Source organism: Lissotriton vulgaris, chromosome 6 (genome assembly GCF_964263255.1).
Source record: "Lissotriton vulgaris chromosome 6, aLisVul1.2, whole genome shotgun sequence".
Taxonomy (NCBI): Eukaryota; Metazoa; Chordata; class Amphibia; order Caudata; family Salamandridae; genus Lissotriton; species Lissotriton vulgaris.
Window position 1 is genome coordinate 253,086,510 of NC_141694.1, and position 72,089 is coordinate 253,158,598.

Below are 72,089 nucleotides of genomic sequence, written 5' to 3' on the forward strand. Positions count from 1 at the left end.
CCCGGGTGCATAGGTATTCCCCTTTTGGTAGCAATACCACTCTTTGCTCGGATATTTTTAATGATGGCTACTTTCGCAGGTGGAGGGAGAAAGGGATCTATTGTATTGGGGATCTTTTGTCCGGGGACTGTATACTTTCTTTCGATGTTTTCAAGGAACGGTTTGGGATTGGGAACATGGATTTCTTTACATTTCTACAAGTTAGGGACTTTTTAGATAAGAAATGTCACAACCGGGGACAAATTCCATTGTTAGAAATGTTAAGAAATACAATACCTCAAACAGCTGCTATTTATAAAGTCATTACGGAAAGAATTGGGGTTGACGTAGCTAAATATTTTGAACAATGGCAAGCACAGGTACAGGCTGGGCAGAGGGATTGTGAGGACTCTATGTACTATAGCCAAACCTCATTTATATCTGCCAATTTGCAAGTACAGTGCTTCAAAACTTGGTGTAATTTGGATGTTACCCCGGCCTGAATACATAGGTGGGGGGTACCACTGGTATTAGCAGTCCGCGTTGTTGAGAGGTGGCTGCGTATAGTACCCATATGTTCGCGACCTGCTCAAAACTCTCTCAATTACTATCTAAAATTGAACTTAGGCTGAGGGAAATTTTGGGTCTTTCTCTGATACTTACCCCGTTGACTGTCATGTTGGGTATTTCCGATCAAGCAATGGATGAAAACTATAAGAAACTTGTATTTGTTTCCATGGCTGTCTATCACCTATGCGTAGCCACAGAATAGCTAGATGTAACCCCTCCGACTGATTATGTTTGGCTTAATAAATTATTGCCTATATATAATTGGGAAATGGTGGTGGTGAAGAGGAGAGGAAGGCGGGCTAGCGAGAAAGGGGAGAAGCTCTGGTTGCCTATGTCTAATTGGCTCAATCGGTAGGCATATTTATATTTTCTTCTTTTCCATGTACCCATCTATTGCATTATGTTATTATCTTATTCTTATTCGGTTTTTCTTTGTTTTCGTTTTGTTTTTCCTGAATTGGTTTGTTGGGGGAAGGATGGATCTGCCAGGATGGTGGGGGAGAAAAATTATGAAAAATGTTTGGGGAATTACCAACAGTTCTTGATTTTTCTGTTGATTGTTATTGAATATGTTTGTTTTCTGTGCTTGGTATGTATCAGGTTATAAATTAAATAAGATGAAAACACAAATACTATGTACAAAAAATATGAAGTCCGAGGATCCAAGATCTGTTAAGGAGGTAACATACCTAGGGATAAAAATCAGGGGGCATATTATCAAGGGGGTTTATCTCCGCTTTTTTGGCTTTAAAAGCCAAGAAAGCGGAGATAAAATTATCTCCCTATTACCAAGCTGTCGCTAACACCAGTTAGTGACAGCTAATAGGAGATAGCGACCATCTTGGGCCCCGCTTTGCATGTCAGTGATATTTATCACTAATGACATGCAAAGTGGGCGTGCCAAGATGTTAGCGACTGGAAACAGTCCCTAACATCGCTATCTCCTATTACCAACTTTTGGAGATATTCGCGCTAAGCGCGAATATCTCCAAAAGCTAACACCTGCCCTGAGCAGTTCTTAGCCATGTTATCCAATGGGAGGTGGATAACATGGCTAAGAGCATTTGCTCGATAATGCATGAATATTGCGGACTTTTCAGCGATATTCATGCATTGCGGCCGTTTTTTATCGCATTTGCGATAAACCTTGCTAATAGCAAGGTTTATCTGCGATAAAAATCGCCGATGTGCGTCGATAATTTTTGTCTCTAAACAAGTTAGAGACAAAAATTATCGCTAGTTGTTGGTAATATGCCCCCAGGTTATCTATGAGAGAAATAGTGGCAGTAAATTGGATAGATATCATGTCCAAGATCAAAGAATCCTTAGCAGGATGGGGGCCGTCTTCAACTTACGCTGGTGGGTAGAGACAATATTTAAAAAATGAATATTCTACCTAGGGTGCTATACTTTTTTAGATCTGTCCCTTTAGAGACTAAAGAGCAACTTCAGCAATTGCAAACTGCAAGTGCTACATTTCTATGGGCCTCCTATGGTAGACCTAGAAGAGCAATGCGGTTTATGACACTGCTGAGAGAAAGGGGGGGTTGGTCAATATCAGATTTTACATTGTATTATTATGCCTGTCTTCTGCTTAAAATGCGGGCATTGCTGACCGGGAAAGAGGTCAGTAAAGCAGCAGAAGTTCCATCAATCTTTCATGTATTACTTGGGGCGGAAGTCAAAAATTGTTTGTTTTTTGGAAGTTGATGGTAGCTACTATAAACAGACTTGTTCCAAGATTATGGAGGCCACTTTCAATGTTTGGAAAGCTATTCGGACAAAATTTTCTTTAACTGGGATAATATATTACACTCCACTAATGCTGTACGTATTTTGCCTGCTATTTTTTGGTACTTGATGGTTAGAAATTGGAGACGCAAAGGTATTGTGCAAATAGGTGATTTGTTTGAAGGGGAGGGGCTTTATTCATCATTTTCAGATTTTTTGCTAGGCAATATGATGTACCTAGCCCACAGTTTTTTAAGTTTCTCCAAATCCGGGATTTTTTATCTAGGAAAAAGCTGGTAGCTGTACGTCATAGACTGGTCGAATCAATTAGGCGTCAGGAGATAATGGGGGCTGTATATAAAACATTGTTATCAGCTAAGGTAGATGATTTGGAGAAAAATAATTGAAAATGGGCTAATGTTCTGGGTGAACAAGTGATGTCTTTAGAGAAGGTCATTATTATGGCTCGAGAAACATTTCTATCTGCGAATCTGAAAGCTCAGTTTTTTAAAACTGCCTTCAATTTATATTAAACCTTTCAAAGATGCTTAAATGGGGAGGGAAGTATGATGGCAAGTGTTTTCGTTGTGGGAGTGACAATGCAGATTCTCTACATGTATTTTATGCTTGTAGTAAGCTTTCTGTATATATTAGCAATATTGAAACGTTTTTGTCTGTTATAACTTGGATGTCTATTAGTATTACTGCAGCCATGATGATGTTAGGCACTGGAGCTGACTTAGAACTTGGGAAACCAATGTATAAACATTGTTACTTATTGTTTTTGGCCATGACTGTCGAGTTGCTGCTTGGCTGCAACTTGAGGCTCCCATCTTTGAAGTGTAGTGAGCTAGAATGTATAACATATATAATTTAGAATATAGTTTGTTTGCTGCTAAAGGCTCAAGGAAACGCAAGACAGGTATTATATTTGGGGGGCTTTTCATGAGTATATGAATGCTTAAATTATGTTGATAAAATCTGATGCTGTGATACAATAAAATTGTAAAATAAAAAAAATGAAATGCCGAAACATATCTGAATTGTCGCCCTGCCTTGGTAACTGACGAGCAACTCTCTGGAGAGACCTACCTCAGTCACTATAGTTCCATCAAGCTGTGGTACCTGGAGATCCATCCCCTCTACTGACTATTTGTCCCTTCTAAACCTATAGTGCCTTACCCTAACCAACATGTCGGGTCCTGGCCCGTCCGTGACTGGGGAAAACTCTAACAGAGCAGACCCTAGACCTCTGACCTCCTCCCCGCCAGCCATCCACCAAAATCGTGAGCTCGGTACTTCTCCAAAGACCCTGGAGTCTGCTCAAACCAATCTATCTCTCCTTCCACAGTTACATGCCCCATGGACTGCTCCTAAACCTTTGAACCCCTGCCCTCCAGCACCCCCAGCTAATACTGATCTTAAAACTCTTCACACCAGAGCGGCTAAACTCACCCAGAGTATTCATAGCTCCATTCTGGACCTTATGAACCTCCTTCACCTTGCCGAGCTCTCCCTTGCTACCTTCAAGCCACCTCATACCTCCCCCCATGGAACACCGAGCCTCCCAAGCACCCACTCCCGCTACCTCTGAGACATCTTTGCCCGCGCAAACAACCTTGCCTCTTCTCAGAAGAGGAATCCCGAGCTCTCGCCATCCTCCACGACCACAACTCTGTCCAAGCCATCCCCCGTCCACTAGATACGAGTCCTGAACACCCCCATCAGCACGTTCACCGTCAACCCCAACAGGCCAGCTAGCCTACATAACAGAAGTGTGGTAAAAAGCAACCTTGCACCTGTATTCTTGTCCGTCCAGGCTCCTGACACTCCCCCAGACCCCCCTATCTGGTCTTTTCATCAAATACCGTTCAGCAGTCAAGCATGCCGCTGATATTGCCGATCTCATCCTGAACAAAAACCTAGACCTAGCTATACTAACTGAATCTTGGCTCAATGAATACTCTTCACCTTGCCTTGACTTATTCGTCCCTCCCAATTACAGCATCGCCAGGTTGGACAGACATTCCAACAAGAAAAGAGGAGGCATTGCCTGCATCTACTGATCCTCCCTGCTTGTCACAGAACTCTTGGCGGATTACACCGACTCCTGCGAATACCTCGCACTCTCCATCTGCAGCAACTCATTACACCTTTGTAACTTCCACATTTTTTACCACCCTCCAGGTTCTAACGACTCTTTCACTGATCACCTCTTGGAAATCATCACAACTAAGATTTCCTCCAATGCCACAGAGATTTTCCTGGGTTATTTCAACTTGCACTGGAATGGCACTAAAGATCCCTACGTCAACGTCATCAAAGACCTCCTAACCAACCAAGCCCTGACTCAAGCCTGCTCTCTGCCAACCCACTCAAAAGGGGCCATCCTTGACTGAATCATTTCTAAGGAATCCTCAGTCAAGCTTATCTCCATAGACCCATGTGGCTGGTCTGACCATCACTCCATCTCTTTCATTTTACCTGGGACCCGCAAGACAGAGACGCTGCAACCGGTGATTCCCAAACGCTGGACCAGAGACACTAAGAACCTCGACCTTATGAAACTAGAGGCTCGCTGCAAATCTGACCCCCCCCCGCACATAACCACGGTCAGCACCATCAATGAACATTACTCCTCGTCCATCTCAAACGTTCTGGACAACCTTGCCCCTTTGAAACTAAAAGGAACACAAATCAAAGACAGAAACCCCTGGTTCACTGGTTTCCTCAACATGGAGAGGAGATCCCTATGGCAATCAGAAAGAATCTGGAGACAACGCCCCTCTACAATGCATCTAAAACTCCTCCGCCAGGCGAAAAACGCCTACAACAAGCACATCCTCAATTCCGAAAAAGAATATTTCAGATCTGAATTGGGGAACGCCAAGAATAGACCCCGCAAGCTTTTTGAACTGATAAAACTCCAATCTAATAAACTGGCTAAAACACCTTAAGAATCCCCCAAATCTTTAATATCGTCAGAGGAATTCTCCTCTTTCTTCGGTGATAAAACCACAGCATTAGGAATTGAACGCAGTACCAGCACCTACTATCAACCCCTTCCTGACCTGCCCCCTTTTTCTGCACCAACCCTTCTGGCCTCACCTAAAAACCAAGCACGCTGGACTGACTTCGAATACTATAACGAACATTCCATCTCCAAAATCCTCTCTACCTTAAACCCAAATAACCACTTTAATGACCCGCTACCTTCCAACTGCCTCGCTGCCGCCTCCCAATCCATCGATCCTTGCTGGACTGCAATAATCAACGCCTCTCTCCAGCATGGTTCGATTCTGGACCATTTGAAAGCCGGCCAAGTCCTCCCTATTTTGAAAAAACCATCACTGGATCCAGCCTGCCCTGACAATTTCAGACCTATCTCCAATATGCCGCTATTAGCCAAAGTATTGGAGAAGTGTGTACAACAGCAACTAAGTCATCACATCAACAACTTCCACCTACTTGATGACTTCCAATGTGGATTCAGTCCAGATCACAGCACTAAAACTACTATGCTCCACATCGTGGACGATGCCCTCCAAGCCCTAGACCAAGGCAAAACCTGCCTTCTAATCCTCCTTGATCTATCCTCCTCCTTCGATACAGTCAACCATGAAAAACTACTTGACTGCTTCAAACTCAGGATGGGTCTGGATGGCGTGGTCCTAGAATGGTTCAGGTCCTTCCTCCACAACCGCTCTCAGAGATTCCTCATCAACGGCAACCTATCAGCACCCACCCCGGTCACGGTTGGAGTCCCCCAAGGTTCAACCCTGTCCCCCACCCTCTTTAATCTTTACTTAGAGCCACTCACCGAAGTTCTTCGTACCGCCAACATCTCCTACCATATGTTTGCGGACGATACCCGAACATATGTAAATGTGGGATACTTGTATAGCGCACAGTTACTCTACCCGAGTGTCCCGGCGCTGTAGACCGCTGGGGAACCCGTCCTGGTTTTCCCTGTGAGATGGTCCCTTTTGGGTATCTCCAGGGTGAAACCAGGCATCCCTGGCGTCTGTGGGGGCCGTTGTAGAGATGAGGCAAGCTAATGCCCAGAGTTGCCGAGTGTGCTCCCTGGTCGGAGTGGGCACCGATGCGAGAATTATCAGTCCGCTGATCCTGGTCCAAGACCCTGCCGCGTCGGGAATCGAACCCTGGTCCCGGGCCGTTCTCTGCACTCGGGTCTGCCGCCTCTAACCAGTGAGCCACACCTCTCCACAATACATCAATATCTTTTCGCACGAGGAGATCTTGTCCCTCAATGAGACCCTGAAACTGATTGTCCAATGGCTAGCCAATAACCAACTCAAACTTAACGCAAAGAAAACTGAATTCCTCCTAATTTCCCCTTCAAAAGCTAATCCGGAGATTCAGATGTGGATCAAGGCCATCACAGCCCTGAACTGCCCGCCGACCATTGTGGACTCTGCCAAATCCCTGGGCATAATCTTCGACTGTAACCTGAACATGCGAGACCACATTAACTCGATGGCTAAAGCAGCCAGATTCCACCTGAGCTACCTTTGGAAGCTGAAACCTTTCATTGATGCTCCTGACTTTAAAAAATGGCAGTTCAAGCACTAGTCATATCTAGACTGAAATATGGTTGTTCCACCCTTACAGGATTACTCAAGATCTCCTTAGCACCTCAAAAAGCCTGCCTCCACGCGGCCGCCAGACTACTCACAGGCACCAGGAAATTCGAACACATCTCCTCACACATGAAAGCGCTGAACTGGCTCCCTTTAGAGGCCAGAATTCAGTTGAAACTGGCATGCATTACACACAAGGCTCTATACACAAACTCCCCTGCTTATCTGGCACAGAAACGTGTGGTATCTGGAGGAAGCAGGAACTCCCGGTCTGCTAGTAACCTCTTACTCCAACCTGACTTCTTTCAGAAAAAAAGAACCTACAATAGGGCTTTCACCGGAGCAGCACCAAGAATTTGGAACTCTTTCCCACACGCCATCAGAAGAATCCCTTCTCTAGCACATTTCAAAAAGGAGGCCAAAACTTTCCTCATGGGTAAATTCCTCATCTAAGGCCTGCCCTCAACCACCACATTGTGCCAGATGAATCTAAGACTATCGCTTCTCTCCCAGATCACTAATTCTCCCCGCTGAGAATATGTGGGACCCTTGTTTTTACTGACTCTAACGATGATTATAACCATAGACCTTTATCCCCCTCTTTCCCTATGTTCTCAGCACCCCAGCCCCTTACCATCCTTTCTGTGGATTATGTTTATTTCTGCACTTGAAACTTTTGTTTATTTCACCACTGTATACCGTGTAAAGCGCACTGTGATTAATAACTGTTCATTTACATAATCTTAGAAGTAACTCTGCTTTATCTGGGTTTTGCAGCCCTGAAGAAGTCAAATATGTATTATGTTGCATGACGAAACACGTGTTGGCTGCTTTTCTTTTGCATAATCTGAAGAACTGTTCATTTGTAATTTTGGATGTAGACTACGCTCTGTGAAAAAAGAAGAATACTTGATTCAAAGGAAATTGAATACATTCATGGACATTGAAGCATGAAGTATTTGGACCTGCATACTACTTCATGAACTGACTTTATGATAATTGTTATAGGTTTTGAGTGCTCGGGGAGGAGTTTTCATTTGTTGTGTTACCCTGACATTAGAGGGTAATAGGTAAGATTTTAGAGGTAACCAATCTTTCTTCCCCTTTGAGCACCATTGAATACATGATTAACTTAGCTACCTTTACCCAAAATTAGTCTTGAGCGCCCGGCCAAATACCTGGTTACCTAGGGTTCTATTTTACATTAGAATAGTAATCACACAATATACACTGTGCCAACTTGCACTGGGCAATATTTACAGGGGATTATATATACCTGACAGGGCCACTTGGACCCCTGTCAGAACCATCACTTAGTAAAGATCACTTAGAGGATAACTCAAACATAAATACAGTATGCAAAACCTCATATTCATAAACCACATTTAGAGGCATAAAACAGGGTGCGTAAATCATACTACATAAATCACATTTCCTAGCACCACATCCATCACATTAGGGCCTGGCACCCTTCAAACCTAACAGTCCCCCTGGCCAACTGGCCTTCTCAAAGGGGCTCAAAATGCCCTATGTCCAAAGTGTCAGGGCGGCTACCAATGCAGCAGAATCCCTGTGCACAATCGCGCAGACCTAATCGTGGCAGCTGGCACTAAGTGCTGCCCAGCTGTGAAAGTACGGGGCTTAAAGGCGGGCACTCAGGGGCACAGCTCATTAGCTGCAGTGGCCCACAACAGCGATAGCGATGATTTTCATAGTACGGCAAATGCGGGCACTCAGCAGCACAGCTCCTCAGCTGCAGCAGCCCACAATAGCGGTAGCGATGATTCTCGTAGGACGGCAAATACGGGCACTCGGCGGCACAGGTCCTCATCTGCAGCAGCCCACAATAGCGATAGCGATGATTCTCGTAGGACGGCAAATGCGGGCACTCTACGGCCACAGCTCCTCAACTGCAGCGGCCCACAATAGCGATAGTGATGATTCTCGTAGGACGGCAAATGCTGGCATTTAGCGGCCCCAGCTCCCCAGCTGCAGCGGCCCACAAAAGTGATAGCTATGATTTTTGTAGGACGGCAAATGCGGGCACTCAGCGGCCACAGCTCCCTAGCTGCAGCGGCCCACAATAGCGATAACGATGACTTTTGTAACACAGGCAAATGCTGGATCTCAGCAGCAACCGCTCCTCAGCTGCTGCGGCCCACAATAGCGATAATGATGACTTTGGTAACACAGGCAAATGTGGGCTCTCAGCGGCAACAGCTCCTCAGCTGCAGTGACCCACAATAGCGATAGCGATGAATCTCGTATGACGGCAAATGCGGGCACTCTGCGGCCACAGCTCCTCAGCTGCAGCAGCCCACAATAGCGATAGCGAGTATTCTCGTAGGACGGCAAATGCTGGCACTTAGCGGCCACAGCTCCCCAGCTGCAGCGGCCCATAATAGCGATAGCTATGATTCTCTTAGGGCGGCAAATGCGGGCACTCAGCTGCCACAGCTACCCAGCTGCAGCGGCCCACAATAGCGATAACAATGACTTTGGTAATACAGGCAAATACGGGATCTCAGCGGCAACAGCTCCTCAGCTGCAGCGGCCCACAATAGCGATAACGATGACTTTGGTAACACAGGCAAATGCGTGCACTCAGTGGGAACAGCTCCTCAGCTGCTGCGGCCCACAATAGCGATAATGATGACTTTGGTAACACCGGCAAATGCGGGCTCTCAGCGGCAACAGCTCCTCAGCTGCGGTGGCCCACAATAGCGATAACGATGACTTTCCGCCCGCATTCCCAACCAGTAGAACCAGAGGCTCTAAAATTCTGAACAGAAGCCTCACCTGCGAGGAGAATTCCCCTCAAATAGGAATCCGAATGGCTGATGGGGTGAAGTCTAATGTCCCTGAGACTTCAGCAGGAGGCAAGCTCAAATCAGGCCCTTGGGTAGTTGCTCCAGCAAGATGGATGAAAGTTTCAAAGTCCTTTTCCTCTAGTTACACGGACAGAGGTTTGTCTTGGCATCCAGAAGTAACACGTTCTTCCTCCAGAAAAGAATTAAAATATAGCGCTCACAGGGCGCAGGGAGCCATTGCTCCAAAAGGAAAAGTCCTCAGCAATTAAGGGGGCAATTCAGGGCCCAGGGAGGCAAGCCCTCATGGCAGTTCCTCCTGTGCAAGTAAACAAGAAAAGAGAGGTCAAATCAGTCTCAGAACTGCCACAAGAAATGGAGCGAGATAAGGATCACACACTCACTAGGGTGGATAGGAAGGCCCTCACACACTGACCTAGTCAGTGTCATGCTTCATCACTGGGCCCCACCAAAGAGGCCGAGTGTCCCTTTGGTGTGCTGCGACGCCAGAAAGACTGCGGAGCTGGTTGTGTGAAGAAGGACGTCTTGTGAGGGTGAAAATAAAATTAAAAGTGTCTAGAGGGTATCAGTAAAAGGTTTAATAGGTGATCCCTAGGACACGAATACAGAGTATTATGTGTCTGAATTTATATGCCAAGGTTAAGGATTGGTTAAATTCAGAGGAAATACATTAAATCAGTCAACATGTTTCTGCCATATGGGTGGTGTAAATTTACCAAGGCATTCATCAGGACTATACCCCGGTGGTATGGACTCTCTAATCGTCCACCCTGACCTGGGGGCGTGAAAGTGAAAATTATAGAAAAGGTGAAAAAAGTGCTTTTGAAAAAGGAAGAGCTAGTTGCTCATTCCAAAATGCTCCAAAATCAGGAGTATCTCAGCACCTGCAAAGTGAAGTACACATACAAACACAAACAGACAAACATAATCAATTAATATATGCCATTGCGTTTGGTCGTAGTGCTCCTTAGTTTGTGGCATAAGTAGTGTTCCCAAAGTAGACACTAGTTTTAACACCATCCAAGTAACCCTATGGGGATGATATTGGTAACTCTGGGAAGTGAAGTGATAAGGGTGTCAATGAGAACTAAATTGGTGAAAGGGAGGGTTAAAAACATAATTATATGCACTCCTTATGAAGGGATCAATGGACCAAAGGTCTGTGACCCCCTAAGATGGTAAATTTCATTGATATCTCACTTTAAAAACTGGCGCTACTTGCACCATGGGTCTCGGGAAGGGGGTTGGAGCGTGCCTGGCACATCCTGCAAAGGAAAGAGGTTAGCTGCTAGATCCCCGCTAAACGGGTGGCACTTAGCTTTGTAATGTGGATCGGCGCTTTTGTGGACCGGGTGCACTCACGCCCTCAACGCTCTCAGCCCGCCAGATAACCTATCTTCAGCCTCGAAACCGGACCCCGACGATGGAGAGCGGGGCCGGTGTTAGAGTATTTAAGCATCAGGACTGCTCGTCGCATTCTTCCGGGTGGGCGCGTCGTCCCTCCCGGTGGGCGTGTCTGGCCCGAATGAGGCTTGGGATGCGCCTGCCCGGTATGGAGGGGGCGCGGCTTTTCACCAAGTCGAGGCTTGGTTGTAAAATCAAAATAGACAGCCTCGCCGGACTACGAGCCGATTAAAAGCTTGAATTAATGCTCATTTGTGCCAAAATATTCAAGTCAAAGGACTTTCTGTTATAAAGGAAAATCGAATACATTTTATCATTATGCAGACAGTGCATCGGAGTACTCGAATACACTAAATTGATTGGGATGTTATACAACAGAGTTAATGTGTTTGTGGAGAAAGAACATGTTGGCCTGTGGCTAGTGGAATTCAATACAGGGCAGCTGGTTAACATCTAAGTTAATACAGAGGGTTGCCTAGGAAGTGATATTCCTGGTAGAGTGCACAGGGGAGTACCTGTCCAAATGGCATACATCCAAAAAGCCCTATTATTATAGAGATAGATGATTCATATTGTCTTATGATATCATGCTCAAGATAGCACAGTATTCCATGGGATGTCATCGTTGAGGCCGTTGGTATTAGTGCCTAAACGATACACCCAACGCTGCTCTTTTTCAAAGAGTCTACTTGTAATGTTAGTTGTGCCAATGATTGATTCGATAACAGTCCCAAGATGCACAAAAACCGGTTGCCACCTCCTGGACGTCCCATCGTGTCAGGGATTGGCTCTCTCTTGGAGCCTTTGTCACAGTTTTGTGACTATTTCCTGAAACCAATAGTACAATCAACTCCCACTTACCTCAAAGATACCAAGAGCCTACTCAAACTACTAACAGAGGTCACATTCACTGAAAACTCAGTCACTCTAGTGACCCTCGATGTAGAAAGTCTCTACACGAGCATCCCACAGGACGACACCATAGAAGTCCTGGGTAAATCACTAGACTCCGTGGAATGGGACTACCAGACACCTAAGGCCTTTATCATCGAGTGTGCCACTATAGCCCTAAAAGAGAACTTCTTCTCATTTAAAGACAAACTATTCCTACAGTGCTCAGGAACTTCAATGGGCAGTACTTTTGCTCCTAGTGTGGCCGGGTTGTATGTCGCAGACTTTGAGGCCAAACACATTTTGCCACCAACTGCGACCTTCTCATCGTCTACGCTTTTATGGAAGCGCTATATAGACGACATTCTACTCCTCTGGAGAGGTAGTGAATGAGAACTGGAGACCTTTTTGGTTTGGATCAACACTCTAGACCACAACCTGAGATTTACCAATACCACAAGCAAAACTGACATCGTCTTCCTTGATGTGGTTATCTCTATTAATGGAACTGGGCTTACAACCAAGACCCACCATAAGCCCACAGCTAAAAATAACCTCCTTGAATTCAGCAGTTTTCATCCGCGCCCACTCAAAGAAAATCTTCCCTACGGACAATACCTCAGACTAAGGAGAAATTGCAGCACCCTTTCTGATTTCAAAGTAGAGTCTTCCTGTCTCACAGAGAAATTTAGAGACAGAGGTTACCCAGCTCCTATTTTGAACAAGGGTTTCAAAAGAGCAAGAAACCAACCAAGAGATGCACTCTTGGAAGAAAAGGTCAACAACCCTGACTCAATACCACTCACATGTGTAACCACATATAACAGTCTGTCCAACTTAATGAAGAAAACTATCAATAAACATTGGAATATTATAACATCTTGCAAAGAGAACTGGGAGAAACCGCTCTTCTCTTTCAAAAAAGGACGGAGTCTGAAGGATGCCCTGGTCCATACCAGACCAAAAGAAAAGCCTCCTGACACCTTGCCCACAATAACGGCAGCATGGGGTTTACCACGAATCACCGGGCACTACCCCTGCTCTGACTGTAGTGTCTGCCATCTGACCGAAGCAACAAAAACTCTATCGCTGGAATCAGGAAAGGTTTGGACACAGAGAGAACACACAAACTGCAACTCAATGAATGTAGTATATCTAATCACCTGCCCATGCCAGCTTCGTTACATTGGCATGACCACACGCAGGGTTAAACAGCGCATCTGCGAACATCGTAGCAATGTCAGGTGCAAGAAAGTAACAACCAAGCTGAGCCGCCACTTCCTAGACAAGAACCATACACCTAATGATATGAGATGGACTGTTATCGAATCAATCAATGGCACAACTAACATTACAAGTAGACTCTTTGAAAAAGAGCAGCGTTGGGTGTATCGTTTAGGCACTAATACCAACGGCCTCAACGATGACATCCCATGGAATACTGTGCTATCTTGAGCAGGATATCATAAGACAATATGAATCATCTATCTCTATAATAATAGGGCTTTTTGGATGTATGCCATTTGGACAGGTACTCCCCTGTGCCCTCTACCAGGAATATCACTTCCTAGGCAACCCTCTGTATTAACTTAGATGGTAACCAGCTGCCCTGTATTGAATTCCACTAGCCACAGGCCAACATGTTCTTTCTCCACAAACACATTAACTCTGTTGTATACCATCCCAATCAATTTAGTGTATTCGAGTACTCCGATGCACTGTCTGCATAATGATAAAATTTATTCGATTTTCCTTTATAACAGAAAGTCCTTTGACTTGAATATTTTGGCACAAATGAGCATTAATTCAAGCTTTTAATCGGCTCGTAGTCCGGCGAGGCTGTCTATTTTGATTTTACAACCAAGCCTCGACTTGGTGAAAAGCCGCGCCCCCTCCATACCGGGCGGGCGCGTCCCAAGCCTCAATCGGGCCAGACACGCCCACCGGGAGGGACGACGCACGCACCCGGAAGAACGCGACGAGCAGTCCCGATGCTTAAATACTCTAACACAGGCCCCGCTCTCCATCGTCGGGGTCCGGTTTCGAGGCTGAAGATAGGTTATCTGGCGGGCTGAGAGCATTGAGGGCGTGAGTGCACCCGGTCCACAAAAGTGCTGATCCACATTACAAAGCTAAGTGCCACCCGTTTAGCAGGGATCTAACAGCTAACCTCTTTCCTTTGCAGGATGTGCCAGGCACGCTCCAACCCCCCTCCCGAGACCCATGGTGCAAGTAGCGCCAGTTTTTAAAGTGAGATATCAATGAAATTTACCATCTTAGGGGGTCACAGACCTTCGGTCCATTGATCCCTTCATAAGGAGTGCATATAATTATGTTTTTAACCCTCCCTTTCACCAATTTAGTTCTCATTGACACCCTTATCACTTCACTTCCCAGAGTTACCGATATCATCCCCATAGGGTTACTTGGATGGTGTTAAAACTAGTGTCTACTTTGGGAACACTACTTATGCCACAAACTAAGGAGCACTACGACCAAACGCAATGGCATATATTAATTGATTATGTTTGTCTGTTTGTGTTTGTATGTGTACTTCACTTTGCAGGTGCTGAGATACTCCTGATTTTGGAGCATTTTGGAATGAGCAACTAGCTCTTCCTTTTTCAAAAGCACTTTTTTCACCTTTTTTATAATTTTCACTTTCACGCCCCCAGGTCAGGTTGGACGATTAGAGAGTCCATACCGCCGGGGTATAGTCCTGATGAATGCCTTGGTAAATTTACACCACCCATATGGCAGAAACATGTTGACTGATTTAATGTATTTCCTCTGAATTTAACCAATCCTTAACCTTGGCATATAAATTCAGACACATAATACTCTGTATTCGTGTCCTAGGGATCACCTATTAAACTTTTTACTGATACCCTCTAGACACTTTTAATTTTATTTTCACCCTCACAACACGTCCTTCTTCACACAACCAGCTCCGCAGTCTTTCTGGCGTCGCAGCACACCAAAGGGGCACTCGGCCTCTTTGGTGGGGCCCAGTGATGAAGCATGACACTGACTAGGTCGGTGTGTGAGGGCCTTCCTATCCACCCAAGTGAGTGTGTGATCCTTATCTCGCTCCATTTCTTGTGGCAGTTCTGAGACTGATTTGACCTCTCTTTTCTTGTTTACTTGCATCTAAGCGGGGACTGAGAGAGTGTCCTTGATTCTCCCTACCTCTCCCATTGTTGTTTTGTTTTTAGTTCCTCCTGTGCCCCAGCAGGAGCATGCCTGTTAGAACCGGGTCACTGATTCCGACACAGTAGCTTGGCACGAGGCAGGAAGGCATCCGAGGTCAGGTGACCCTGCTGAAAGGCGGTTAAGCATAACTCCTCCCTGGGCTGGAAGGTTCCAGGAGCTTCTACATGTCTGTCTATGGGACAAAAAAGCAGGACGGCAAAGATACAGTAGCAGTATGTCCCAGCCTGCTCCTAACTACTAGTGGTGTATGTTCAATGGCCACTCCGCAGTAGCAGGGGCCTGTGGCAGCCATGTTATTAGGAGAGAGCACCTGCACCTCAGCACTGTTTGGCAGTAGTAAGGTACCCAGAGGCCTAGGTCCAACAAAAAGATGGTGGCAAAAATGAGGCGCAAAGGGAAAAAATTTGGCGTAACACCACCCTAGGGCTTATAGGTCTAACATGCGTCCTCCCCAGCCAAGCTACCCAATCTCTAGGGAGTTCTCATCACTAAGGCGGAAGAACCGAGAGAGACCGTCAGCATTGGCGTGGTCTACTCCGGGCCGATGTTCCACCCTAAAGTCCATACCCTGGAGGGAAAAGGACCACCCCAACAATTTGGGGTTTTCACCTCTCATCTGCATGAGCCAGGGAAGGGGTCGGTGGTCGGTCTGAATAAGGAAGTGAGAGCCAAAGAGGTATGGCCTCAGCTTCTTCAGGGCCCAAACCACGGCGAAGGCTTTGCGTTCTATCGTACTCCACCTCTGTTCCCGGGGGAGTAGCTTTCGAAAAATGAAGTCCACTGGCTGGTCTTGGCCTTCCTTATTAGATTGAGAGAGCACAGCTCCGATACCATGCTCAGAGGCGTCTATCTGCATGATGAATTCCTTGTCAAAGTCTGGAGTCCGAAGCACAGGAGCAGTGCACATCGCGTGCTTAAGAGTGTCGAAAGCTTCTTGACAAGCAGCTGTCCAAATGATCTTGCGTGGTTGCTTCTTGGATGTCAATTCAGTCAGGGGGGCCACAATGGTTCCATAGCCCTTGACAAACTGGTGGTAGTAACCCGTGAGGCAGAGGAAAGCCCAGACCTCCGTTTGGGTTTTGGGGGGCTCCCAGGCCATGATGGTCTCGATTTTGGCCTGAAGGGGTTGCACCTTGCCCCCGCCCACCAGGTGTCCCAGGTAGACGACAGATCCCTGTCCAATCTGGCACTTGCTGACCTTGATGGTTAGGCCAGCCCGCTGTAGAACCTGCAGCACCTCCTGGAGATGCTCCAGATGGTCTTCCCAGCTGCTGCTGAAGACAGCTATGTCATCCAGGTAGGTAGCCAAGAAGACCTCTTGGCCAGAAAGCACCTGGTTGACCAATCGCTGGAAAGTGGCCCAGCGTTTTTCATCCCGGAAGGGCATCACCCTGAATTGGAAGTGGCCCTCGGGGAAGGAGATCGCAGTCTTCTCCTTCGTTCCATCCGCCATGGCAATCTGCCAATATCCTGATGTCAGGTCGATGGTTCTCAAGTACCGAGCTGCTCCCAGTCGGTCAATAAGCTCATCCACCCGAAGGGTCGGGTGAGCATCCATCTTGGTCATGAAGTTCAAACCACAGTAGTCCACACAGAACTGAAGTTCTGGTGTGGTGCCCCGTGGGACCGCTTTCGGCACCAACACCACCGGACTAGCCCAAGGGCTGCTAGAAGGCTCAATCACCCCAGCTCCAACATCTTGGTAACCTCACTCTGGATACTGGTCTTGACCTTGTCTCACAGCCGGTAAGACTTGGTTTTTACGGGTGGGCTGTCCCCTGTGTCCACATCATGGGTACACAGGTGCGTGATCCCAGGAATGAGGGAGAACAACGAGGTGTACTGCTCCAATACCTGGTGGCAGTCCCTCTGCTGCTTAGGGGTCAAGGATGGGAAGAGGACCACTCCCTCCACCAATCCATCCTTCTCGGGGCTGCCAGAAGGTCCGGAAGAGGCTTGCTCTCTTCCTCTTTGCTCCCATCCGTCACCATAAGGAGAGCAAGCTCTGATTGCTCATGGTGCGGCTTCAGGTGGGTGATGTGGAACACCCTATGGGGTTGTCGGGGGTCTTGAGGTCTACTACGTAAGTGGTCTGGCCTCTTTTCTCCAAAATTTCATACCGTCCAGTTCACCGGTCCTGAAAGGCGCTAAGCTCTCTGGGCTCCATGACCCACACCTTCTGTCCAGCATCCAACTCCACCATCCAAGCATTCTGGTCGTACCACTCCTTCATGATGGCTTGACTGGCCTCCAGATTGTCTGAGGCTTCCTCTTACAGCTTGGCCATCTGGTTGCGGAATGCGAGCATGTAGCTGACCACATCACGGGGAAGCTTCTTGGAAGACTTCTCCCACCTCTCCTTCACAAGGCTGAGGGGCCCCCTAACGGGGTGTCCATAGAGCAGCTCAAAGGAGATGAAACCGACTCCCTTCAGCTGCACCTCACGGTAGGAGAATAGCAGACAGGGTAAGAGGACGTCCCACTTCTGTCTCAAGTCCTCTGGCAGGCTCCAGATCATCCCCTTCAGGGTCTTGTTGAAGCGCTCTATGAGCCCGTTAGTCTGGGGGTGGTAAGGAGTGGAGAACCTGTAGGTCACTCCGCACTCCTTCCACATGGCCTCCATATAGGCTGACATGATCGTGCCCCTATCTAACACCACGACCTTGGGAACCCCCACTCGGGTAAAAATCCCCATCAAGGCCCGCGCCACCGCAGGTGCAGTGATGGTCCTAAGAGGGATTGCCTCCAGGTACCGGGTGGCATGGTCCACCAGCACCAAGATGAACCGGTGTCCCGAAGAAGTCCATTGGCCCGAAAATATCAATGCCTACCCGCTCAAAAGGGGTACCGACAACCAGGAGCGGTTCCAGAGGGACCTTCAACTTAGTCCCAGTCTTGCCACTTGCCTGACAAGTCTTACAGGTCTTACAAAAGGTGTCAGAGGCAACTCGCATTCTGGGCCAGTAGAAATGTGGGACCAACCGAGCAAAGGTCTAATCCTGGCCCAGGTGTCCTGCCAGTGGTATCTCATGTGCCAATTCCAGCAGGAAGGCTCGGTAGCATTGGGGGACCACTAAGGCCCTTGATGACCCATGCACCGGAGCCTTAGGCTCACTGTAGAGGAGGCCATTCTCCCAGTAAATATGGTAATTGCTGGTTTCCTTGTCAGTCGTGCTGCTGCATGCCTTCAAGTATGGGGCACTCTCTCTGCGTCCGACAAAATTCCTCCCGGGTAGGCCCTCCTTCCACCTGCCACTCTGCAGAGCTTGACAAGTCCCCCATGGGAACAACATCGACCTCCGCCTGCTCCCTATCCATCTCGCAGGGTGTGCCTTCCCAAGACATCTTCTTGTCCAGCATTGGACTGGGCCATTATTCCAGGCCCCAACCCGGGTTGAGTTCCTTGCTGGTCAGCCATGGACCACGTGACCATGCAAGTCCATCCTGGTAATCCCAGCATTTCGAAGTGGGCCTAATTCCAGGCAGTATACTTCAGATCGTTTCCGAGCAGACACTCAACTGGCATGGCAGGGCTTACTGCGACTCTCAACGGGCCAGAGACCCCTCCCCACTCAAAGGGAACCTGGGCCACAGTGTAGTGACCCACACTGTTGTCAGCAAACACCACCGGGTGGAATACGTTCGGGATCACTTGCTCCTGGGACACCAGCTGTCTCATTACCATCATCATGCTGGCACCTGTGTCCCTCAGAGCCTCTACCTCCTGCCCGTTAGCCCGTACCCTCTGCCGGTACTTGGCAGTATTCGAGGGTAACTGCGTCTCTGGGACCGTCTCTCTATCCCCCGGGGAAACTAGGGTCAAGCCTGTCCACTCACCCCCCTCATCCAGGGACAACTCCTCCCCCAGCACTACACTAGCCACCATGGGGCTCTTACCTCCTGTCGGGGCTGGGGTCCTTTTGCGACACTGGGGAGCCCCATTGTAGTGTCCAACCTCCCCGCACTCTGAGCACCGGACAGTTCTGGACTGCTGACTCTTGTCAGGGTAAGTGGGTTTTTGGAATCCAGTTTGGGGTTGGGAACCTACCCCTTTCCCATGCGGTCTTTTTTTGGGGCCTTTAATGAACTCTTTCTTTTTATCTCCCCCCTCTCTCCTCTGGGGAAAACCCTGTCCACATTTTGGGGTGTCTCCCCCGAGTCCCTTGTGGGACACCCGAGTGCAGACCCAGGTATCTGCCTCCTCTGCAAGCTCCCGAGGGTCGGTCAGCTTGCGGTCCACCAGGTGTTGGTGCAGCTCTGGAAAACATTTATCAAGAAGGTGCTCCCTTAAAAACAGATTGTACAGCCCTTCATAGTCACTCACTTCGCTGCCACGCACCCATCCCTCTAATGCCTTACGAGCATAATCAAAAAAATCCACCCAGTTCTATGTGGGGAGCTTATGGCTGTTGCGGAACCTCTGGCGATACTTCTCTGGAGTGAGGCCAAACTTTTTAAGTAGCTCCTCCTTCATGACCGGTTAATTTGTCTTAGGTCAAGAGTGTGTCCCTTGCCACTGGAGGGATATACCGATACAGGCCACACCCCCAGTAACTCTTGGGCACCCCATGGGCCATCAAAGACACCTCATATGCCGCCAACCAATTATCAATGTCATCCCCTACACTAAAACTGGCCACCACCTCTTAGGTAGGTAAAACTTAGGCTCTCGTGGAGCTTAAGCGGGTACGCTGCCACCATTCATGTTGCCTTGCATAAGCTTCCTCTCTTCCATAGCTAGCCTATTCTCTTCTCGCTCCTTCTCCATTTTAGCAAGCTCTAGCCTCAATTGCCTCTCCTCCCTCCTGTTCTCATACTCCTCCACCGATGCACTCCTCCCTGACACAGTACTGACTGCCCTGGAATGTCTTCCTGGCAACACATTCTCACTGAGGTCTACGTGCTGTAGGTCTAGCTCTCCTGGAGCGCCCGGCTCCCCCTGTTCCTCATCCACTCTCCCCTCCAGGTGGGCCAATACCCATGCCCTCAAGGCTTTCTGAAGCGCCTCTCTCTTCTTGACGGACACCACCATCCCCTGACAGAACCCCTCAGCTGCGCCACTGTATACATTTCTAGGTTGGCCAGCTCGAACTCCATCCTGACAGGTGGAGCCCCAGACAACTTATGGAAAAAACACTAGGACGTAGGAAACGGGTTTAACACAGGAGCCTGTACAATCAATCAGGCAGTGAAGAGCGAATTGTTAGGCTTGCGTTACAATCAATGTTCACACTGAATCACTGGAGGGTGCTGCACAACCACAAGTCCTTATCCCACCGCTGAACACTAATGTTAGAACCGGGTCACCGATTCCAACACTGTAGCTTGGCGTGAGGCAGGAAGGCACCCGAAGGCAATGTGTAAAGCAGTGGTGCAGCACACACTCACACTGACACAGTAACTCGCCCGCAAGGAAGTGACACCACACCAGGTTGTTTTATAAAATCAGATTATTTATCTACTTTAAGTTCAGGTAGGTAACGTTGGGCTCTCACCTAAAACAGGGTAACCCGTTCTCATAGCCATAAATCAATGCAAGTACACTTTCTAGGCATACATTCAATTCAGGTAACATTCTTATATGCATGGTCATAGAATGCAACACTTCGTGGACATGAATGTAACATCAATAGCATTTCCTATGAATGTGGATCATCCAAGTAACATTTCTTAGGTATGGGGAACATATAGGGAACATGCACAACATTTCCTAGGTTCACATTCAATGAAGGCAGGATTTCCTATGCAGGTGTATTCTAGGAATAACAGTCCCTATGCAAAGGTTAATTCAGGGCATACTTCTGAGGCAGTGTGAACCCAACTGAGCAACACTTCCAACCCACCAGGCTCTTACTCAGGGTGGGCGTGCAGACTTCTTCAGGCCCAGTTCATCATTAATCAGGGCAGTTCTGCACTTACTTTAGGCCCAGTTCACATCAGCTCCAAGAGGGGGGTTAAACAGGGCCTTCGCTGCTCGTTTTAAGTTTCTCGGAGTTAGGGGCGGTTACGGGGCTGCCATTCCGATCCATTTGGGATCTTCGGCAGCCCCACTATTAACACTGAAATTTCCGCCCTTCCGGGGTGTTACCTGGAGGCTTCGTTCGCTCTTAGGCCCGCATAGACTCTGCGGGACACCGGCGACTCCCACACTCCCCACTCCGGGCCTCCACGCTACTTCAGACCCGGCCTGGGGAGGTTGGGGGCTCCCGCTCTTCTCTGAGCCCCCTTGCTGAGGCCTGGACGGACTCTGGGTCTTCTGGTTCTTTTCCCCGGCCCGGGAACCAATGAGGGCACAGCTCTCGGCGGCGCGGTGGCAGCAGCCAATGGGAGCGTGGATCACCGGGGGCGTGGCCTGTGATGCTGCCGGCACCCTGGTTGCCCCGCAACGCTCATTGGGCACTTCCAAGGCCTAGCGCGGCTTACACAGCACCCACAGCGGTCCTCCCTTCGCTTCAGGGGCTGCGGCGGTGCACAGGACTGCACGCTCTTCTTCTTGGGCGGCATGAGGCATACAGCGCTTCTGACTTTGCTGCGCCTGGGCCGCAGTGGTGATTTCTGGGAGCCCAAGATGCGTTCTGAGATAGCGCTCCAATCACCTCTATCGGCGCCCAACAACACTCCAGGTACTGGGCACAGATCAGCGCGCTGGCACCGCGCTTAAGGTGTATGGCACGAGCTGGCTCAGGGGGAAACAGTGGTGGCGACAGGTAGCAGATTACTCCCCTATAGCGCTTAAGGGGCACAGCCTCAGCAGGAGGCAGCAAGGCTTCTCAGTCTAGCGCTGGCAGCAGGGGGTTTTCAGACTAGCGCTTGGTTGACACAGCTCTTTACCTGGTGATCCCCCAGTAGCAGCAGCGCTCACAGGGTCCTCAGCGCTTCATTTCTAGCGCAGGTGGTAGTAGATCTTGGTTGTGGTTTCCTTGATGGCAGTATCTTAGGAGGGAAGATGGGGGGGGGGGTTGAGTTGGCAGGCACAAGAGGCAGGATGGTTCCCTGCAGCACACTGGAGTTGGTCTCCTTGTTTTCCTCCTCACTGGGCAAGGTCAGCAGGCTGGCAGAGTCCCTCAGTTATCTTAGGTACAGCGGGGCCTAAGCTCAGTCAGTCTCAGTAGTGTAGGTTCCCCCCTAGGCCCAACTGCCTATACTCCGGCAGAGGTTCCCCCAGGTCCAGTGGTGCCCCAACTAACTAGTCAGGTTTCCCTCCTTTCCTCTTATACCCCTAGGTCAGGTGACCCTCCTGAAATGTGGCAAAGCATAACTCCTCCCTGGGCTGGAAGGTTCCAGGAGCTTCTACATGTCTGTCTAAGGGACAAAAAGGTGAGACAGCAAAGATACAGTAGCAGTATGTCCCAGCCTGCTCCTAACTACTAGTGTGTGTATGTTCAATGGCCACTCCGCAGTAGCAGGGGCCTGTGGCAGCCATGTTATTAGGAGAGAGGAGCTGCACCTCAGCACTGTTTGGCAGTGGTAAGGCGCCCACAGGCCTAGGTCCAACAAAAAGATGGTGGCAAAAATGAGGCGCAAAGGGAAAAATTGCAGGGTAAGACCACCCTAGGGCAGACAGGTCTAACAATGTCCCAGCAGGATCAGGAACAGTACATCATCCTAGAAGAGCACCATGGAACTGAGCAATTTCATGGGATCACAGTCCCTTTACTTATATCACCAAAAGACTTTGTTCTCAAAAGTCACAAGTCAGCCAGAACCAGTTCGGTGTGGTCCTGGAGCACTTTGTTTACAAGGCTGCATCCTGCCTCTGAGGAAGAGGGGGTCATCCAATCAGCCGCACATTGTGAGGTGGAGCCATCATTCACCTTGCCAGGCACAGCCCTGCTCAGATCAAAGGGTCACCCCTCCCCATACTCCAACTGCAGATCTCTCTATTCAACCCACGTCTGGCTCAGCCTGCCCTGTCCCTCCAAAACCAGACATGCAATTCACATCAGGCAGGCGGACACATAGCACAAAGAAATGCCAACTTCTAAAAGAGGCATTTCTCACATAGTCATGATAAATCTGCGCACACCATTGCACAGCATGTATTCTCACAATTTTATACATACCAGACTTGACCATACTGCTACTCTCATAACAGGAATTACCACTGACACACACTAAGCAGGGAATCCCATGCATTCCTATGCGACGGCAGGCCACTCTCACTCCCACTAAATGTAACAGAGAGCGCACACACTTTGCTATGGACCACAGGGCTAAAGTGCCCAGCTGCCTAAAACCACTAACACTACACAGAGAAAAAGGCTCGGAGAAATGCAAAAAGTTCAGGAGTGAACCTGCAAAAAGGGTCAAGTCCAACAGGTATTATCTCAGAAAGAGCTACTAGAGGCTTTAGGCAGGAAAATGCCAACTTTATAAAAGTGTAATTTCCAAAATAGTAATGTAAAATATAAATTTCTCATCCAGTTGGATTTTACATTTCTAATCATTTAAGACTTGGTCTAGCTATTAGCAAACCAAAGTTATACATTAAAAGGTGTAATGAAACCCAGTACTTTTCTATGGGAGAGTGTAGGAAGCTGGCTCTATATACTATAAAAAGCGAGGTATAGTGTGCAGAGAGTCCAGTGGAAGCCCGAAGGTAGGCAGAGGTAAAGTTAGGTGGCACCTTACTCTATTTTGGCAGTGTGGTCAAGCAGTAAGGCTTTATCAGAGGACAGTGTTAAGCATTTGTTGTACACACTCAATCAGCAAATGATGTCACATACTCAAAGACTGAACTTCAGACCGATTGTTTTCTATAAAAATATTCTTTTAGTTATTTTATTTTCTAGAACCAAGCAGCCTGGCACAGGTAAGTCATAAATACTTTGCAGTAAATATACAGTTGTAACACTTTGGATTGTAATTGTATATGCACTGTGTTTTGATTTCAGTACTGTCTCTGGGAAATGCAATGCTTTGAAAATACAGTACATAGGCTTTGTATGGGCTTTAGAGTAAAATTACATGTACGTTACTCTTTAGATTACTTTTCTTACACAGTGTAGTATATCTTGATACTGCACTAGAACATTTCCTGAAAACAGGTAAGTAAAAGCGTTTTTGTTATCCGGTACAATTTTAAAAGGATTTCTTAGGTTCTCCAACTCCACACTTACAAACATTTCCATAAAAAACAGTCAATGTTATCCTGTAGAGGAAAAAGGTGTTAACGATTCAAAGGTAAGTCCTTTGTTTTGGGAGTTGGTATTCTGGGGTTAGACTTGGGGGTCCCCCAGGGTCAAGGATGCACTCTTGTTACACCCTCATCGGAATTAGGGCGGCCAAGTGGAAAAGTGCTGAGGCCCAATGTTATCCAATAGGGGATAGGGAGCCTCCATTTGGTGGCCGCTGACAAGCAGGCCACGGGGTTGTGGGAGCAAAGCTGCTGGACTTAAGATCAGAGCAAATGGGGGTTTAGGCCAGCACAAAAGATGAACCCTCAGCGGGTCTGGGGCGGCCGGGTGCAGAGTGCTGTTTGCCGTCGGAAGCCCTGCAGCTTTCAATGGGTAGTCACCGGTTTGCAAAAGCACTGCAGGCTTGGTGACAAAGGTCTTCTGGGTGCAACCACCACTTCAAGATGTAAGTTGGGATGTTGGGGGTTGGCTAGGCACTGTTGGTTGGGCCACCCGAGGCTATGGGGTGTCGGGTGCAGGGGTGCCTTTTAGTGTCAGATCTACTTACCAGCTCCTGGTCGAGGTTGGGGGGACCTTCCGGAATGAGGCTGGAGGCGTCAGCTTGAGGCAGGTCAGGGATCGCTGGATCTTGGGTCAGAATCTCTTAGGAGACCTCCTTGTGGTGTTTGCCCACTCGAGCTTAGGCCATGAACGGCAGGTGCAGAGTGGGGCAAATTCGCGGTTTTTGAACAGGGCCAGAGGTTCGAGATGAAAAAATCCTTTGGAATTGAAGGCAGGCAGGTCATATGGGTTTCTCTAGGTTGCTGGCTGCAGGACACAGCAGGATTTTGCGGGAGAAGGTAGGTTCAAGGTGGAGACAGGGCCGTGGGGCTGGGGCCAAGTCATTAAGCGTCTTTCTCTTGTTAGCTTCGGCAGGGGTGTTCGATCCTTCTTTTTTTCTTGTGGTTTCTTGTCTGAGGAAGCATGGTTCAGCGATGCCCTAAATATTAGATTGAGGAGCGATACAGGTAGGTAAAAGGTTGGGACCGATGGGTTGCATCCTTGGGGTGGGTACACCCCCTATTATGCCATCCTTCAATGGGAGGGGGGCATAAGCCTTTCCCTGGTTGGCTTAGTCCCTCCATCTGCAAATGGCGTGGACTAAGAGTTGTGCTTCACCTCACCTCCCCCACCTGAGGAGTGGAGTTGGCAGAGGTGGGCACACCTCTCTTCCTCCCTTGTTTTTCCCGCCTGTTTCCCCGCCGAAAGTGGGGGTCAGAACCAGTGGGGACCAGTTCCTGAAAGCAGCAAGTGACCTGGGGAGGCTCCCAAAGGTAGCACGCCTTTGAAGATTCCCCCTTGTGGACCCTGCCCATCTGGGAGAGGAGGCTTTGCACCTTTTCCCAGGAAGTGCATTGTTTCAGGCCCCCGAGAGTAGCCAGCTCTCAACCCAGGGGTCCAGAAACATGTCTGGTGGGGGCAGCTGAAAGCTGCCACTAAGCCTGGACACTAGTGGTAGGTGTTTTTTCAGGGAGCATCTCTAAGATCCCCTCTGTGTTCATTGTTCATTAAATCCCACAATGGCATCAGTGTGGGTTTAATGTGCTGACAAGTTTGATACCAAACTTTTCAGTTTTCAGTGTAAACATTATGGTGCTGTGGAGTTCATAATGACAAACTCCCAGCACCATATACTCTTAATGGCAGCACTGCACTTACAATGTCTAAGAATGGACTTAGACACTGTAAGGGTACAGGGCTCATGCAGCTGAGCCCTCACCACTTGTATAGCGCACCCAGCTAGAGGGGCTACTGATCTATGCCAGGGCATTGGGTTTCAGGCATGGCACACAGGAATGTGTGCCATGTCGACTCTTCACTTTGTTTTGCACCAAGACACGCAGCCTGCAAAGGCAGTGAAGGTATAGGAGCTCTAAGCGTGTTCTGTAGCAATAGAACACTATTTTTACAAACTGGTGCTTTTCTTTTACAGTGCACTGTTTTTTAGATGTCTTAGTCCAATCAGTGCAATTGAATTACACCAAGCCCAGGAAATCATTGGGCAGGAAAGAAGGTGGCAATGAATATTCATCTGAAAACCCTATGAAACATGAGACCGCAATTCTAGCAGCAAAACCAAGTTCATTTGAGTACATTTAGAGCTCATACAGAAGTAGAGGGAGGATTGGATAATGGGCTACCTTGATGTTTATGAAGACTTAAGTATAATGGTCCATCTAAATTGTGACGATATTGGAATTCAGATCACTAAACAATCTATGCATGTGCGTGTACGTATGTTTATGATGCAACACTGGCCATCAATATAATGATGGGCCTCATTTATGAGACTCCTTGCGCCTCCGGAACGTCACTTTTTGTGACGTTCTGTGGCGCAGAAGCCTGCGTGATATTTATCAGGCAGGACTATGGCACTTTTTTTGGCTTAATTCTACCTGATAAATATCAGTCCCTTTAAGGCAGTGTTCTGCATTAAAGGGGCGTGCAATGGGTGTTGCAGGAGGCGTTCCCAGCAACATCCATGGCTTTTTGACACTGCTCCAGATTTACGAGAAATCATAAATCTGTGGCAGCTCAAAAGCTTACAGCTCCCCAGGGGAGGCATAAGGGAGGCACAACGAGGAGAAATATCTTTATTTCTCCTCTTTTTTTCCTTTTTCCGCAGCACACATAGAAAGAGGAAAAAGCGTCTTGTGATTATATTTGTACAGAAAGGTTTCCCTTCCTGTACAAAAATAATCATCCCCACAATGCAGGTACCCTTGCACCAGGGTGCAAAGGTACTTGCGTTGGCGCACACCAGCCCATTGTGCGCCGACGCAGGGGAAAAGGACAGGGACGCGCCATATATTATAGATACTGTGCATTCTTGCCCTTTTCTTTTGCCGTAGGCTGCTGCGCTGCCCTATGGCAAAACCTTATAGATGAGGCCCTAAGAGTACTCTGCTGTCTTCTCCTAGCCCTCCCTTAGCCACTCATTCACCCTCCTCACCTTTCTCTTTAGATCCAGATTCATAAAATGTAAAGTTCATACATGTTGTACAAAAATGCAATTTGTTTCTGATTGAGTATGCCTCTTACACTTCGCTAACGTATCTCAGGCAGTCTCTTGATGCTGGCTGCATAACATTAGAATAATGATGATTGGTGATTCTAGTAGGGAATATTGAAGAGAAAATATCTGTGGGTCACAATAATCGAGGGACAAAATATTGAATAGGTAAATGTACAAAGAGAGGTATGGATCCACTATTCTTCACTGAACATCTACATCAAAGATATATATATATATTTCGGACTCAACCTCAACACGTAGTCTGGAGAGGAGACGACAACAATGTGGTGAAAACTTCTTTTATTTTCTATCTTCGCCGCTTTGAAACGTGTTTCGCCTGACCCAGCAGGCTTGGTCACGAATAAAGTTTACAATTGACAAACAATATTTAAAGTGCATTGGTGTCATGTGATACATTACGTGACACATAAAATCATAGTACTGAACGACAGACTAATACAGACTTCTGTGGTGCACATTTCCATCAAACTAATTAAATTCATCACGGAGTTAAATTCCAACCATGATCACACAATTATTTATACGTAAAGCATGGTAAAATTATTATTGCCATAAGAATATTCGCGCACTGGAACGCAAATAATCACGCCTATCATTACGGCACCATACTCTAATGAAGAGAGTGGTAAACATAAATTATTGCACACAATTCAGCCCAAGTGGGCAATTTCACCTCTTCCAGACAAACTATAAACTGTATAGCAAGATGTTATCTTTAGCTTAGTTAAATCTAACTGGAATCAAAACCCCAAATTTCATGACGGATTAGCAGCAACCAACAGAGTCCAATAGATTTACAGATCTAGCCCCAGTGGGCAAATCAGATCAGTTCATTCATTAAAGTGAAAAAGCAAAATTTTAACGAGTGATATAACAAAAAACTTTAAAAAAAGAAATGAATGGCACTACCCCGGAAGCAGAAATACAAAGATAATCAATACTTCAATTTTGGTCAAAAATTCATAGGTGCGTGTACAGATCCTCTTCAATATTCAATCCGTATGGGCTTTTCGAATTTAATTCCACAATGTACCATGATTCAAGCTTGCGAAGCTTCTTAATCCTGTCCCCCCCTCTCTCATTCATGGGTATAGAATCAATGACAAAATAGGACAGACTGCTAGCATTTCTATCATGAAACTTTTCGAAATGCTGGGCGACCAGATAGGATCTATCTGCATTCTTTATCGCCCTCAGATGTTGTAACACCCGTTGGTGAACGGGCTTAATCGTGCTTCCTACATACTGCAGGTTGCAGTCACATTTCAAAACATAGATTGCATAATCTGTCTTGCAGTCATATTGTCTTTAATCTTCTTGGTTCTATTGGAGAGACCTGATTGGTATGTACTCACATTTTTCCCATGCTCACAAGCTTTACACTTATTACATTTCAGAAAGCCATCTTTCCTAGACAACCAATTGCTCTTTTTACTCTTTTTCTTAGCTTTTGTCAACGTGGTTTTCACTAGCATTTTCTTAAATGATTTTGCCTTGCGAAATGTTATAAGGGGTCTGTTGGTTAGTGAGGTACCTAGAATTGGGTCATTCTTAATAATGTGCCAATGACGTGACCACATTTTCCTCACTGATCCGTGCAGTTTATTATAACTGGTGACTAACCTGCACTCATTTTCAGCTTTATTCTTCATCTTACTCCTGTTTTTGAAGAAGACCTCTTCTCTAGTTTTTTGTCTGACTTTCATGAAAGATGTATTTAAACAGTTATCACTATACCCTCTCTGTTTGAAACGTGATTGAAGGTCAATTAGTGCACAATCTCTATCATTAGGGTCACTGCAATTTCTCAATACCCTCAGACCTTCCCCATAGGGAATACTGTTCACCAAATTAGTAGGGTGGAAACTACTGGCATGAAGCACAGTGTTTCCAGATGTTTCTTTCCTATACAATTTAGTCTGTAGTTTGTTATCTTTTATATAGACTGTAAGGTCTAAAAGATTTACAGACTCCGTGCTCAGAGTACTAGTGAACTTTAGAATCAAACTGTTTTTCTGTATTTTAGCTAGAAATACATTTAAGTCAGATAGTGGGCCTCTCCAGACAACAAACATGCCGTCAATAAAGCGACTCCAATGGAGGATGTTGTTGTCCCATTCCTCTTGGCACTGCTTCCGGATCACCTGCTCCTCCCACCAGCCCATATGCAAATTAGCATAGCTGGGGGTGAAGCAGGTGCCCATCGCAGTGCCACAGGTCTGATGGAATAGTTCGTCATTAAAGATGAAGTAATTATTTTTTAAGCAAGTTGAGAACATTGACAAAAGCATTTGGGTATGTGCCCATAGTTTGATTGGTCTTGTCCCAAGGAAGTGTCTTATCGCATTAAGCCCATCGCTGTGTTTAATGCTCGTGTAGAGTGGTGACATCAATGGTCACCAAAATCAAATCATCTTCCCAGGGTATATCATAGATGGATTTTAGAAAATCCCCTGTGTCCAAAATATACGAAGGGAGCTGCGCAGCTAATGGATTTAAAAATGAATCAATGAACTTTGAGGTATTTTCTAACCCGCTACCTATAGCAGAAATAATTGGTCTGCCAGGGGGGTTACAAGGGTCCTTATGCACCTTGGGGAGCAAATAGAAAACCGGGGTAATCGGATTGACTATTTTAAGAAATGTATACTCGTCATGAGTGATCAATTGCTGGCCATACCAGTTATCCAGTTCTGAATTGTATTGTGCGTGACTATTAAACATAGTTTCTGGTTTGACCCTTAAATAACAAGCTCTGTTATTCAGCTGTTTATATGCTTCAAACAAATATTGTTGTCTGTCCCAGAGAACTACGTTCCCGCCCTTATCTGCATCACTTACTATGCACTTATCTTCCTGTTTGATCTTATTAATAAGGGCAGTCTGGTCTTTTTCTTGCTTACTGAATTTTTTATTGCACACACTTGTACATTTCTCCAAGTTCTTTAAGTCATTCACAACTAGATCATTGAAAATATCAATAGTGTCTCGTGCAGTATATGGAATATACCGGGTTCTAGGTCTAAAACTAGTTGGATCACTCGCTTTGATGACCAGACCTTCAAATCTTGCTACCTCATCCGCTTGATTCATCAGTTCTATTGGCTCATCAACAATATGTCTTTCAAAGCTCGCACCACTTTCATTGTCTTCGTGCACTATGCCAGATGGTTGGATGTCGAGCATGAGGTCCATGTCCTGTACATTTAATTCACCCAGTGAAGCCTCACTGTTTCCGTGATTAGAAGTCTCGCTCACTGAACAGTGATTCATAGAGAAATGTTTTTTCAATTTCAAAAGTCTTGTAAACTTGAAAATGTCTATCCTGGTTTGGACGTAATTAAATTCTGCAGTCGGGCAGAATGATAGTCCTAGGTTGAGGATGTTTTCTTCCTCAACAGACAATTTCATGCTGGTCAAATTAATCACCGATGTTTTGGGTTGTGTCATATCCCGGATAATGTCAGAAAATATGTGTGCATTTTTCATTGCTCTTTGTTTTGCACCTTGGCGCCTTTTACTCCTTTGCCTTTTCCTCTGGGCGGTTTGGCGTAGTTTACTTTCGTTCTGGGGCGTAGGTTGAACCGTCGGTCCTCTTGAAAAAAAAAAAACTCGTCTATGACTGTAGGGATTCGCTCTCCACCTTCCCCACTAGGACCTTCCTCTGCTGAGGTTACCACATCCGAACTTGGTACGCTGCATACGCCGGATTGGGCTATTTGCTGTTTCTGTGCGGCACCACTCATTTTAATTCGCCTGACATTTTCAAATTTTTTGGCAAATGTATAGATCTGCAACCGATCGTAGTCCTTTTTATCCCTTAAGAACTTCTGTGCTTTCCGTTCTTTGATAGAAGTTCCCAACTTTTTCAACCGTTCTCCCATCTCCTTTATATATATATATATATATATATATATATATATATATATATATATATATATATATATATATATATATATATATATATATATATATATGATTCAAGTTCCTGCTCAGTTCTTACTCGAGGAAAAGCGTTCCAACAAAGAAAGCCACAGGTACAGACCACTCCACAGCGCAAAGGTTGCAATTCAGAGGTAGTTTATTTTCTCGTAGTTGCCAGCATGACGCGTTTCGGCTACGACACGGTAGCCTTGATCACATGCCAGACAGAACCAATAACAGTGAATAAATAGGGTGCACAATTAACACGAAGGGGGCGTATACATTCATAGACACAGAAAACATACAAGGTTTACACAATATCCTGTTGAAAAACAGACCCCATATTGACCATTGTAAAACACGTGAACTTAGTCATCAATGTTAAATATGCATCTTATATACAACCTATTTATTAAAATTGATAATTAACGGTTGAATGATTATGCAATCATAAAAAGGGCAAACATTATTTACAATCATAAATTTCATGCTTATGTCAAACCCTAATCTAGAATGGAGGGTCTATGGGATAAAGTGCATAGCAAGGTGTTTTGGATACATACGTATAGTGTCTGTTGCCCTTGAGTGTTACTAAAGTGCAAGTGCTAAAATCCATAATCACTTTGTGCAAACACGCGTACAAAGTGCAAAGTGCAAAGTGCAAAATCAGCCATGACAGAGAGACAGGTCCCTGCCTCAAATATATCTCATTGGTCCTTGGCTGATAATAAAAAGGCGGGGGGGGAGAACAAAAGTGATCCAAAAACACGTTAAGCCTGTTATGAGGTTTTACATGTAATGGTATCTAACACTGATAAGTCAACTACCTATACCCCATTACACACAGTAGGAATTACTAGACTCATAGGAAGATGCCTTTAAATCAGAAAAACCCAGAGGGGACCAAGACTTATGGCATAGTGCCCATTTCATCCCCACAATTGGATTCTGATATGGTGCTGCTCAAAACATCAAGATCTTTCGAACGAATGAATCATAAACATCATATGACATATCCCAAAACCCAACTTTGAACCGAGGTGGATTGTAGTAAAACACTACACATTACACAGCAGTGTACAGACTCATTCTACGAAGAAAGAGTTCTATTGAGATCTTCTTAAATGAACTCCAACATATGAAATGAGAAAAACATGTACAGGGCTAAAGGGTGTAGGGGGTTCAAATCTGCAACCTAAATCGAAGACTGCCACTCTTCATCTTACAGCCCAGTTTTCCAACAGAAATTACAGAAAACAGTGAAGATCCTCCCCTGTGTTCAGCCCATTGGGAATTCTAGTATCTAAAAGCAGAATGTACTTGCTCTCCAGCTGCCTAAGTAATTTCTCTCTATTTCCACCTCTGATGTTCTTGGGAATACCGTCAATAATGAAATATTTTAAATCATTCACATTTTTCTGATGGACTAAACCAAAATGACGTGCAACTGGATAATTTTCATCAGAATTGACGATGGCCCTGAGATGTTGGAGGATACGGTTAAAGGCCTGTAGTTTAGTACTACCAACATACTTGAGGCCACAAGTACATTGGAGCACATAAACTACGAAATCAGTTCGGCATGTAAAATGCCCTTTGATTTGAATGGGTGACGGGTCAAATGCAGAACAATATTCCTTGGTAGTAACACCAAATTTGCATGCTCTGCAAGAGATGCATTTATAAAACCCTGATTTGTCAGCTAACCAATTCTTTTTGATGTTTACCTCTGGGCTAGATCTAACTAAGGCATCCCTCATAGAAGGAGCCCTTCTAAAGGTTACGATTGGTTCCTCTGGTAACAAAGGTGCCACACTGATATCTGTTTTCAACAAAGGCCAATGTTTTTTTAATATCCCCCTCACTTTCCTTTCCTCACTGTTGAAAGTCGTAATTAAACTGATTTTATCAGGGATTTCTGTTGTTGGCTCTTGTCTAATTCTGATGGCTCTAGTGGAATTAAGGTATTCCTCCCGGTTCATGTTGTTCGCTTTATTTAAAGCCTCCTTAAGCACAGCAGTTTGATAGCCTCTGGCACAGAATCTAAGAAACGCCTCATTTTGACATTTTTCCAAATCAACCTTGGAACTACATATTCTACGTATACGTAGGAATTCCCCGTACGAAATGCTTTTCACAAGGTGACCCGGATGTGCACTATCGGCGTGCAAGATGGAATATATATATATATAACACAACAGGTGAGCCAAAGTAACAACTACGGGGGTGGAGTCAGATCCTAGCCTATCGTTGTGCGGCAGGACACTCTACAAATTATACTTTCGCCCACACCCCTCCCATGACTCTAGGCGCTGAAGAAGGCAACACTCATGCCGAAATGCATCCGCCGATAATATAAAGTTGTTTCCTGATTTCCCCTACTTGGCCTCTGCTCTTTTTTGGAGGAGTGTTCTCCAATATATATATGTATATATATATATATATATATATATATATATATATATATATATATATATACATACATACATACATACATACATACATACATACATACATACATACATATATATATATATATATATATATATATATATATATATATATATATATATATATATATATATATATTCACTGAAAAAAACATAGGTTTCAGAGACGTTATAGTTAGAAGTTAGCATTTAAAAAAACCTTAGAAATTCACAGAAAAAAACCATAGGTTTCAGGGGTGTTATAGTTAGCTGGACATTTCACTCGCAAAACCATAGAAATACCTCTGTTAAAGTTAGTTCTGCTAACTATAACTCACATACCCACAATGCACTGCTGATGATGTTACATAATTCATGACTTGTAGGAAAAAATATGTCTCTCTAAAGATGCTCCAACAAGAATGATTAAAATGGGTGGTTTCTTTCAATAGTTACAGTGGCAAATGTTATGAACCAATTAAATCTTTTTAGGTCACATGGGATCCGCGCACTTTAAGTGCATTTGATAGTGTTCTATTAATTAGTGAGACTGCATGTATAAGTGATTCTGTTGTTGAATGGGTATTTGTGTGTTTAGACTTAGGAATCAGTGAGTGGGTATGTAGTAACTGGTATTGGTGTCTCAATGGTTTCAAATATGGTACTCTGTATTTTACAGTGAGTGATGAAAGTTTATACTAGTGTATGATGAGGTGTATCAGATTGTCACGTGGATGATGTCATCAGTGATGTCACTGACCATGTCATGAGTGATGTAATATGTGATGTCATCAGCAGTGCATTGCGGGGGCGTGAGTTATAGTTAGCACAGCTAACTATAACGGCTGAATTTCTCTTGTTTTGTACGAGTGAAATGTCCAACTATGATGTCCATGAAACCTGTGTTTTTTTCAGTGAATTTCTGAGGATTTGTAAATGGTAATATCTAACTATAATGTCCCTGAAACATGTGTTTTTTTCAGTGAATTTTATATATATATATATATATATTTAATCTCCTCTCACTCTTAGAAAGAAGGAATCAGCACTCAGGTTGTAGTTTGGAAGTATTTAATCTGCAAAGGACGTGCTCCACACGTTTCGGCTCGTCCGAACCTTGATAACAATACAAGACGTCATTGTAGCATCCTTATTTAAATGTACAAATGCCTAAAGTTGCCAACATTAACAAAGGACTACATATTACTTTATTCCAAAAAGCTGGCAGCCATATTGGCCTGGTCACGATGTGAAAATTCAGAAATTGATACAATAAAGAAAAGAAAACAAGTGTTAATTTCAACATATCTTGTCCCATGACCGCCGAACCTGTATGTTCGTCAACGTGACTTATTCATAATAAACATACTTAGGACTGCAAACATCAATATAACCAATGGACTACACATTATTTTAACGCCTTAACCGTGGCGGTTTTTCCGCGGCGGTGTGGGCGTTCTAAAGGGTGGGCGGAGCTCCGTCGGCCATTGGCCGACAGCAGCACTAGGGAGGTAGTGCTCCCGTCGGCCGTTGGCCGATGGGAGCACACAAGTGGTGAAAGTGAATGGCTATCCGCCATATTAATCTGGGCACGTTGCGTATTAGAATGGTTCTTACACAAAAGAAAAGAAAAAAAGGGGTGTTAATATACACACACTATCCCTAAATAAAGTTCAGCTCATTTAAGATGTCATGAGTGATGTCATGAGTGATGTAACTGACCATGTCATGAATAATGTAATGTCTGAGGTCATTAGCAGTACATTGCGGGAGCATAAGTTATAGTTAGCTCAGGTAACTATAACTGCTGAATTTCACTGGTAGTGCATGAGTGAAATCCGAGTCTAACTTTACCGTCCCAGTAATCTTTGGGTTTTTTCAGCAAATTTCTAGTTTTTTTTTAACTTTATGTAAGATGCATATTACAATGGATGGTGGGGAGTTGGAAGCAGGGCCTGGTATAGTGCTGCCCCCACCCAAGCTTGCTTCTCCTACCTTCCCTCCTCCTAGCCATCCATTGTCCAAGTCCATGTCCCTGCTCCCTTATTACAGCCTTGTGTGGCCGTTGTTCTGCCACTGGCCTTTCCGCATTCTCTGAACAGTTAGTTTGCTGCTCCATCCACCTCCTCTCTTTCCTCTTTCCTCTGCCTCCTCCCTCCTGCCATGCATGGCGCAAGGCGCCTTGACACCTTCGGGTTTTAGTTTGCGCGGTACAAGATGCAAAATAAATAAATGGTCTGATGTGCTGCCACTGCCCTCCATTTAGCATGATGTACCAATCCACTCCTCCTGCCCTCCATTGCCCAATTCTATGCCCATTATTGACCTCCTGCTTAGCCTCTGTGCTTAGCTTGCTGCCCCTATTCTCCTTCACCCTACCCTCTGATGTCTGTGTGCATGCCCCTGCTCCGTCCTTTTTGCCCACCATGTTCCATGGACCTGACACTCCTATCTACTCTGAGTGTTCTGTTGAGCTGCCACTCCCCTCCCACCTGCCTAGCATTGTCAGATGCCTGTAACCCGACCCTGCTACCTCCACCCTGCCTGTCCACATTCCATGCCCCTTCCCCTTCCTCCTGTCCTCCATGGTCCATTTTACTACCACACCGTTTTGCCCTCCCTGGTCTGTTGTGCTGCAACTGCTCCTCCTGCCTGCCCCGCGTGGTCTGTTGTGAGGCTCCTTCCCCTGAACTCTCCTGTCTGTACCCAGGTTCTGACCCTCCCTTCTATCCTCCATGGTCCTTTATGCATGCCCCTGCACCCTCCTTCTTGCCCATCATAGCCAGTGTGCTGCCACTAACATTCATGCCTGCCATGCATGGTCTTCTGTGCTACCACAGCCCCTCCCACCTTCCCGGTATGGTCAGCTAGCTGCCCCTGACCCCCTCCCACCTTCCCTCCATGGTCTGTGTGTATGCCATTATAGTCTCACTGTTGCTCTCCATGGTGTGTCTTGCTTCTAGTGTCCATCCTGCCTGACCTCCATGATCATCTTGCTGCTCCTGCCCTGCCCCCTTGCCTCCAGCCCTCTGTTTCCATGTGCAGACCCCTATTCCCTTCCTCCCGACATGTCTGTTCCATTGTAATGCCCCTGATCCGTCCCTTCCATCAATCAATCAATACATTTATAGAGTGCACTAATCACCCCCGAGGGTCTCAAGGCGCTGAGGGGAGAGGGGCGGGCTGCTACTGCTCGAATAGCCAGGTCTTGAGGTGTTTCCTGAAGGTGAGATGGTCCTGTGTTAGTCGTAGGTGTGCGGGGAGGGAGTTCCTAGTCTTGGCGGCCAGGTAGGAGAACGATCTTCCTCCGGTGGTGGCTTGCGGATCCATGGGACAGCTGCGAGGGTGAGGTTGGCGGAGCGGAGCTGGCGGGTAGGAGTGTAGAACGAGAGGCGGTTGTCGAGGTATTTGGGCCCCATGTCGTGGAACGCTTTGTGTGCGTGGGTGAGAAGTCTGAACGTGATCCTCTTGCTGACGGGGAGCCAGTTCAGGTTTCTCAGGTGGGCAGATGTGTGGCTGTGGCGAGGAATGTTGAGGACGAGTCATGAGGAGGCGGTCTGTATGCGCTGAAGTCGTTTCGGGAGTTTGGCTGTGGTTCCTGCATAGAGGGTGTTCCCGTAGTCCAGTCGGCTGGTGACGAGGGCCTGGGTGACCGTCTTTCTGGTTTCTGTGGGGATCCACCGGAAGATCTTTCGGAGCATGCGCAGGGTGTTGAAGCATGAGGATGAGATGGCATTGACTTGTTTGGTCATACTGAGGGAAGGAGTCCAGGATGAATCCCAGGTTGCGTCTGTGGTCTGTGGGTGTCGGTGCGGTGCAGTGCCCAGTGCTGTAGGCCACCAGGAGTCATCCCAGGCTGATGGGGATTGCCTGAGGATGAGGACCTCCGTCCCTTCTGCCCTTTATGGTCTGTTATGCTGCAGCTTTCCCTCCTGTCTGTCCATTATGGTCAGCTAGCTACATTTACTCTTTCCCCTCTGTTCTCTGTTGTCCATGTGCATGGTCCTGTCCCCTCCCTATTGCTTTCTATGGATTGTTGTGCTGCACTCCTATCCCGCATGCCCTGTGTGGTGTATTGTGCTGCTGTAAACCCTGATACCTGCCCTGTAGGGTCAGTTTGGTGCACCTTTCCATGTCCCTCCTGTCCTCTGTTATCCGAGTCCATGTCCCTACCCCAATTCCTCCTGCCTTCCATGATCCAATGTACCATACTTGCTAACATTTTGAACTTGCTAAGAGGAAGATTTTGAAAGAAAACGGGGGTATTGATTTTCCCCTTTGACTTACATTGAAAAAGAGGAGATTGTAGACAGGAGAGAGATCAATAAAGCCCATTTGGCCTTAAAAACATTGGGCGTTTCCTGGCTGAATCGGGTCTGTTGGCATGTATGGTTGTACTTGTGAGAAGTTGGCCCGATATGCAACGTTCGCTATTCTAGCGACCGCTATGTATCGTTCCAACGACCCTTATGGTGTTTGGTTGTAAGTCAACCTATAGACCAGCTATCCTAGTAGCGTGGATACGAGCAGTCTAAGGCTAAAGACTCGAGAGGGCGCGTTAAGCTAGCTGTTTACCACACATGTACCCCTTGAACACCCAGTGAAAGGACACCACACAAGTGTTATGAAAATAAACAGTATATTTATTAAGAATCACAACAGCCCTGTACTCTTTATGAGGACAGGGTACTAAGCACAACCAAATCTCTTTAGCAAATACTTCAAGTGCACGTTTAAACAAGTGTCCGAGGACACGGAAAGGTTAAGGCAAGTCGGAAGCGAGGGACTCGGGACCCTAGAGTAAGGAGGCTATGCAGGCACCGAAATGCCGAGTTACCTAGCCACGAGGGCTGCGGCTGCACAAGTCTTACAGGCGTCGGGGTCTTCGCTGACGAGCCAGGAGCCGGAAGAAAAGGAGTTGCTGGCCGGCGACCAGTGAGGAATAGTTCGTAGGGATCCAAGCCTGGATCAGAGATTGATGAAACCTGAAAGCAGAGGGGACCAAGTTCGTACTACTAGCCAGTAGTCAGAGGGTACCCGGAAGGCACCGGTTGGCCGTCACCTCGACCAGGTGAGTGGGCGACGCTAGGCTCTGCAGTCTCACAGACCAGGAGGCGTTGTCGGCGACCACGGTGGAGGTGCGAGCTGTCCCACGAAGGATGGTGCTGTTGGCGTCGCTGGGCCCAGGATGGGGCAACAAGCCTTGGCAGATCTCAGGGCCACGTGGTGGGCCTAAGATGGCGTCTTGGTTGGACCAGGAGGGTCCGGGGTGCTTCTCGCAAAGATGGAAGCAAGGGCCAGTCTGGAGCAACCAGACCAGCAGTGATGATTCTCGGATGTCGTCACAGAAGGGCACAAGCCAGCGGCTAGTGACCAGACAACGTGCTGAGCAGCGAGCAGAAGGGCCCCACGCAGATCGTGGAGATGCTGGGAGACTGCACTTCGGTGCTGGAGCGGCTCAGGGTCGGGGCTTCTCGGACCCCAGAGCACTCACCAGAGAGTTACCTCGATGGTCGTGCTGGTTTTAAGAGCGTGCAGGTTCTGATGATGGCCGGTCCCTCGAGGTCTCGTCGCACCCACAGATCACAGCTGAGCTGATGACGTGGGTAGAGGTCAGAGGTGCCAGGGAAGCCGGTTCTCGTCGAGCTGGGCCGTCGGATTCCTTGAGGAAGGACTTACAGCAAACCGCAGAGTTCTTAGATGGTGCCCGCTGATGCAGGGTGACTACTCCTTAGCCACAAGGGAGAAATCTTGAGAAGAGTCTTGAAATCCTTTCGTAGAAAGTATTCTTGATTCAAAGATGATCTAATTTGGAAGGGTCCCCGCTCCGGCCTTTATCCTAAAGAAAGGGGCGGGTACATGACTAGGTCCTGCCCTAAGGGTGGGACCAGGAAGGGGGGTAGTTACACCCCTCTCCCCTGCCGGACTTTCCCCAGGCCAGGGCTGTCGCCCCTGGAACTGGTTCTAACCGGCAGATGCGTAGTGAGCACCGGGGTGCCACTCCGCAGTCACCTTCTTGCAAAAGCCCTACCTACCCAGAATACACAAACCCTGTCTGGGACGGTGCGAACACCGCCCTCGACAGGAAACCCTTTGTCCAAGCGCTCCTCGCTGGAAGGACTCCCAGCAGCAGGAGGTCAGACTCGTGTCTGTGGTGGCAGCATCCATTTTGTGGAGCTGAGGCTTTCGTTAACTTTAACCGGGGTTCACAGTTACGTACATGTCGTGTCCCTCTAGAAGGGCGGGATGCTAACCTCGTCGCCAGGGTTGGTGAGAGGGCAGCACCCCGATTCGTATGACACCTTACTCGACATGTCTTGACAACGCGACACCGAAGTTACCGATGTGGTACGCGTTATCATGGAACAGCCATTGGGTCTTTTCTCCGCAAGCTGCAACCGGCTCGGCTCGGGCCAGAACACAGTTCACACGAGCCCATGCACTCTGCCTTCAGGATTGTCAAGGCCTGCCATAGGAGTGACTGATAGGAACTCGGGTGTCCATTGTATGGTTAGATATAGGGCTACTATATCTAAAGCAAAGGGTGATTACACGACTTCGCCCCAGCTGTCATGCAGCCAGTTGTGTCAAATTTAGGTGGCCAGCCAAGGGTGGCATAATACATGCTGCAGCCCCTGGCAGGCCCTGGGTACACCTATGCCCTGAGTTACAGGGTCTGATAAGGTGGCCCAGTACCAATTGGTAAATGCACCTAGGGTACATATCGTAATTTAGAAAGAGAACAGCCAGGCTGTGGGTCTGATTGGCAGGCCCACAGCCAGAGAAAGTCGTAAACCAGTGAAACAAAAGCAAAAAAATCTGGGTGATCATAGGATTGCAGACCCTACTCTCCTACATGACCCCCCCCCAAACGTCGGAACAACTAGCTAACCTTGACCAGGTGAGTCTTCTTGTTCTAAGTGGAAATATCTGGAGAGCCCATCGGCATTGCCATGATCAGTACCAGGTCTATGTTCCACTGTGAAGTCCATCCCCTGTAGGGAAATGGACCACCTAAGCAGTTTGGGGTTTTCACCCTTCATCTGATTTAGCCACAAGAGGGGCTTATGGTCGGTCTGAATCTTGAAGTGAGTGCCAAACAAGTATGGCCTCAGCTTCTTCAGGGCCCAAACCACAGCAAAGGCCTCCCTCTCAATAGCTGACCAATTCTTCTCTCTAGGGGTCAGCCTTCTGCTTATAAAAGCAATGGGCTGGTCTTGACCATCAAAATTCAGTTGAGAAAGAACAGCTCCCACACCCAACTCAGAAGCATCTGTTTGGACAATGAATGGTTTGGAGTAGTCCGGACTCTTGAGGATAGGCGCCGTGCACATGGCCTGCTTTAGGTCATCGAATGCTTTTTGACAGCTCGCTGTCCACTGAACCTTTTTTGGCATTTTCTTACTTGTCAGTTCGTTTAATGGTGTCACGATGGAACCATAGTTCCTGACAAACTTCCTATAGTAACCAGTCAGGCCCAAGAAAGCTCGAACCTGAGTCTGGGTGGTTGGAGGAGCCCAGTCCCTGATTGACTGTATCTTGCTCTCCAGTGGCTGAACCTGGCCTCCACCTACAAGGTGGCCCAGGTATACAACCTGTGTCTGCCCTATCTGGCACTTGGTGGCCTTGATAGTGAGGCCTGCTGCTTGCAGCGCCTCTAACGTCTTCCGCAGGTGGACCAGGTGATCCTCCCAGGTGGAGCTAAAGACAGCAATATCGTCAAGATACGCCGCACAGAAGTCATCCAGCCCAGTAAGGACGTGATTCACCAACCGTTGGAAGGTGGCAGGTGCATTTTTCAGACCAAAGGGCATCACCACGAACTGATAATGCCCACCAGGGGTTGAAAATGCGGTTTTAGGCTTGGCGTCCTCAGCTAACCTGATTTGCCAATACCCAGCTGTCAGGTCAAACGTACTTAAGTAGTTGGCCGAAGCCAATCTATCGATAAGCTCGTCTGCCCTTGGTATTGGGTGGGCGTCAGTCTTAGTGACTGCATTGAGACCCCTGTAGTCTACGCAAAACCTCATCTCTCTCTTACCACCCTGGGTGTGAGGCTTCGGCACTAGAACTACGGGACTAGCCCAAGGGCTATCCGAGGGTTCAATGACTCCCAGCTCCAACATTTTCTGCACTTCACTTTTGATGCAGTCTCTAACGTGATCAGGCTGCCTGTAGATTTTACTCTTTACGGGCAAGCTGTCACCAGTGTCGACCTCATGGGTGCACCAATCGGTCTGACTGGGTGTCAGAGAAAACAGATGTCGGAACGACTGAAGAACCTGTTTACAGTCGCTCTGTTGATGTTCGGAGAGGCTGCCACAAAAGACAACACCATCTACCGAGCCATCGTCAGGATTCTGAGTGAGCAGGTCGGGGAGAGGGTCACTCTCCTCTTCCTGTCCCTCATCTAGGGCCATGAGCAAACTCATGTCCTTCCTGTCGACATATGCTTTTAGCCTGTTGACATGAAGCACCCTGTGGGGGCTCCGGGGAGTTCCCAGGTCGACCAGGTAGGTGACCTCTCCCTTTTTCTCCAGGATGGTGTGGGGCCCGGACCATTTGTCCTTGAGTGCTGCTGGGGCCACTGGCTCCAACACCCACACCTTCTGTCCGGGCTGATAAACAGTCAAGACAGCCTTTTGGTCATGCCAAGCTTTTTGGAGTTCTTGGCTGGCCTTAAGGTTTTCAGATGCCTTTTCCATGTACTCAGCCATCCGCGAGCGGAGGCCAAGCACATAGTCCACTATGTTGGCTGCAGGCTTTTTGAGAGGTCTCTCCCATCCTTCCTTCACCAAACACAGGGGTCCTCTTACAGGATGCCCGTACAAAAGTTCAAAAGGGCTGTAGCCAACCCCCTTCTGTGGGACTTCTCTGTAGGCGAACAAGAGGCAGGGGATCAGGACGTCCCATCTACGCCGAAGCTTTTCCGGTAGTCCATGAATCATCCCTTTTAGGGTCCTGTTGAATCTCTCAACAAGCCCATTGCATTGTGGATCATAGGGTGTAGTGAACTTGTAGTTGACACCACATTCCTTCCACATAGCAGTTAAGTAGCTCGACATAAAGTTTGCACCTCTGTCGGAGACGACCTCCTTAGGGAAGCCCACTCTGGAGAATACTCCAACTAGGGCTCTTGCCACAACAGGTGCTGTAGTGGTCCTAAGGGGAATAGCTTCAGGGTACCTGGTGGCATGATCCACTACCACCAGTATAAACTTGTGCCCTGATGCTGTCGGTGGTTCCATGGGACCGACGATGTCGATCCCCACCCGTTCAAAGGGCACCCCCACCACAGGCATTGGTATAAGGGGGGCCTTTGTCGTGCCACCTGACTTACCACTGGCTTGGCAAGTGACACAGGAGCGGCAAAACTCCTTGGTATCTTCGTTCATGTGAGGCCAGTGAAAGTGTGAGACAAGCCTGTCCCACGTTTTCGTCTGGCCTAAGTGACCTGCTAAGGGAATCTCGTGGGCCAAGGTAAGGAGGAAACCACGCTGAGACAAGGGGATGACCAGCCTCCTGGTCATGCCAGGCTTGGGGTCTCTTGACTCAGTGTACAGGAGTCCATCTTCCCAGTATACCTTGTGGGTACCTGTGGCGTTCCCAGCAGCCTCAGCAGCAGCCTGCTGTCTGAGGGGTTCAAGAGAAGGGCAGTCTAACTGGTCCTTCCCCAGGTCTTCCCTTGAGGGTCCCCCTGAGCCCAAGAATTCAACTTGATCAAGTTCGAACTCCCTAGGCTCAGTTTCCCTCAATTCCTGTAGGTCAGCCTCCTCTGAGACTTGATCCCCGACCTGAGGCAAGGGGGAAGGCGCAGCCTTAACCCTACTGCTCTTTTTCTTGGGAGGTGTCTGGTCCGTTGTTCCAGAATCCAGCACCTGTTCAGTGGGGCATTTCCTGACCTGTGACCTAGTCACAGCGAACACATGTGCTGGCAACCCTAACATTTCCATGTGAGTCCGGTGCTCCACTTCTGACCATTGTGACGACTCCAAATCATTGCCCAACAAACAATCCACTGGGAGGTCTGGACTAACTACAACCTTCTTTTGGCCAGTTACCCCTCCCCAGGAGAAAGCTACAATTGCCATACTGTGATTGGTAGTGACATTGCTTGCATTGGTCACCAGGAATTCTGTACCTGGCATGATCTGTCCAGGGTCCACAAAGTTAGGCGTCACCATTGTGACGCTGGCACAAGTGTCCCTATAGGCCTGAGCCATCTTTCCATTTATGAAAGGCGTCTGTCGGTATTTGCCCAAAGTATTGGGGCTTACGTCAGGGGACACGTCTACGTCCCCTGTACTGACAAGGACAGCCTGAGTGAGTGTGCCAACTAAGTTGTCACGCCCCTCAGAACCCAGGGTTAACCCTACTAAACCCTTGGGAGGCGCACTACCACTGCTGACTGTACTAGGGGGCACAGGTGCCTTAGGGGCTGCAGTGGCAGGAGTCTGCCCTCCTCCTTTCTTGGTGCACTCACTAAACCAGTGAGATTTACGTTTACAGTACTGGCACCATCTTTTGGATTGGCCTTCTTTCTTCTTTTGGGGAGCCTGACCCCCACCCTCTTTGGGTTGTTGGGGACCTGTCGAAGACTTCTGGTCATTTTGTTCCCCCTTAGAATCTTTACCCTTTTGGTCTGCTTTCTTCTGACCACCTTGATTCTGGCCCTGGTTCTGTTTAACTCTCGTACGAACCCATCTGTCTGCCTTCTTTCCCAATTCTTGGGGAGAGGTCAGATCCGAGTCGACAAGATGCTGATGCAACAACTGGTTCTGACAATTGTTTAAAATTTGTTCTCTCATCATCAAATTATACAATCCTGCGTAATCAGTAACCTTACTGCCCAGCAACCAGCCCTCAAAAGCCTTAGTGGCACAATCGACAAAATCAGACCAATCTTGAGACTGCGTTTTCTGGGTATCCCTGAACAGCACCCTGTACTGCTCAGTGGTTAGGCCGAACCCTTCAACGAGTGTATTCTTCAAGACCTGGTAATTATTAGCGTCCTCTACCCTTGTGGTGAGGAGCTTGTCTCTTCCTTTTCCTTCAAAGGAGAGCCACAAGATAGCTGCCCACTGACTCTGGGGAACACCCTGCACAGTGCAGGCCCTCTCCAAAGCAGTAATCCATTTGTGGATGTCGTCCCCTTGTTTAAAGGGGGGCACTATCTTCCCAAGGTGTTTCGTATCGAAACTCTTTTCCCTATTACTAGGTACATTGCTGCCACCAGTGGGGACTACCCCACTTAACTGTTGCTCTCTAGCAAAAGCAAGCTTTTCCTTGGCCAGGGCAAGTTCTTCCCTTTCGATCCTCAGATTAGCTGCCCTTTCCTTCGCTTCGTACACTCTCCTCTGAGGGGACGTCATCCCTCTTTGAGAAGAGTTGTGAGAGCCATTGGTATGAAGGGATCTGCCAGAGCCTCTTGACAGAGATCTGGCTCGTCCATTCCCCATGTTAAGCGGACCTGACAGTAGCGCCGGGGTTCCCCCAGTACCACTATCATGTTTGCTTAAGTTGGACCGTGTTAGTCTGACGACTTCTACCTGTCCCTTATCTGCCTCATCCCCAGAGAGATCCTCATCCTCATCCTCCTCCCCATCTTCGTTCTCAGTTGCGAGGTGGATGAGGTCAGGATCGTCCCGGGTTCCCTCGAGGGGAGGCATGTCTCCTTCTGGATTAGAAGAGCTACGAAGTTTCTCAGCTCTCCTGGCATCATAAGTCTCCAAGAGACCAATCAGAAAGGACGTTGTGGGGTTAGACCCCTGCTGAATCTTCCTGGAGTGACACAGTCGTCTTAACTCCTTGAAGCTCAGCACAGTATATCCTGAAGGGATGACCTGTGGAGGGTCAACTGACACAAGGGGAGACTCAGAGTTTCCTCCTTGGCCCGACATACTGTTTCTAGTGTGGTGTAAGTGATGCACCTACCTACACTATGTGTTTTCCTACTGTTCCCTTGCTAAGAGTTGTAGCCAAGGTGTGCTAAGCCTTGAGGAGCTACAACAGCTGGTTCAGTAGAACTCAGAGTATTCTAAGCTTTTAGTTATATGTACTAACAGTACTTGTGCGATCTTTCAACAAGATATTCTTAGGATACGTGTGGTAAAACAACAGCAAGCTCAAATCCCAACCGCTGCTCACCAATGTGAGAAGTTGGCCCGATATGCAACGTTCGCTATTCTAGCGACCGCTATGTATCGTTCCAACGACCCTTATGGTGTTTGGTTGTAAGTCAACCTATAGACCAGCTATCCTAGTAGCGTGGATACGAGCAGTCTAAGGCTAAAGACTCGAGAGGGCGCGTTAAGCTAGCTGTTTACCACACATGTACCCCTTGAACACCCAGTGAAAGGACACCACACAAGTGTTATGAAAATAAACAGTATATTTATTAAGAATCACAACAGCCCTGTACTCTTTATGAGGACAGGGTACTAAGCACAACCAAATCTCTTTAGCAAATACTTCAAGTGCACGTTTAAACAAGTGTCCGAGGACACGGAAAGGTTAAGGCAAGTCGGAAGCGAGGGACTCGGGACCCTAGAGTAAGGAGGCTATGCAGGCACCGAAATGCCGAGTTACCTAGCCACGAGGGCTGCGGCTGCACAAGTCTTACAGGCGTCGGGGTCTTCGCTGACGAGCCAGGAGCCGGAAGAAAAGGAGTTGCTGGCCGGCGACCAGTGAGGAATAGTTCGTAGGGATCCAAGCCTGGATCAGAGATTGATGAAACCTGAAAGCAGAGGGGACCAAGTTCGTACTACTAGCCAGTAGTCAGAGGGTACCCGGAAGGCACCGGTTGGCCGTCACCTCGACCAGGTGAGTGGGCGACGCTAGGCTCTGCAGTCTCACGGACCAGGAGGCGTTGTCGGCGACCACGGTGGAGGTGCGAGCTGTCCCACGAAGGATGGTGCTGTTGGCGTCGCTGGGCCCAGGATGGGGCAACAAGCCTTGGCAGATCTCAGGGCCACGTGGTGGGCCTAAGATGGCGTCTTGGTTGGACCAGGAGGGTCCGGGGTGCTTCTCGCAAAGATGGAAGCAAGGGCCAGTCTGGAGCAACCAGACCAGCAGTGATGATTCTCGGATGTCGTCACAGAAGGGCACAAGCCAGCGGCTAGTGACCAGACAACGTGCTGAGCAGCGAGCAGAAGGGCCCCACGCAGATCGTGGAGATGCTGGGAGACTGCACTTCGGTGCTGGAGCGGCTCAGGGTCGGGGCTTCTCGGACCCCAGAGCACTCACCAGAGAGTTACCTCGATGGTCGTGCTGGTTTTAAGAGCGTGCAGGTTCTGATGATGGCCGGTCCCTCGAGGTCTCGTCGCACCCACAGATCACAGCTGAGCTGATGACGTGGGTAGAGGTCAGAGGTGCCAGGGAAGCCGGTTCTCGTCGAGCTGGGCCGTCGGATTCCTTGAGGAAGGACTTACAGCAAACCGCAGAGTTCTTAGATGGTGCCCGCTGATGCAGGGTGACTACTCCTTAGCCACAAGGGAGAAATCTTGAGAAGAGTCTTGAAATCCTTTCGTAGAAAGTATTCTTGATTCAAAGATGATCTAATTTGGAAGGGTCCCCGCTCCGGCCTTTATCCTAAAGAAAGGGGCGGGTACATGACTAGGTCCTGCCCTAAGGGTGGGACCAGGAAGGGGGGTAGTTACACCCCTCTCCCCTGCCGGACTTTCCCCAGGCCAGGGCTGTCGCCCCTGGAACTGGTTCTAACCGGCAGATGCGTAGTGAGCACCGGGGTGCCACTCCGCAGTCACCTTCTTGCAAAAGCCCTACCTACCCAGAATACACAAACCCTGTCTGGGACGGTGCGAACACCGCCCTCGACAGGAAACCCTTTGTCCAAGCGCTCCTCGCTGGAAGGACTCCCAGCAGCAGGAGGTCAGACTCGTGTCTGTGGTGGCAGCATCCATTTTGTGGAGCTGAGGCTTTCGTTAACTTTAACCGGGGTTCACAGTTACGTACATGTCGTGTCCCTCTAGAAGGGCGGGATGCTAACCTCGTCGCCAGGGTTGGTGAGAGGGCAGCACCCCGATTCGTATGACACCTTACTCGACATGTCTTGACAACGCGACACCGAAGTTACCGATGTGGTACGCGTTATCATGGAACAGCCATTGGGTCTTTTCTCCGCAAGCTGCAACCGGCTCGGCTCGGGCCAGAACACAGTTCACACGAGCCCATGCACTCTGCCTTCAGGATTGTCAAGGCCTGCCATAGGAGTGACTGATAGGAACTCGGGTGTCCATTGTATGGTTAGATATAGGGCTACTATATCTAAAGCAAAGGGTGATTACACGACTTCGCCCCAGCTGTCATGCAGCCAGTTGTGTCAAATTTAGGTGGCCAGCCAAGGGTGGCATAATACATGCTGCAGCCCCTGGCAGGCCCTGGGTACACCTATGCCCTGAGTTACAGGGTCTGATAAGGTGGCCCAGTACCAATTGGTAAATGCACCTAGGGTACATATCGTAATTTAGAAAGAGAACAGCCAGGCTGTGGGTCTGATTGGCAGGCCCACAGCCAGAGAAAGTCGTAAACCAGTGAAACAAAAGCAAAAAAATCTGGGTGATCATAGGATTGCAGACCCTACTCTCCTACAGTACTATCACTGCCTCTTCCTTCTGCCACAATAGTCTATTATATTTCCAAAGCCTCTCTTACCAGTCCTTTATTGTTGGGTTGTTGCCCCTGCTCCCTTTCCACTGCCCTCCATAGTCTGTTGTGCTGCCACTGCCCTTCCTGCCTGCCCAATGTGGTCAAATGTTTGACTTTGCACCCTCCTACCTGCCTTCCATTTTCAGAGTTCATGCCCCTGGCCTCTGCCTAACAACAGTATCCTAATGAACAACTAGATAGCTAACATTCTATATTTATTACAAAAGTGTGGAACGCCTGACGTCATCTTGATGTAATCAAAACTGTAATACCTAGAGCATTTCCGTTAGAAATTACAAATAAGAGAGGGTCTTATTTGCATCACAATTATGGTTAGTGCTCTAAAAAACTAAAATGAGGACATATTTTCTGAGTTTTCAAATAACAACAAAGCACTTTAAAATGTTTTGTTATCTTTATGTTTTTTTTATCCAGTTGACCACTTGATTAAATGTTGCACTTAGGGGAGAGGATGTGGTGTTACTTCCGGAGCTGCAGACTTTGCAAATGGGGAACCCAGGTTGGAGTTTCTGCTTCAGCTCAACATTCTGTGATTCTGGTCAAATCACTTAATCTCCCCATATCTAAAACCAAAAATAATTTGTTCTTGTGTGATGTTACCAATGCTCATGTGAAGCACTCCAATACCTGACAAGTCTGCACTATATATAAGTGCAAAAGCACAAAATGTTTTGCACACTTCTGTAATTGGGCTACATGTGGGCTACATCTGGGTGATATTTGTGCTACATTTGGGCTCGTTTGTCTCTGGTGGCCATCTTGGGAGATTTATTTGTTATGAAGTTTCCTAATTTTTTAATTTACTGCAGTCTCTTCAGTAGGAAATGCTTTCAGTTTTTTCCTTTATTCCATCAAGAAGGTATTAAGATATGTCACACATTTGCCATAAATTCTGAATGCTAGCACTCTAGTTGTTCATTAGATCATTGTAGTAAAGCTACTGCTAACCAGGGAAGTCTGCTGCTACTGGTATTAAAAGTGCATGTTTCAGTCTGCATGTCAGAATGTTTTAATGAAATAAAATAGGATTTGAGAAGTCACTCAAAATGTGCCCTAATGTTTCTTTCTTCAGCACTAATCATAATTTCTATGGCAAAATGAACCCCCTCATTGTGTTCCTTTTTAAATTAAATGTTTTATGTGTTACTAGTTTATTCCAATCAAGATGGCTTCAGGTGTGCCATACTTTTGTCATAAGTAAGACAGTAAGATCGCTCTAGTCGTTCTTAAGAACACTCTGGGACATTCTGTCATTGAGCTATACGTGGGCTACATCTGGATGATATCTGTGCTACATACTTTTGTCTCTGGTGGCCATCTTAAGAGACCTATTTGTTATGAAGTTTACTAATTTCCTCATTTACTGCATTCTCCTCAGTAGGAAATACTTTCAGTTTTTAACTTTGGTTCCATCAAGAAGACATTCAGATGTGTCACACATTTGCCATAAATTCTGAATAATAAATGATAATGAGAATTTACAGATAATATGCTCTTAGTTTAGCTTATAGATCATCTTCCAAACCTCTGTGGGAAAAGCATGAAAACTAGTTTTCTCTCAAACATGATTCATGATATCCCAGCAGAAGGCTTGTTCACATGGTAAAATCACCTTCGAACACACCACAATTCCTAAAATGAGTATGGTACCAACAACAAATGATTTATAATGTAACCAAAGTCTTAAAACCTTCTATTAACTGCACTTATATTTAATGAGGTGCTATCATGTATATTGGTTCCAAGATGGCTGCTAACACTTCTTGGATGAAGTGCTGACAGCCAATCAGATCTCACGATGAGATGTGTGGTTAGGCTCCTCCCATATATATATATATATATATATTTCTTTTTCCATTAATATTTTTAAAACTACTGAACGGATTTACACCATTTAACAAAAAAGGGCTCTTTCTGAACCAAGGGCTACCTTTTTGCCAAATTTGCTGTAATTCCGTTCAGCAGTTCGGGCTGTAGCCGTGTCTAAAGTTTCCTATGGAAAATTGCATGGAGAAAACACATTTTTTCTCGGCCCCCGTTTGTCGAATCACCCCAAAACTTTCAAGATAGGAGCAGACCGAAGCGAGCCATAAGTTTTGAAAAATTAGCGAAGGTTCGTCAGTCGGCGCCAAAGTTATTGAGAATAGAATGTTGCAATTTCCCTATGTGGTAACTAGGTCCTAACTGTAACTACCTACTGGCGACCTCCAGTGGGTGATATATATATATATATACATATATATATATATATAAAACTCGCCTTCACTTCCCATTCATTCACGAACAGACGAGCGTGGACCCAGTTATTGTAGTGCAAATTTTATTCAGCCAGTGCCGCCATAATTTGGCAAAAAGGTAGAGTTCGGTTCGCAGATTACCCTTTTTTTAAAATGGTGTAAATCCGTTCAGTAGCTCCTGAGAAAATCAAAAGTAAAATCATAGATATTTCTATAGATGAAGTACCGTACTCTGTACAGTACCCTGTACCTTCCCGAGCTTCATGCTAATTGGCTGTCAACACTCCAAACCAGGAAGTGTTGGCAGACATCTTGTGCCTCGGTAGAACCGAGGTACAAGAAAGCAGTGAAACAAATGTGCAAAACACGCAAAGGGGGCTTTGTAGAAACACCCTGACACCCTAGGCCTGCTCAGGGGGTCCCACAAGGACCCCCAAGGCCATTTTTTATAAAATTTGTTTTAAATTGTGGGGTATGAAGTACAGTACTCTGTACGGTACTCCGTACTGTACACTGTACTGTACTCTGTACCTTCCTGAGCGCATACTGGAGGTTCCTGGTGGGCTAGTTGGCCCCCAGGGACCTCCAGTTTGCAAGGGGAATTAGCTCCCTCTCTGCAAACGCGCCAGGAGGCTGCGTTGCAGAGAGGTGTAAAAAGGGGCGTAGCCTCATTGCACCTCTCTGCAATGTAGCCCCCTGGCGCATACTGGAGGTTCCTGGTAGGCTAGTTGCCCCCCAGGGACAACCAGTATGCAAGGGGAATTAGTTCCCCCTCTGCAAACGCGCCAGGGGACTGCTTTGCAGAGAGGTGTAAAAAGGGGCATGGCCTCATTTTACCTCTCTGCAATGCAGCCCCCTGGCAAATTCTGGAGGTTCCTGGTGGGCTAGATGGCCCATAGGGACCCCCAGTATGCAAGGGGAATTAGTTCCCCCTGTGCAAACGCACCAGGGGGCTGCGTTGCAGAGAGGTGCAAAAAGGGGCGTGACCTCATTACACCTTTTTGCAATGCAGTCCCCTGGTGCATACTGAAGGTTCCTGGTGGGCTAGTTGGCCCCCAGGGACCTCCAGTATGCAAGGGGAGTTAGTTCCTCCTCTTCAAATGTGCCGGGGGCTGCTTTGCAGAGTGTTGTAAAAAGGGGACGTGCCCTTTGAACACCTCTCTGCAACGCAGTTCCCTGGCGCATACTGGAGGTACCGGGTGGGCTAGTTGGCTCACAGGGGACCTCAGGATTGAAGAGGAATTGATTCCCCACACTAAAACGTGCCACAGGGCGTGTTTGCACACAGTTCACTTCAGGCCCCGCCTCCTTCCTTCACTATTGAGCGAAATATTCCTCTAAAATCAGCCGAACTACGAATTCCGATTTACTCACCTGTTATCAGGAGAGACCTCAGTGCTGCATCTTTCAGCCAACTACTGATCCTGAAAAGTAACTCTAACCATACTTACAGTAACTTGAATTTCCTTCCATAGGCTAACATTGACTGGTTTCACTTAGAAATTCTTCTAAGTGTGGAGTTTTGGAACTTAAAAAAATTCCTCTAAAATCAGCCGAACTACGAATTTCGATTTACTCACCTGTTATCAGGAGAGACCTCAGTGCTGCATCTTTCATCCCACTACTGATCCTGAAAAGTAATTCTAATCGTAGTGACAGTAACTTGAATGTCCTTCCATAGGCTAACATTGACTGGTTTTACTTGGAAATTTTTCTGTGTGCCAAGTTTTGGAACTTAAAAAAATTCCTCAAAAATCAGCCGAACTACGAATTCCGATTTACTCACCTGTTATCTGGAGAGACCTCAGTGCTGCATCTTTCAGCTCACTACTATTCCTGAAAAGTAAATTTAACTGAACTTACCAGTAACTTGAATTTCTTTCCATAGGATATCATTGCCTGCTATATAAAATATATATAAATTAAAAACGTATAAAATAAAAAAATAATTATTACAATTTCAATAGTTTTAAAACATTTTTTTTCAATGTATATAAAAAATATATAATGTAATTTAAAAAATAAAATATCTAAAAATAAATACTTAAACAATGTAGTAAATTAGTATAAAAAATATAACAATTAATACATTAAAAAATTATCATTTACAATACCTTTGAAATTCACTGGAAAAAACATAGGTTTCAGCCACGTTATAGTTAGGAATTAGCTTTTAAAATACCTCAGAAATTCACTGAAAAAACCATAGGTTTCGGCCATGTTATGCTTAGAAATTACCATTTAAAAAAACTTAGAAATTCACTGAAAAAACCATAGGTTTCACACATGTTATAGTTAGCTGGACATTTCACTCATAAAAAAGCATTGAAATTCTCCCGTTATAGTTAGTTCAGCTAACTATAACTCGCGCGCCCGCAATGCACTGCTGATGACGTCACTCATGACATGGTCAGTGACTTCACTCATGACATCACTGAGGACATCTCAAATGACATCACTGATGACATAACTGATGACTTTTTGAAAAAACAAGGGGAACCCAGTGGGTAGATATGGACCATGGGTATCAGCTAAGTTTAAGGGAAACAACGGTCCTAAGCTTAGGTACAATCTTACAACAAATGTTATATAGACCACAATAGGCTGCTATATATTTCTATCCCTTGTCCAGCCGGACAGGGAACTTATTAATCAAATGATTTTTTAAAGGTTAAGATACATTTTGCAACAAACCATTTCATTGCAGTAGGGCACAATCCTGTACCATACAGAGGAGAATAGAGGAAAAGATAGTACAAGAAAAAGAGTTTCAGGCAAAGAAAGTGAGCAATCAGGCTACTGTGCGGAATCAGAATGAACAGTATTTCCTGGAGTAACACATACAAATATTAATAAACAATGATTAGACGTATGTCTACTCAAAAGGAGTCGACGTTTCGATCCCGTGCTCAAATTATAAAGGGATCATCTTCAGGACTTAAGAATTTATTTTGCCTGATTAGAAAATTTCATACGCCTCCGCCGGGGGTGGAGAGATGTATGGGAGGAAGAGCCACCTGAAGTTTGGTCTATGGGCACAGGTTGCGGTGCGCCACTACAGTGGCTCGACTGGTTGGGAGCCTTTCGGGATGTTTCCGTTGAGCGATATTTAGTTAATCCAAGTACTGGATAGCCTGACAAGGGATGTCTGTCGGTGTATCCAAGGGAAGAAGAAGGGTTTTCATTGCATCGGTTTGCGTGATTTCGGTGGCCGTCGTGGTAGCGTGATCTGGTAGTACAGAGGTCCGCGCGAGGTTGATCGGTGTCTCGATGATGGCCTGCCCGCATCGAGATTTTCAGATTGGCAGATGATGGTGCTCCCTCCACTGCCAGGCTGCTGTGCAAGAATATTTAGAGCAAAATGCCTGTAGCATTTGAGGGGCACACTGCAGGGCTCTGCCCTCCGGGCTTCTTGTTTCAGCACACTTCTTCACACTGCAAAGTTTTCAGATGCCCAACGCGTTTCAGGGGGACCACCCCCTCCCCCCTCCTCAGGGGCTGCTTCCAATAAACACTCGATGATGCACCACGTGATTACTTGACATTATGGGAATCCATGATGCATGCGTGGCCGTGGAGGGAGCACCATCACCTGCCAATCTGAAAATCTCGAGCAGCAGGATGAAGCTCGGGTTTCCGAACTAATTGGAAACATTATGAGCGCAGGACTCTTCATTTCAGATACAGCGCACTGAAACACACAGGCAGCCTACTCAAGGTTTTAATTGCATGCATCATGGATCCCAGACCCTCGACTTTACTTTAAAGCTCATAACTACAGATGCATCACCACAGTGACTCCAAGTCCCATAATGCTGGGTATGACGATGGATGAAAACACACGCCTACCTTGGGGCTTGTCTGAATTAAAGTCAAGTAATCACGTGGTGCATCATCGAGTGTTTGTTGGAAGCAGCCCCTGAGGAGGGGGGAGGTCCCCCTGAAACGCGTCGGGCATCTGAAAGCTTTGCAGTGTGAAGAAGTGTGCTGGAACAAGAAGCCCGGAGGGCAGAGCCCCGCAGTGTGCCCCTCAAATGCTACAGGCATTTTGCTCTAAATATATATATACATATGCATATACATATACATATCCACATACATATACATATACATATCCACATACATATATAGACATACACCTAGTGGCGGTCGCCGCTAAGTAGTAATAGTTAGGTCTTTTTCTCCATAGACTGTGAATTTTTTGTTTTGCTAATAACTTTGGCCCCAATTGATGAATCTCCACAAAACTTTCCAAAAAAAGTTCATCCACCTCAGCTCCTTACTGGAAAGACTCGGAGAGATCTATCATATGGGGGCCGAGAAAAAAAGGGTGGTCCCAAAATGTAAAATCTCCATGCATTTTCCATTGACTTCTTTAACAATGACCACAACACATCATCCCTACTGGAGAACCTTGCCACCATGAGACTCAAGCTACTGGTCACCTCCTCAACCCACTCAGTAGGACACTTGGTTGACTGCATCTTCTCCAAATGCAACAACATCCCCTTTAGCCACAACTCCGAAAAGCAGTGGGCCGGCCACAGCTGCGTCCATTTTTTCTTCACCAAACCCAACATACACCAGCACGCCCATCGCTACCCATGCAGAAATTGTAACAAGGTCACCGAACACCAGCTCACCACCTTCCTCAGCAAAACCCCACCACCGACATTCACAGATGCCAGCGCCTTAGCTCGCAACTTCCACCTATTGATACCCCACTGCGCCAACACACTGGCCCTCTCAGGAAACCGTCAGGCAAGCAAACATTCAAGAAAGCCAGCTGGTTCTCTCCTGCCCTCCAAGTGTTCAGGTGCGCCTGCACCTGCGGATGGCTCGAGAAAAAAGTGGAGAAGCAGTAAGGCCCCGGCTGACCACGCTGGCTTCGAAACTGCTGTCACTGACCACTACCACCACCTCATCAAACCAAGTAAGAAAATTGCCATTCAGGAACGCATCAAAGCCAAAACACACAACAGCAAACAACTCTTCACCATGGTCAAAGAATTCACCAAACCTGGAGAAGGAGGCACTGAGACAGGAGAAATCCCCCCCTCCCAAGACCTCTGTGACAACTTCTCCACCTTCTTCCACCGCAAGATCAAGGCAATCTATGACAGCTTCACAAACCAAGACCTACAGACCTCACCCACAGCCACCACTCTCAATGCCCCCGGCCCCTAGCATACCCTGCTCAACTGATCTTCCCTACCCACTGACAAGACCCTCAGGATCTGGAAGAGCATCCACTCTGGAGCCCCCTCGGAGCCCTGCCTCCACCACATCATCAACTGAACCAGTGCCTCCATTTCACCCGAACTCTGCTGTACAATCAACTGCTCCATCAAATCCGCCACCTTCCCTGAAGACTGGAAACATGCAGAGATCAACCCAGTGCTGAAGAAACCCTCTGCCGACCTAACAGACAGGAAGAACTACAGACCCATCTCCCTGCTCACCGTCACAGCCAAAGCCATTGAGAAGCCCATCAACACTCATCTCTCCGAGTTCATCAAAATGAACAAGATCAAGGACCACTCCCAATCTCGATTCAGAAGCAACCACAGCACCCAGACCACTGTCCTCGCCGCCACAGACAACATCCACATCCTCCTACGCAGGGGTGAGACCACAGCCCTTATCCTCCTGGTCCTCTCTCCCACAACAACGTCTAAGCTAACCTTCACAATGCAGGCATCCATGACAAAGTCCTTGACTGGACCCGCTCATTCCTCACCGGCCGACCACAGTCAGGCTTCCACCTTTTCTCTCAGAACCCACAGATGTAGCCTTATGGCTAGAGCGGTCGACCTCGAAACTGCGGAACCGGGCTTGACTCTCGACGCTGAACATTTTGTGATTCTGGGCAAATCACTTAATCTCCCCATGGCTAACTAAAATGAATGTGTCCATCTGTAACAAAACTTGTGCTCATGTAAAGCTCTCTGATACCTGATGTCTCTGGTCTAGTTCGCGCTATATAAAACTCAAAACAAAAATAAAAATAAAATCAACTGCGTAGTGCCACAGGGCTCCTCCCTGACCCCCACCCTCTTCAACATTTACATGACCCAGCTGATTCTCTCCTTCACTGACAAACTCACAGCCACCAAGAACAACTTCTACAGTGAATGAAGGCAGTAGACACCTGCATAAAGGACAGCTGCTTCAACCTCAACTCAGACAAGACTGAAGTCCTCATCCTGGGCCCCAGCCCCTTTGCCTTGGACAACTCCTGGTGGCCCGCAGTGCTCTGAACCCCTCCACACCCACAGACCACGCAGGAAACCTTGGCATCATCCTGGACTCCTTGCTCTCAATGAAGCACCAGCTCACTGCTGCCTCATTCTTCTGCTTCCACATGCTCCGCCAGCTCCAGAAAATCTTCAAGGGGATCCCCACTGAGTCCAGTAAAATGGTCACCCTTGTACTCGTCAGCAGCAGACTCGACTCGACTATGGCAATGCACTCTATGAAGGCACCCCAAACAAAAATCCAAAAGAAGCTGCAAAACATCCAAAACCTCTCTGCCAGACTCATCCTGAACATCTCCCACCACAGCCACATCCCGACCCACGTGACAGACCTCTACACGCTCCATGTCAACAAAGGATCACCTACAAGCTCCTCTCACACGCCTACAAGGCCCCCTTCAATGCCAGACCCGAATACCTCAACCACCACCTCTCCTACCACACTCCCACCAGACCTCTCCGCTCTGATCATCAGGCCCTGGCAATCATCCCACGGATGTGTAGGACCACTGTTGGAGGAAGATCCTTCTCCTACCTCGCTGCAAATACCTGGAACTCCCAACCTTTGTATCTCAGGCAATCTCCATCTCTGCCTCAATTCAGGAAGGACCCCAAGTCCTGGCTCTTCGACTAAACAGCAGTTCCCCAACTCAGTACCATGAGACCCTTACAGGTGGGTAGTCACGCTTTACAAGAACATGGATTGATTGATTGTAAAATCTCCACGCATCTTCCATTGCCTTCTTAAGACAGGTTTTAGCAAAAACTGCTGAATGGAATTACACCAGATTCAAAGCTAGATCTTAGTTTGCAGAATGTGCTTTTTGTGGTTTGGTGTAAATCCATTAAGTAGTTTTTGAAAAATTAAGGGGCTTATTACGATGATGGCGTAAGCCCATCCGCACTGGAGGCGGTGGCGGAAAACGTTCATCTTCCCGCTCCAGGTGCGGACATTGCAACCACCAAATTACAATGGTCCAACCGAGGCCATTTTCCATCCATCACTGTCTGTCAGGCCCTGCACGTTTGTGGCGTACGCAATGGTGGTGGATGGAGTCAACAGAGCATGACCGACGTGCGGAAACATGTTCCGTCCGCCAACCAGATTACGATGCGGCAAACAGCCCTTCCCACCGCCGCTTAAAAACCACCATGCTGCGGATGGTGAAAATTCAACAACGGAGAGGAAGAGCTGATACAGAACCCATCTAAATCATCGGAGACTCCATGGATCGGAGACAGCATGGATCCTGCACTACAGGCCTTCCCGCTGCACTACCTGCTGCACCTTCGGCAGACAAGACACCGCTGCACTCAACAGCAGAGGTATGTACCAAACATCTCCACGCATGCAACCCCTGAACAACTACAACTCCTAGCAAGCTTTGCGGCACCACGATGAATGTGGCAACCTGCCAAATGCAAAGTGCGAGTCCAACTCAATCCCCATGAGTGACCATTGGTGCCCCTGAAGGCAATTGGGGCCAATGCCAAGACCTGCAGTTGTAGAGCGCGCACACCACAATATCAAAATATGTACGCCGAAGGTTCCCATTGGCTGATCGCTCATTCGCAAAGTGGTTGCCACACCGCAGCGGCCGGTAAGCTGCGACAGCAACCCTGCATTATTCAATTGGGGCCAATGCGTGTTATCGCTGCGGATGCCAGCTACCACGCATGCAAATAAATACTGGATTTGCATTGGTGCCATGCAAATTACATCACACATCCCAACTCATTTGCCTAAAGTGATTGGTGCACCCTATGAGGCCCCCATGCATATAAAGTAACCACACAGACAGCGTACATGTATAGGAGAACTGGCCCAGGGCACCTGCGTCCATCCCCATTTGTTGGCAGGGTCACATGTCCAGTGACGCCTGTGCTGGGTGGCTGTGGGGTGGGGGATAAGCCAGCCCTCTGGGAGTGGCTGGTACATCAGAACAACTAGAACAGTGAGCTGCTGGTCACTACAGTGTGAAGGTATGAGAGAGTGTGGCCTTTGAGTCAAGTCTTTCCACACATGGTATGTCCAAGAAAAGGAGAATGAAATAACATACAAAGTCATGCCTCATGGCCAGCATGGACTGAAATGAGGGAAGGAGTCAAAAAAGACAAAGATTTTTCGCACTGTACCAATGTTGTGTAATGAAACATCCAACCTGTGAACATCGCTTGAATATCCCTTGACATCTGACTGGTGTCTCTTGGCCAGGAGTTGATTTGTGAAGGGCCAGTGACGTAGGCAGACAATCAGAGGTGTGAATTGTCTGCAAATCAGACATACTTGTAATCCCTAGCACTCCCAACACACGTACTGGTGTGGTGTGCAGTGTGCCTAGCTGCCATTGCCTGTAAATGTTTCCACACATGTCATAGGAGTGCACAAGTTGAACAAACAAACATAGCTCTGACCGACATCATGGGCCATTGTCAGCCATGTGGGCATGTATACACAATTCATGTGCATTTGTGCCTCATTCAGGTGAAAATTGTAATGCCAGTTATGCAAATACCACACACTCTCATGCAGAACTGACCCCAAATTGTCCACATGTGTCTGTCCACCATGCGCGTTGTCCAGATGACACTCACTGCCCTCATCCCGTAATGTTGTTGTGTATTGTGGGACTAAAGCTTGCGGACATGCAGTGACAGCAGCTACATGCAACTCAGCACTGATGCTGGGAAACACAAGTGCTGTGCCATCTAACCACAGGGTAGCTCATCCTTGATGTAGCAGTGCCCTATGTGACACTTGCACTGTATAGTGCCAGCGCAATCCTCAGTTATTTCATATACTCCTAAGCGGGGGGTATACATAGGAGCACGACCTACGCCTCAAATTTAAAGACAAACCAAGTGCAGTGCACAGCTCCTATCTAAGAGCAGTGTACTATATGCCATACACATCGACTTCTTTGGATGTCCAGTGTCAGTGTGTCGAGTGAGTGAAGAAAAATAATGTCTGAATGCAGGTCACTTCTGCATTTTACTTGACCATGAGTCCTGTCAATGTTGTGGTTGTGTGAGTCTCTGGGTAAGCTGTTCACCACATAACTCAGCCCATGCTTGTGTACCCTGACATACGTAGGAGGCGACCACCCATCTTTCGACCTGTCCACGGACTGGCGACGATGGAGGACATCGAAATCATCCAGACATTCCATTTGGATCGCTGCACACTACGAAACCTATGTGCCCAGTTGGAGCCCCATTTGAAGCCCAAAAGCATATATCCAGCTGCATTGTCTGTTACAGTGAAGGTTACGGCTGCACTGTATTTCTTCGCTACTGGGTCTTTCCAGAACACTGTGGCCAGCGCCGGTGGGATGTCACAGTCCATGTTCAGCATGGCGTTGCGTGACGTCCTGTCAGCATTGATGCTTTACAAGGAAAGTCATGTCCACTGAGGATGGATGGATTGGCAGCTGTGAAGGGGGATTATATGACCTGGGAGGCATTCCAAATGTTGTGGGAGCCATTGATGGTACCCACATTGCCCTCGTTCCACCACAGGCAAGTGAACACATCTGTGGGAACCGCAAACACTACCACTCCATCAACATGCAAGTGGTATGCCAGGCGGATCAGATCATCTCACACATGTGTGTAAAGTATCCTGTGTTGGCACATGACCCACATCTTGCGGAAAATCACCATACCCCAATTGACGGCCAATCTGTACTCCGAGCGGGCCTGGCTTGTTGGTGAGTGGGCTGTGTCAATCACGTTATGTATGTGTGACATGCTACTCTCCCCACATATTTAGATCACTGTTTGTCTCACAACTAGGTGACTCTGGGTATCCCAATTGTCTGTGGTTGCTGTCCCCACTACAAAATCCAACAACGCCGGGGGACGTCCAGTACAATGATGCACATGGGAGGACACATCATGTGGTGGAGCGCACTTTTGGACTGCTGAAGTCAAGATTTAGGTGCCTGGACAAGACTGGTGGTGCACTTATGTACTCACCACAGATGGTATGCCAGATGGTAGTCGCCTGCTGCATGCTACACAACCTGGCCTTGCGCAGCAGGATCCCCCTGATTCTGGACGATGATGAACAGCAGCAGCCCCCCGCTCCCAACCCACACATGTCCAGTGACGATGACAGTGGTGAGGAAGAATGCCTTGACCAGCGTCAACAGCTCATCGTCAACTACTTCCGTTGAGTGTAAGTTAACAATGAATGACTATGACTATGACTGTGTCTGTGTGCCTTGCTGTTATCTCACAAACTTTGACAATTGTTGCTGGCATTTTGTACACATACAGGACTATGCGCGGGATTAGACAACTTGGGCAGGCAGGGACAGAGCACCCAGAAGCACAGGACCCAATTGCTATAGTGCCTCATTAGCTCTCCTCCTCACTCAGAGGTATTCAAGCACGTGTACTTAAGTAGATAAGTTGAAGACAAGATATGCTTTGAAATGTGCATTTTTACTACAGTGTTAAAACATGCAACATACGTGCCACAACAAGTTGAGAATGCATGAGTACAAATACTGTTTCCATTGTGACACATCCATATCACATGAAGCAAGAAATCAATAATCCCTCTGGACGAAGACCCATGAGCATATCCTCCCACCCCTTGCTGGGAGGAGTTGTATGAGATGTCCCAGGTCTATGGGCTTTGTCAGCAGACACAATCCTCAGCCAATGCATGGTGAAATGTACATCCCATGTGCTGTGTCGCTCTCATCACTGGATGGATCACTCTTCAAGTGTGGGGCACCTAGCCCACCTCCCCATGACATCTAAAAGGCACCCGTGTCCTCTAGCAGCTGTGACAGTTTTTTGAGTCGGGGTGCTAGGGCCTGACCAGAACAGAATGAAAACAGACCATGTCCTCCGACCACGGACAGAATGTTCAGGCAGTACTCCTGGACCATGCAGAGAACAAGCTCTGCAGACACTTCTCATGTGACAGACAAATACTGATGTACTTTCAAAACGACTACGCCATGTAAATTTCTTGCACTACAGCTGCATGATGGAAGCTGGGCTCATGGCAGTCGACAATGTCCATCACGGTCAGATGACAGCCTCCCCTTGCTTAGGTCTGTGGTACCAAGAGAAACAGACCGCAGAGGTCAGCAGAGTCAAAGCTAATGCAGACAGGGCAAAAGTCAGAGAGCTGAATGACAATTCCTGTCAATAGGCATGAAAAAAGTGAAAGGATATTGAATTAGTCACCAACAGTTCCTGTTGCTGTTAAGTAGTTACAAATCCAAGAAGGCACAAGCCTTCGAAGGCAATTGGTTCCAAAAGACGATCCAAATCATCTTCAGCAAAAAGGACTGCCATCCAATCCAGTAGTATGTGCTCCACGCACCACGAGGATAAAAGAAGCATCCCATGGCAACCTGGGGGAGGTTCGTATAGGCATGGCCCAGGAGCCATTGTGCAAATGCATAGGCACAGTTGGCAGCCTGTCTGACGCATTGAAAGGCATCCCACAAACGTGTATCACTTAAGCAGTCCTGGTCGTGGACCAACAAAGGACTCCCCCACAGCTCATGATCCAGGACAGCAAGGGTTGTGTTGGAAAGGCAGACATCCGTGGCCCAGTGAAGGGGGCTTTGTCGACAGTAGAACACAGGTTGCAAGCAGGTGAAATAGGCATATTGGAAGGTTAGTCTATAGCTGATGCATAGCACAGCTAATGGGACACATCCAAAGAAAAGCTGCATGCGGTCACGGTACAGTTGCATCTGACCAGGGTTCGCTGGGACCACAGGACGGGAAGACATGGCGTGAGAGCACTCTTAGAACTAGCGCTCAGCTGAACAGCTACAAACAGTGATATCAAACCGCTAAATGCAGTCTGAAAATTGGAGGAATGCACCCGGTAGTACTCCAATAATAGCATGAAACAAAGTGACAAGGTCAGAGCCCACAAGTTTGAAAAAAGTGTGCAACAGCCTTCAGTATCATAGGCTTTCGATGATTTTTGTGGCAGACCCCCGGAAAAAAGTGGGAGTGCCTTATGCAGCAGTGACTGAATGGCGCGGGAGAGTCAAGGCACCTGGAATTCGAAGGTTTCAGGACTGGTGTATGAGCGACTGCTTGTTGAAACAAAAGCTCATTGTGCCTGCACACTTATTGAAGTATGCTTTTGCTGTGGGACTGTGAGGCCACAGTTGACTATCCACAATCTCATATGGGGGAGTAAGCAGAACATTGCTACAGCAAGGAACACGGCGTGCAACAGTTCCTATATATGCAATGCCAGACCTGTGACCGCAGCAGTTGTGCTCATTCAGGAGAAGATAACTTCGGTCGTAAAACAGATTTAGCGCCGGTATGTTGTCTGGGACTGGTGTTCATGTGGGTAAATATGCATAGATCGTACGTCACATGAAAATCCCTGGGCAACAGTACTTGAGTGTGTGAATGCGACAATGTCACCATCATCCACATGACAGGTTGTGTTGTGAGGCTGACTCTTGTGGGCACACTGCTAAGGATTTAATTGTTCTGCGCTGTGTGATCTGTGACAACTTCCGTCATGTTCATGATGATGTTATTAGGGGGATGGGAGCACATTGCTTCACCTCCCAGCACAGTTCACCCCTCGGCATGCTGGTAAATGCAGTTCAGTCATGATGCTTACTTGTCATGTGACTGAGGTGTTTCACCTGAGTTGGGCAGGGAGAGGTACAGAGACCCGAGTAAATTGTGGCAGCTTCCTCAGCAGACACCAATCACAATGTATCTTACTCCAACTGATGTGCTAGAATAACAAGACACACGTGTCTAGAGATTCACAGCACTGACCTGCACCAAACTTGGTGACACACAACAACGGTAACAGAAGTAAGCTTTTCAACTGAACTGCATTTACCATGATGCTAGGGGCTAAACTGTGTTGGGAGGTGCAGTTGTGTGCCCCAGTCCCCCTGCTGTCAGTGTTGATTGTGTATGCCAGTGTTTGTATCAGTAATGCATATTGTACAGTGTTGCCTCATGGTGTGCCATGTGGTTATTCCATAATATGTCAGCGCACTGTTAGTTCCAGGTTCTGCCACTCTCTCAATTAATTTTCGCTCTTACATATTCTGATACATTGCAAGGGGAGTCAACATGCTACATACTGTGATAAAAATGCTCTGGATACAAAGGCATACTGTTGTGAGTTGTGTTTATTTTGCAATGAGTGACAGGTGAGGGGTGAAGTAGAAAGTGATGGTACACGGATAGTTAGGGTAGAACACACAATGGTAGAGTTCCAAAGTCCAACCGAACACTCCCATCCTTGTGCCAATGTGGTTTCGTATTTACAATAAAGTAAATGCTTGGTGTTACAGTGATTACATCAGCGGTTGCTCCGAGGAATGGTACGTCATGGGGCTGTGCCACGTGATCCTCCGGGGGTCTTTTTCCAGACACCCCCCTGTGCCGTTTGGCCGGGGGAAACCTGCAGCATACTCTGCAGTGTCTGAGGATTCGCCGTGGTGTGACTCCCCCCTCCCTGTGGCCGCTGCTGAGGTTGTGTGACTATCATCTGGCTGGCCACGGATGGGGGGTTGGCAGCGATTTGAGCTGCATGCATGTCCCTCAGGACACCCACAAGCTGGCCCATGTACTCCACATGTTGTCCCAAGCGACTTTCCCTTGGAGCTCTGCAGCCGGCGACGTTACCGCAGTTCTTCAAGGACCTGGCCCATCTGTGCCTGGTTCTGTTGGTATGCACCAAGGACAGTTAGCACGGTGTCCAGGACCGCAGTCTAATTGTCCTCATGTGGCTGTCCCCCAGTTGGCCTTCCACCTGCTCTGCTGCCATGGACCTGTGGCGGTGCCAGGCGCTGCTGCCGCACACCATTCCCAGCATTCCCGGTGTGCCTTGTGGCATTCGCAACTGCTGGCAAAGGGACAGTGTTGGAGGCAGTGGTGGTGATGGTGGAGGTGGCTGCCATACAGGTCATTGCTGCAGGGGTCTGCATTGGCAGTGCAACTGTTGTGGGAGTTTTGGTGGTGGGGACAGTGAGGGCCAGAGACTGGGCTGTACTGGGCACGCCGGAGGGGCCAGGTCGGTCCTCTTCATCTGAAAAGACCAGGGACTCTGCATATGAGGTTCCACTTTCCTGGGGGGGAGACTGGCTGGGTTAGTGGTGAATGGGAGGGCTGCCACCAGTTCTCTGGGCCGCCGGGTGGTTCCTCTGGGCCCGAGGTTTGACCCGGCCCTTGAGGTCGACCCACCGCTACCTGATGTCATGCTCAGTGCGTAGGGTTGTCCCTACGGGATGGACTTTGCTGAGGATCCTTGCCCACATGTGATTCTTGGCGCAAGTGGGGTGTGTTAGACCAGGTGCTCAAACAAATGTGGTTCTACCCTGATTATCTCGTCTACCATCACTTTCAACTCTGAGTTGGTGGACTTGGGCATTTTCTAGGGGGGCATGGTGCAAATGAATGAGGGGTGCAGGGTGCAAGGTAGTGGTGGAGATATGTGAAGTGTGTGGGTAAAAGTGGTGTTGTGTGGAGATAGGTGGGTGTGATGTTGTGCAGTGTGAGTCAATGGTGTCCTGTCTCTCTGTCTCTGCTTGTGGTGTGCAAATGATGCTGGTCCAGGAAGGGGTTGCCTTTATACTGTGGTATGTGAGCGTGTCAACATGAGTGATGACCTCCAGATGTCTCTTCCATGCTGCACATGGATTTCCTTACCAGGAGCAAGTTGGGGTGTATCATTGTGCCGAGTGTGTTGTGATTGAGGGTGGCAGGGAGTACAGGCACACTTCGGGCATTGTTGTGAAGTTGGTTCTGTCTGCCATTCATTTGGCCTATGTGCGTGTGTGGCGATCGGATGCAGTGCTCTGTCCGCCGGCTCCGCATTCCCATCGTAATTCGCTGTGCAGTCATTCTGTGGCAGGAGCGGCCTTTTCAAGCTGTTGAACAGCTTTCCCCATCCACCGCAGTCGGATTAGCAGCTTTTCCGACCGTGTTGGACGGTCTTTTGTGACATCCATGCGCCGCGGTAACATTTTGTGTACCTTGCATCGTAATTTGACCGACGGAAATGCAGCGGGTCATGCAAGTGGATTTTTCCCAAAACCATGGCGGTCGGAGGGCTTTTCCGTACGCCATCGTAATTGGGCCCTAAGAGTAAAAAATAATTGTATATTTTGGCAGTCGGGGTCACTAGAGTCCTGCAAGCATTCCGTGATAGCCCTGTGATTGGTCAAGAGGCCAGTTTTTTCGTGAGCCTTTGTGCTCTCGCATGAGCTATACACTCCCTTGAGTCCTGAAAGTGCTTTGATTGGCTGGATGTTTTATTGTTAGAAATTAAATAGCCGCTTTTACTGTTTACTGTGAAAAATTGGATGTGCTGTGTAAATAAAGTAAAAAAAGCAACGTAAGGGGGCAGCAATGGGTTAGATTAAGAGAGTAGGGGGTATAATCACAAGGACGTAACTCCCCACCTTACCGCATCAAAAGGGAGATACATTTAACACCCCTTTCACAAGCTGGTGCAAACTGCCAGTATCCCCACAATAACTGCCCCAAAATATACCTCCCCGGTGGACACCACCAACTAACACTAGTGAGATGCAGAGTAGGCGTTCCCGTGCAAAAACACACAAAAAAACCACAACACCACTTTCACAACGAAATGGCAGATGCACGATGCGAGCCAAAAACATGCGTGAAGCCGCGGTAACAGCAAGAAACTAACACCTGCCTTGGCCTGGTGAAAATTCGGGCCACTGCCTGCACCCCAAAAGGTAGCCAAGCCCAGAGCCACACCTGAAGGACAGCATATGCCATGGAGACAACGATCGTGCTGTTCAGAGCCCCAAGAGGGCCACAACATGCACCGCTACCATCCCCAGGACCCCCCTCATGGCACGCCCTGAACACAGACCTGCCACATCAACTATACTCAAACATGTACCAAATAATCAGCATGATGTCACACAATGACATCTGGTGACATGCATATGTCGTCACAAAAATGAGCAGCACCCATTCACTTACGAAGCAACAAATGATAATTTATTAAAATAAACACTGACCAGAAATGAAGACACATGGCGGCTCCCCTCCGGACAATCGGTAGGCCACAGGCTGCAAGACAAAGATCAGGATGAGAAGGGGTGTCCTGTACACATCTAGGGACACAGACAGAGCGAAGGAGAGAGAGAGGAGAGGGAGTGAGAGAGAGAGAGAGAGAAGAAGAGAGGGGGAGAGAGAGAGAGAAAGAGAGAGAGAGAGAAGAAGAGAGGGGGAGGGAGAGAGAGAAGAAGAGGGGGAGAGAGACGGAGAGAGAGAGAAGAAGAGAGGGGGAGGGAACGAGAGAGACAAGAAGTGTGGGGGAGAGAGAGAGAGAGAGAAGAAGAGGGGGGAGGGAGAGAGAGAAAGAAGAAGTGAGGGGGAGAGAGAGAGAGAGAGAGAGAGAGAAGAAGAGAGTGGGAGAGAGAGAAGAAGAGAGGAGGGGAAGAGAGAGAGAGAGAAGAAGAGAGGGGGAGAGAGAGAGAGTGCCGCCCCTGCCTCCCGGGGCATTCTGCTCACCTGCTGCCACTGGTGTGTCTCCAACCACGGGCCGGTATGTAGTGCAGTTTACTAGGTCCCACACCTGAAACAGACCCGTCATCTGAAACAGAGTCCAGATACATGAATAGCAGAGTACAAACAATTGCACAAGACATCATCGCCTGCCTGCCCCTGCGCACCCAGGCCAAGGCACCCTATCCCCTCCCGCCACCCATCGGAACTGCCCACACCTGTACACCCAAGCAGAGGCACCCCAGCCCCTCCCGCCACCCATCGAAACATGCACACCCAGGCCTCACTGCTCACCTTCCACCACCAACGTCTGCAAAATATGTCCCACCACGTGCCACTGCAAGCCACAAGCCTGGGGCACGTGGACATGGCACCCTCCACATCATGCAGCCCCGCTCCCCAGGCAACCAGGTCCCACATTTGATGCTGTGTCTTGATTACGCCATGGCAGAGGACATACTAATGTACAGGGCATCATCACAGGCTGCACACCCGCTCAGCCCAATAGGTGCCACTGACTCCTTGATCCCGGATGCCACGCCACGTGGCGGTAGGCCCATGCTGCCCGTTGGCTCTGGCCTACACTGTGGTCCAGCAGGGCACACACATGATGCTGAGTCCTGAGTCATCAATGGCGGAGACCACATCAGTGCACACGTCATCATCGCAGGCTGCACACCTGCTCAGCTAGTAGATGCTACTAACCCTGTCTAACCCAAGTCAGGGCCACATGGTGGCAGGCCCGTGACGGCCGCAAGGCCTCGGGTGCCACCAACCCTGTGCGCAACATCTCATGGGCCCTTTATGAGTGACCACGGTGGAGCGTCCATCATCCAGTCGCCACCGGCAGTGGGGAATGTGATGTCATCAGCCTCTTATATGTGCGTGGTCATATGGCCTGTGATGCCTGTGCCGGATAGGTGTGGTGTGTTTGCAAACCTGCCCTCAGGGAGTGGTTGTGACATGCCGAAAACAAGACCAGTGACCTACACAACACCAGCGTGAACGCCTGTGACATGTAGCTATGTGATCCACCCCTCGGAGCTTAAGCGGAGTGGTCAGGCCTGGCATACGCCATGCCAGCGCAGGGCTTGCAGCTATGACTTGGGGGCTCTGGGCGTGGTTCAGTCCATGTTCGGACCAGGAAGTGACTAATGCGTCTGTCCCTGTTGCAGTGTCCCCGGCACATGGTTAAAAATCAGCAAAGTAGCACACTTTGACTAGCATCCCACTTGACGTAAGGGGAATCACTGTCCCTACATTCATCCACACGTAGATACATGGTTGATGAAAGACATGACACTGAATGTTACTGAATGTTTATAGCACATGCAGCAGAGTTATGCAGCTGGAGCGGTACAGGGCCATGCCTAACACACCACACGATATGGGCCCGTGGAGGGCCAGCCAGAGTCCATCCGGGATGAGATGTATTGTGGAAGAGGAAGGTTATAATCTGCAGTCTGGTCGTCGGGTCATTGTTCATCAGAATATGGCAGTCGATGACGCGGTCCAAGGTGAATGCAGCGGAGTGTATCGGGGGTCAGTGGAAGGTCATGGGGCCATGTGCGGCACCAAGCAGAAACAGGCCAGGGGGTGGAGATGAATGCTAGTGCCTCCTGACAACAATCACATCCTAGTCCTCATCCGTGATGTGTGCTCTGTCCCACCTGTGGGTGTTGCAGTACTGGCTGCGGCACTGTGTGCCACTGACACATCAGGGGTCGGAGGAGGATTAACGGCCACACTGTGGCCGTGACATATCAGGTGCCTGAGTGGATATGCCTGCAGTACTGTGCGGCACTGACACACCAGGGGGCGGAGATAAGAACGTGTGGGGGCAGCAGCATTCATCAGCGCCACGCCTTGTGCCAGCAATGCCATGATGAGGATCTCCAGGGCATGGTAGATCCCAGCTACATCTTGCTGATGTGCAGCAGTGGCTGCCATCTTTTCCACCTCCATCCACACCATTTCCTCCATGAGCCTCCGCATGTGTGCCAGCTCACGGCAGGTATCGCTGGAGCCAGTCTGAGCAGTAAGGTGTTCTCTCCGTGTCATGACTCCAGCGATGTCAGTCAAGGCTCGTTGGAGACCATGGGGCGGGCCGTGGGTGTCCATTAGGGACTGGAGCTGGTCCGTCATGGGATTTAGGCACCCATGGATGGCCTCCAGTTTGGTAGCAATGAGGCTGAACCCCACCCTCACTTGCTCAGCTTGCTCCCTCTGGCCCTCCAGCACATGGCGTTGGAAGGCCATGGCTTATTCCTCGGGTCTTGGGAGACTGCTGGGGCTCTGGGTGCCTCCTGCTGGGTGGTTTGGGTAGTGGGTGGGGTCTCCTCAATGCAGCTGTGCTGCCCTGTTCCTGGAGGTGGGCTGCGGATCATGTCCATGATGTGTTGGAGGGCATGGGTGTCGATGCTGGGGTTGTCCTCCTTGTCATCAGTGAAGAGTGGCTGGGACTGCTGTGCAGGAGGTGTTGACGGTGCCTCTGCAATGTGAAGGGGAGATGGTGTATTACAATGTGTCCACATGTATGTGGCCGCATGGAACATGTTGACATACAGACAGCATGGCAATGTACATTGTGACAGTGTGTAGATCAGGGCCATGACCCAGGGTCATTGTGGGTGTGCACTGTGCTCTGCTTGATTATGCATGTGTGCCATTGTGGGCGTCTCCACCCATTCCCCCCAGTACCTGGTGGTCACTCATCCTGTTGCGCTTGTGTTGTGTCTTGTTGAACAGTGTCCGTTCCCCCGACTCCGGCCACAGTCTCCACACTGATGACTAATGACACAAGCTTCTCCATGTCATTCAGCTCCATCTGTGGCGCTGGGCCCCCACCTCCAGTCTGCATTGCTACCTTCTGGTTGGCTTCGAGTTTCTCCCTGGTCTTCCGCTTGATGTCAATCCATCACCTCTTGGCCTCATCTATTGACCTCTTGTGCTCTCCGACGGCATTCACCTTGTCCACGATGTCCCGCCATATCCCATTTTTGGTGCACAATGACACATTGGAGGTGACAAACAGTTGTTGGTGGTGTTCCATCACCTTCGTGATCAGGATCCTGTTTTCCTGTGGACTGAACTTCGTCTTCCTCTTCTTCTTGTCCTTGCCCTTCCCTGTCCCCGAGGTCTTGGGCTGTTCGTCTGGGGTGCTTTTGGGGTTGCGCTCGTCCTCTGCACCTGGTCCAGCTGCCTCCATGGTGCTTGGGTGTTGGCCAGTTTGTGTTTGTGTGTTTTTTATACTTTTACAGTGAATTTTCTCACCTGCTATGTGTGTATTGAAGGCCTGGTAAGGCTTATCACTGATTTCCTCATCGCGAATGGGCTTATCGCACGTTTTTTCGCGTTGAGGTTTGTGTTTTTATCTCAGTTGCAGTGGTTGTATTGCGGACATCGGCCGCGTTTTCGGCGAACTATCGCATGGCACAGCGGTGTTGTGAATTCCACGTTAACATGTTTTTTTTTTCCCGCAATCAGTTGCGATGTGTAAAGGTGCATTAGCATTTTTTAGTGCTAATTGGCACACGTTCTTGTGAATATACCCCTAGGTGTCTAAAGGATAACCACTGTGAAGATAATAAATGTATATTGTTTTAAAGTAATTTCTATAATTTAGCAGGATTGTAAATAGTGAAAAGGAGTAGATGAGTTCTCAATACACTCTATTAGAAGGAATGCATTTTGTGGGCCTTGTTTTTGAGAGGCAGTGTGTAAGAGATAAGTACTGTGATGATGAATAGATGGTTAATTCTTATTTTCAAAAAATGTTCAATGTCGGGAGACTGTTGTGGAATCGTGAAAAGTAGAAAGGAGTGGCTGATCTTTGAATACACTGTAGTATGCACACTTGCTACCGTATGAAGGAGTCTTACTGGAGATGTTGTTTATCACAGTCTACTATTTATACTGATTGGCTTAGGAAGAATTCTAGTACAGTTACAGGCTCTTTCCATAACCTACTACGTACACCCATCATCTGAGAGGACTGAAAGGAGATGCCAGTCCATCCACACATTCTACTATTGACACCGTCATCTGAGAAAGAGGTCTCAAAGTAGAGTTTACTCCATCCACACATCCTACTGTGCACACCGTCATCTTAGAGAGAGGTCCAAAAGGAGAGGCCAGTCCCTCCCCACCGACTACTATGCACAGACGTTATCTCAGAGAGAGGTCTGAAAGGAGAGGCCAGTCACCCCACCATCTATACCCGTTGTGCAAGAAAGGGGTCTCAAGGGAGAAGCCAGTCCCTTCAGATGCCATACTATGCATAGTTGTTAGAGAGAGAGAGAGAGAGAGAGAGAGAGAGAGAGAGAGAGAGAGAGAGAGAGAGATGTTTGGAATGTACTGTTTGGTCTTGATTGCCATTGTGATGCTTGTTTCCAGTGGCTTTGATTATTTGAGGTGTTTTCTTTGTGATGTGTAAATGAGTCAGAGTGCACATCCAAAGTAATCGTTTGAAGAAGTCAGTGTATATATCTTTCTTATCTCTGCTGGATGTCCAGTATATTTATTTGAATCTTATCTCATATTATTTTTTGCTTGTTTATTCATTAGTATTATTCATGCATTTAACTGTTGCAATTACCAAGTGTGTTAT